At 47.8% G+C, this 57,307-nt stretch overlaps 3 protein-coding genes and 1 non-coding gene across 11 annotated transcripts; 1 reads left to right on the top strand and 3 right to left on the bottom strand.

The window, feature by feature from the left end:
- The first annotated feature begins 2,661 nt into the window (after window positions 1-2,661).
- Window positions 2,662-15,793, top strand: PTGS1 (prostaglandin-endoperoxide synthase 1). Of its 2 annotated transcripts, none has more exons than XM_059828911.1 (10): window positions 2,662-2,683; window positions 10,356-10,472; window positions 10,674-10,814; window positions 11,603-11,746; window positions 12,174-12,355; window positions 12,463-12,546; window positions 12,889-13,135; window positions 13,725-14,011; window positions 14,946-15,093; window positions 15,438-15,793. In XM_059828911.1, the coding sequence occupies exons 1-10, from the start codon at window positions 2,662-2,664 to the stop codon at window positions 15,791-15,793; spliced, it is 1,728 nt and encodes a 575-aa protein (XP_059684894.1). The 2 variants fall into 2 exon arrangements, with proteins under 2 accessions (XP_059684894.1, XP_059684893.1); XM_059828910.1 differs by lacking the exon at window positions 2,662-2,683 and adding an exon at window positions 4,633-4,756.
- A 9,138-nt stretch (window positions 15,794-24,931) lies between these two features.
- Window positions 24,932-30,272, bottom strand: PDCL (phosducin like). 4 transcript variants are annotated; one of them, XM_059828710.1, is made up of 6 exons: window positions 30,242-30,272; window positions 29,023-29,068; window positions 28,674-28,717; window positions 28,039-28,213; window positions 26,791-26,972; window positions 24,932-25,681 (listed from the first exon to the last, which is right to left on the bottom strand). In XM_059828710.1, the coding sequence occupies exons 4-6, from the start codon at window positions 28,205-28,207 to the stop codon at window positions 25,130-25,132; spliced, it is 903 nt and encodes a 300-aa protein (XP_059684693.1). In that variant the 5' UTR covers window positions 28,208-28,213; window positions 28,674-28,717; window positions 29,023-29,068; window positions 30,242-30,272; the 3' UTR covers window positions 24,932-25,129. The 4 variants fall into 4 exon arrangements, with proteins under 4 accessions (XP_059684693.1, XP_059684691.1, XP_059684692.1 ...); XM_059828708.1 differs by lacking the exon at window positions 29,023-29,068 and adding an exon at window positions 29,594-29,707 and having other exon boundaries at window positions 30,242-30,262; XM_059828709.1 differs by lacking the exon at window positions 29,023-29,068 and having other exon boundaries at window positions 30,242-30,260.
- A 4,467-nt stretch (window positions 30,273-34,739) lies between these two features.
- On the bottom strand, window positions 34,740-52,768 carry RC3H2 (ring finger and CCCH-type domains 2). 4 transcript variants are annotated; one of them, XM_009818591.2, is made up of 20 exons: window positions 52,532-52,768; window positions 50,991-51,108; window positions 50,319-50,552; window positions 49,198-49,373; window positions 47,694-47,894; window positions 47,159-47,291; window positions 46,885-47,003; window positions 46,398-46,510; window positions 45,461-45,769; window positions 44,498-44,712; window positions 43,083-43,510; window positions 42,472-42,642; window positions 41,203-41,358; window positions 39,620-39,833; window positions 39,378-39,462; window positions 38,770-38,851; window positions 38,218-38,364; window positions 37,586-37,693; window positions 36,369-36,517; window positions 34,740-35,769 (listed from the first exon to the last, which is right to left on the bottom strand). In XM_009818591.2, the coding sequence occupies exons 1-20, from the start codon at window positions 52,760-52,762 to the stop codon at window positions 35,571-35,573; spliced, it is 3,588 nt and encodes a 1,195-aa protein (XP_009816893.1). In that variant the 5' UTR covers window positions 52,763-52,768; the 3' UTR covers window positions 34,740-35,570. The 4 variants fall into 4 exon arrangements, with proteins under 4 accessions (XP_009816893.1, XP_059684892.1, XP_059684890.1 ...); XM_059828908.1 differs by having other exon boundaries at window positions 35,690-35,769; window positions 36,388-36,517; XM_059828909.1 differs by lacking the exon at window positions 42,472-42,642.
- On the bottom strand, window positions 47,380-47,495 carry LOC132319138 (small nucleolar RNA SNORD90). Its single transcript, XR_009484454.1, has one exon. It is a non-coding gene; the product is annotated as a small nucleolar RNA SNORD90 (small nucleolar RNA).
- Window positions 52,769-57,307: the final 4,539 nt, after the last annotated feature.

Below are 57,307 nucleotides of genomic sequence, written 5' to 3' on the forward strand. Positions count from 1 at the left end.
GCCCGGGGTGGGCTCCCTGCGCTGCCACCTCACCCCCCACCCCATGGCTGCAGGGCCGTGGGGTGGGATGTCCCCACAGCTCCAGCACCCCTGGGCGGACGGAGCGGGGAAGGAGTTTCGGGTGCCGACCCGCCGCAGGCTCTTGGGTCCGGGTGTCCCACCGCGGCGGCACCGTGGCTCAGGGAGGCGGTACCCCCCAAACGCGGCGAAGGGGGTCCCGGGGGTCCCCCAAGGCAGAGCAGCTCGGGCCCAGCGGTGCTCTGTGCCGCCCGGTGCCTCCCGCCGCCTCCCGCCGCGCCGGCCGGGCCGCGCTGCGCTGCCATAGACGGTGTTGTGCTGCCTCCCTACGGGAGGACGCGGCCGGCAGCACCGGCTCCCGCAGCCCCGCCGGCTCCTCCGCCGGCCCCGGGGCTCTGCCGTCCCCTGCCCGCGGATGTGCACGGGGAGGGGGGTCCCGGGACGGGGTCGCGCCACCGCAGTGGCCTCTCACCGGCGTCTCAGGCCGCGCAGCGGGCGGGCAGAGCCGCTGCTCTGCGAGCTGGCTGCCCCCGAGCACGGCTGCGGCGCGGCTCTGGAAGCACCCCCGTGCCGGGGAGCCCCGCGGCCGGGCCACCGCCCCGGCTCTGGCGGGAGCAAGGCCGCTGTGGCCGTCCCCGCCGCCGCCCTGCTCAGCCGCTGCCCCTTGGCAGAGGCCGCGGTCCAGCGGCGCGCACCCCCGGGGCAGCACCAGGAGCCCCGAGGGCGCCAGAGCCGGAGGGGCCGCGGCCGCGTCCCCCCTGCGCCGGGGGGAAAGGAGAAGGAAGCAAAGCGCCAGCGATGCCGCCGGAGGGAGGAGGGAAGCCGCGGGAGGAGAAGGGGGGAAGCCGCAGCCCTGACACCCGCAGCCGCTGCTGCGAAAAGGGGAAGAGCCGCGTGAGACCCAGGCGGGGGTCTCCTCCCCAAGAGGAGTCGGAGGGGAGTGCGGCAGGAGGTGCGGCGAGGCCCCAGCGCCGCGCGGGAGGAGAGGGGAGCACCTTTGGGCATCAGCAGCTGCTCCGGCCACCTCCGAGATGGTTTTGGGTGCTCAGGGCTGAAACCCTGCGGCGAGAGCCCAACCACCACGGGCTGCCTCTGCCACACGGCCGTCCGTCCTCCTGCCATGTCCCGCTGGCAGCTGGTGGGCGAGGAGCGCTCCCAGGAGCCGCCGCAAGGCCAAGTCCCCGCTGCTGCCCTGCGCTCGGGGGAGCAGCAACCACCCATCCCCACACCCCCCTCAGCCCCACATCTGCCCAGCCCCGGGGAGGTTCTCGCTCTCTCCCCAAAGCCACTCCTGCGAGTTTATTTTCCCAGTGCAGACGCCAGGCTGTTCGTGCACTTCGGGAACTCACACGCTCCATCTCCAGCCCCGTGACCAGTGACAGCAGGGCCACACATGAGGCCGTGATCTGGGGTCAAGGGGCTGGGGGAGACCCCTCGCACTGCTCGCCTCCGCCAGCCCCACCGGCTCCTGTGCCAGGACCACCGAGGGCAGAGCCCCCTCCCCACGGCAGGGAGGAGGGGGGAAAGTCTCTGGTGAGCCACCAGATGTGGCTGGACCTTGGCCCATCAATAACCCGCATGGTGCTTGGCGCGGGGCCCCACGGCGCCCGTGCTCCCGGCTGGGGCCAGCTGCCGCAACGTGAGCGGTGCCGGCACCCGGCGGGCTCGGCTCAGTGCTCCCTCGTGCTGGCGGAGGCCCAGCGGCCGCTTCCTCCCGCTGCGTGCACGCCACAGTCAGCAGCTGCCAGTGCTGCTGCCCCGCAAGAGCCTCCCTCGCCCCTCCGAGGGCACTCATCAGGCCGAAGGAAACCTTTTTACTTGTCTGGTTTCCTCCTGCCTTCCCCCGGGACCGTGGTGGCGATGCGCACGTGGGGCTCGGCAGCACTGCACTGGAGCTTCGCCTTGCTGCTACAGAGCGATGTCAGGGTGTTTGCTGGCCAGATCCAGCGTCCACGCTGCCAAGCCTGTGGCAAACCCCTGGACGTGCCCTCTGTGCCCCGGGTGGCCCTGGCTTCGTGCTCGCGCCGAGGGAGGCTGCGAGGCCGCAGTCCCACCGTGATGCCTAGGCAGCACCACCTGCCCATGACCTGGCCGGGGACAGGGACTCATCTGGGGACCCGGGGCTGGCTCCAGTCCTGGGACATGAGGCCAGTCGTCCTGGGTTGCAGCTCAGAGAGACAGCCATCACAAAGGGGAAGGGAGGAGGTTTGTTGGCAGCTGGGGCTGGCAGCGGGGAGGTCGGTAGCTAATGTGTTTGTGCCGAGCTGCTGAGCAGCCCGGTGTGTCACTGAGCGCCTGGAGTGAGGGGTCTGGGTACCGGGCGAGATGCCCGGAGTGGCGGGGGTGCGCAGGACAGCCGGGCCACCCCCTGCCCTGCAGCTGCTGGCAGCAGCCCCCTCCCTCACCCAGCAGCTCGGGGGCAGCCCCTCCATGGCAGCCCCACGGCAGCCCTGGCCAGACAGCCAGCCCTGGTGCTGTTGCAACCGTTTCCTGTATTGTGCAAGCAAATGATTATTAAAACCTGACGAGAGGGAAGTGAATGGAGCTGCGAACACGCAGGAGAGCTCCCGGAGCTGGGACATCCCCAAGGACTGCCGGGCTGGTTCAGGGGCGCACGGGGAGTCGGGCTTTGCCAGATCCCGCATGCTGCGGTCAGCAGCACCCGGCATCTGGTGCAGGGTGGGAGGGGGAAAGGCCAGAGCTGGGGCTGCTGGTGCCGTCTGTGGGGATGGAGGGGAAAGACGCACACCTGCAGGGTAAACCACTCCACTCTCCGTGGGGCTGTGACACCTTTTGGGGCCGGTGGTGGCCACGGAGGGGGGCACCCAGTGCTGCCCCACCCCTGCAGTCTGGGAGCGCACAGGCATGGGGTGGCTGAGATGGGGCAGTGCCTGGGTGAGTGTTTGACACTGTCCTCCCATGCTCCCTCTGAAACCATCCCAACGCCCCGCCGAAATCCATCCCTCTGCGCTGAACCACCAACTTGCCATGGCTTTATATTTGGTGCCTGTCCAGGCGGCTCAGCCACTCTGCCTCAGAGGCCGAAGGACGGGGCAAGCGGCTGTGCGCGCAGTGCCCAGTGCACGGTGCTGCCCACAGGCAGGCTCGCAGCAGGCACTCGCAGTCCTGGCCCCGGCACTCGCTGACCGCACCAACTGCTGGAGTACAGCAAAACCTGTCCCTCGTTTGCAGCACGTATTCGTCATTGGGAAGCAGCCAGCGTCCCCACCCTGCCGGAGCCCACTGAGAGCCCACTGAGCTCATGTTTGCGTCATGGCTGATGCATTTGCCCGCTGAAGCTGGACCCGAGGCCCTTGTTCCTTTTTGGACACCTGCAAAGGCCAGTCGCGCTGCAGGGACTCTCACTCCCTGCTGCTGAGACCCAGCAAAACCCCATAGCGTGAGCCCTGGTCCCACAGCCCCGCTCCAGCCCTGTCCCCACCGCACAGCGGCTTTCTACGCCAAGCGCAGGAACCACGCAGGAAACGCGCACCCCCCGGCCCTGGAAGGGCTTCCTGCCACTCTGCAAGGAGGTGACAGCAAAACCCGAGATAATCTTGAAACACAGCCAGGCCCGTGCCGGGGTCTCTGCTGCTGCCGCAGAGCAGTACGGGAGAGGGCAAGCAGCCAGAGCCCCTGAGCTCAGGGTGCCACCAAGCTCGGGGACATCCCCTGAGGCTGGCCCGGCAAGGTCTGCAGCCCATCATGCTCTCGCCCACCCCAGCAACACTCAGAGCCTCTCCTGGCCCGACACACTCCCCTGCGGGGTGGCTGGTGCCTGCCTGGGCTGGGCTGGCCTGATCCTGTCCCCGCTATCAGCAGGCTGGTGCTGGGGGGCAAAGCGGCCAGCCAGGAAACGCCCAGCGATGGTTTCACTGATAAACTCAGTTTTTCTGGCTGTTGGTGGCTGTGGGCAGCCCGGCTCCTGGCGCCAGCCGGGCAGCGCTGCCGGGGCAGCCTCCCGCAGCGGGCCAGAGGGAACTGAGCCAGGCCCACAGCCCACGGCCACGCTGCCGGGATGGTGCTGCTGCCTGAGCTGTAACAGGGTGCCCCAGGGCATGGGGACCCAGGCAGGGGGCTTGTGGGTCAGGCGGTGGGCATGGGGGTCCTGGGCGACCTGGGGACCAGGGTGTGGGCATAGGGATGCTGGGGGATGCTGGGGGACATGGGGACCAGGGCATAGGGATGCTGGGGGACATGGGGACCAGGGCATGGCCATGGGGATGCTGGGGGATGTGAGGACCAGGGGGACATGGGGACCAGGGCATGGGGATGCTGGGGGACATGGGGACCAGGGTGCGGGCATGGGGATGCTGGGGGATGTGGGGACCAGAAGATGGGTATGGAGATGCTTGGGGAGGTGGGGACGGGGGGGGACGGGGGGGGGACCTGGGGATGGGCAGGAGGCTCCTGCGGGACACGGGGCTCAGGGCACGGCCGGGGGGTGGCCACGGGGACCCCAGGAGGGGTGCGCGGGCCGGGGCAGCCCCCCCGGCGGGCCGAACTCTCGGAGGCGGCCCCGTCCCGTCGGGGGCGGGAGGAGGCGCGGCGGGGGCGGGGGCGGCGGTGCCGGGCCGGGAGCGGCGGCGGGACGCGGCGGAGCTGCCTCTCGCCATGGGCGGTGGGTGCCGGGCCCGGGCCCCGCCGGCCGCGGGGCTGCGCCGGGCCGGGATGCGGCTGCTCCTCGCCCACGTCGTGCTGCTCTGCGCCGCCGGCAGCGCCGCGACCGACGGCTCCGGTACGCGGGGCGGGGGCCGGCACCGGGAGCGAGGGAGGGAGGGGGCCCGGGGGAGCCGGTGCCGGGGGGGAGCGGCGACATCCCGCACCGGGGTGGGGGGGGGGGATCCGGCACTGGGGGGACCCGGGGAGTGAGGGGGGACCCGGCCCCGGGGCATCCGGCGCCGGGAGATGCGGGGGACCTGGTCCCGGAGAGGCCAGTACCGGGGGTCCCGGAGCCCCGGAGGTGCAGGGGACGCGGGGCGGTCCGGGAGAGGTCGGGGCGTTGGCCCCAGGCCCCCGCCCAGCGCTGCGGGACGGGTCCCCGGGGGCGGGATCGCGCCCATCGCCCCGGGCCGGGCCTCGCCCCGCCGCTGCCCGGCCCCGGCCGTGGGGCGCCGCGCAGAACCCCCAGCGGAGGGGCGGGCGGGCGGCAGGAGCCGCGGCACCGCCGGCCGGGAGCCCCGAGGGCACCGCCGCGGGCAGAGAGCCCCCGCAGCACCCGGAGCTGCGGGTTTGGCCCGTCACGTCTGAGCGGAGAGCGAAATCACCCGTCAAAAACAAACTTCCCCTCTGCCTCCCGCTGCGGCCGCGCCGGGACCACACGCAGGGGCTGGAGGAGCCGTCGCGGGCCCAGAGCGGGGCCGAGGCCACACAACAGGACTGGGCTCCCGCCAAGCCCACCGCCGTCCCGCAAGCCCCTGCGGCAGGACGGGACCGCGGCCGCCCCGGGGTGGCCCCACCACCGGGCTGAGGGGCAGCCCCCAGCTGCTCCCCGCGGCCCCCCAGCTGGGACGGGGCTTCTCGAAAGAAAGGGGGGCAATACCCATCAATGCTGGCAGCCAGGGCCCTTCCCCGCTCTCCCCAACACCTACCAGGTGAAACTGCAGTTTGGGGGTGAGGATGGAGGGCTGGGAGCCACAGGGACGGCTCCGGTGGCCTGAGCCATCATTTCGTTCCCGTTCCCATGTGCCGCAGCAGTTCACCACACGCTGGCACAGCCACGGTGGGCTCGGGCTGCCCGTGCACCCGGGATGTCGAGGAGTAACGCTGCTTATGGCAGGCATCCGTGGAGCGTGTTGCAAAATAAAACCACGGTTTCGAATCCCGTCAGCTCCATCCCTAGCCCTTACAGCACAGTTTCCTCCAGGTCTTTAATGGGGCACTGACTCCAGTCCCTCTTCCGTGAAACGATCTTCCTCCCTGCAGAAAAACACCATCCCAGCGTTAAACTCGTGGCACTTTTCAGGTTTTACAGTTCCTCGCTAAAGTAACGTTTTCAGCAAAACCAGCCCAGGCACGTGGGCTGCAGCCCTCAGCGGCACTCCGGCCATCTGCGGTGCTGAGGGTCGCCCCGTCTCCAGCAGCTTGACCGAGTTTACCGGCCGCTGTGGGAAGCGATGTGCCCAAACCTGAGAGCCCCCAAAACGTGCACAGGCTGGGCGCGCGGGGCTGAGCCGGCAGCGTGGGGACGCAGGCACCCCCCAATGCAGGGGAAGCAGGACCGTGGGAGAAGCGACCCCAATGGAGCAGGGCTGGGCTGAGCAGGCAGAGCCGGGTGCTGGAGCAGGCACGGTGCCCTTCCCACCACCCGCACTCCGTCCCCGCAACCGTCCTGCCGGGACAGGGGGGGAATTCTTTGTCCTGGAGTGCCTGGTCCTGCGCAAAAGCAATGACCCCGAGGTGGGGACTTCCCTGTTTCGGCAGCGTACGTGTCCGAAAGGGGAACGCCACGTGGGGTTGCTCTGAGGCCCCATAGCTGTCGCCACGCAGAGGGCAGCTGTGCCTGCTCTGCGGGGGACTCCGGGAGTTGGGGTGCGACCCGGCGGGAGGTGGCAGGTCCACCCACCGGGGACAATAGGGCTGGGTGCCCTCAGCATGGCCGAGCCACCCTGCAGCCCTCCCGGCTTCTCGGCCTCAGGGTGGAGGGGCAGAGCAGGAGCGGGTGCTGGAGGAGGAGGGCCAGTGCTGGGGGGGCGGCAGGCACCCTGCTGTGGGGCCCATAGGGCACGTCTGCATGAAAGGAGGGACCCCATGGGATGGACCTGGCTGTCACCCGCTGGGCTGGACCGCAGGTGGTGGGGGCAGGTGAGGGGCAGCCTCTGCGTGGTTCCTCCTCCGGCTTGGCCATCTCCCGGCATGGGTCTCATCTCCCTGAGAAGCTCCTCCTGGGGGCTGCGGACAGCTAGGAGCAGCATCCGTGTGTCCTGCTGGGCACAGGACAGGGCCTGGGGACCCACTGGGGACCCACATGCCCGAAGCAGCTGGGACAGACGCACGCTGGGATGGCGCAGCCGTGACCAACCCCTGGAGCTGACTGCTGCATGCCAGGATCAAAGCAAATTTCACTACATGGGGAAAAAAAAGATACCTGGGATATACATGAAAGGATGGCTTTCTTCCAAGCCTTAATTAGGGAGGGAGATATCTGATTGAGGAATTAGGGGAACTGCGCCGTGCCCGGAGGTGCTGTCAGCAGAGCGGCTGGGCTCTGCTGCGCCGGGAGGACCACAGCCCTAATCTAGCCCTCGGATCTGCTCTCAGAGACCAAGTAACAGGATGTTGGGCTGAGGCTGGGATCTCCTGTTCACTTGGTGTTTGCTGCTTAGAGCAAACTACTTGACTCCTTGCTGGCTGCACCTTGGCTCCGAGCCGTGATGTTTGCTCTCTGTAGACTCTTCCTCTGGCTGTGAGCGGAGCCAAGCTGGTCCCATGGTGTTTCTCTGTTTTCCCTGGCAGATATTGCCCTTGGCTGCTGGCTTGCCTTCAGGGGTGTAGTTTTGTACAAGTGCTCTTGCAAAATAAACCTGACCGTCCTCTCCACAGCCATTCCGCAGCTCACGCCATTTCACCCGCTGGCAAACAGGAGGTGCGGCAGCACCCCGGCATCAGCGTCTGCCCCAGCTCCAGCCACGGGGCAGGTTGAGCACGGACCCCGCTGAGTGAGGGCAGGCGGGGACCTCTGGCAGAGCCGCTTCTGATTCATGCCTGTTTCCATAGCCCGTCGTCAACCGCCTCCTCCCAGCACAGCCCTTCTGCAACGGGGCTCACGGAGCTTCAGCCCGGGCTGCAAAGGGGAGCCTGCTGCCGCACCGAGAGCCCTGGGGCTGCATCACCCCCTCCAGCCAGCCCGGCCACCCGCCCGCAGCCCATCCTTGGGGCCGGCAGCCCGGCTCAGGTGCAGGGAGGAGGATCGCTGGGCCCCGCGTGGCATGCAGCTGCGGCCCTGGCAGGCTGCTTTTGCTCATGGTGCCTCCAGAAGTGGTTGCAGATGACAATCTGGCTGCACTGCATGTGCTGTGAACAACTCGTGCGCCTGAGGAAACCTCCGTGAATCAGAAAAACAAGTGCGTGAGTCTTTCGTTGTCTTCAAAGCCTGCGGCCGTGGAGCCATGTCCCATCAAGCAAGCCTGGCTCCAGCCTGGCCATGATTCACCCCAGGTTGCTTTCGCTGCGGTTCAGAGTGGATGTTGTCCCCAAAATCTGGCATTTTTCAGCGGTGATGGAGCATGTTCACCAGCTCTGCTGTCACGGAGGAGGCCGTGCTCCAGCGCAGAGGCTGGCAGCACTTTTTCCCATGCCTGGAGCTGTCCCAGCAGGGCCGGCACAGGATTCCTGGCCAGGGTGGGGAGAGGCACGGAACCACCACGGGAGGGAGGCTCCGAAAGGATGCAAGGGGGTTGCTGTCGCGGGCCAGGACACGCTCCATCCCCCTCCCACCCTTTTGGCTGGAACATGCCGCTCCCGCCCTACCTCCAGGACCCCACGGCGCTGACACCGCCGTGAACCGCGGGAGGAGGCAGCTCTGCCAAGCCCGGCGCGCTGCCAAACCCACCTTGGAGGAGTGCTCGGCCATGACATGCCTCGAGCCCTGCGACGGGGAGAGCCCTGGCGAAGTGAACTTCTCCTGACTCCCTACATCAGCTGGAGAGACGGGGCAGGACACGACCTGCCGTGACAGAGCCCATGGCACAGAGCATCCTCCCGGCCCCGTGGCTGCAGCACCCGCAGCAGCCCTGCATCCTCCCGGGTTGCAGCGGGCATGGCACGGGGCTGCTCTTTTAGGTGCTTGCAGAGTTTGCAGCCGAGCCGAGTGCAGAGCTACTGACGCAGGAACAGCCCGGAGGATGCTCCGGCTGCGCTGCTACATGGCCCCCTTTGCAAAAGTTCCCGTCTTGCAAAAAACCGAACGGGTGGTCTGACCTTAATTTGTCTGAGATAAATAAGAACCTGCCAGCTGCCTCCCGTCTGGATACATGACAAGATCTGAGATGAAAGGGAGTCTGATGGAAGGGCTGGGAGCTGAACGCGTCTTTGCAAGCCAGCCCCCGTGATGTGAGGGATTAGGATCACAGGGCTGAGCGCAGCCGGCTCAGAGCTGCCGGTCAAGCCCTGGGCTCCCGGGCAGCCCCTGCCCTGCCCCGACCGGGCGGCTGGCTGGGGGACGGAGCAACTTTGCAAAATTAGCTTTATGTTTCAAATATGTTAATTTTTGGCTGCAATTTCCTATGGAAAAAAATGTGGTTTCTATTCTGCACGCCTGTCCCTCTGCCCCAGCGTTGGAACCTGTTCCTAAATTCTAGCAGAATTTGAACCAGATCCGGCACGCGCCCGGTGAGCTCACGGACCACGCAGAGCAGCCGATGGACCTGGGAGACCTTCCTTCGTCAGCCATGACACTGGACACACCGGGAATGGCTCTTGGTCCCTTCTGGAGCTCCAGGCATGCTGCCTGTCCCCGTCCCCACAGCCAGTGGCACTGGAGCTGAGTGCTGTGTGTCGGTGGCACTGCTGTCCCCGAGCACTGTGCATCCCAGCAGGGCTGATGACCGCTGTCCTGTTGATGCACACCAAAACCCTCAGCCAGGTGTGCTCCAGGAGATCTTGTCTCGTGGTACTTTTATTCTCCTGGCACAAAGGCCCCATCCTGAGTCTGTGGGGACCGCGCCAAGTTGGTGGCAGTGCTGCTCCTGTCTCCCTCTGTCCCGTGGGATCCCATCGCCGTGGGGCAGGCGGGAAGGAGCCCTTATCTCGCGTCTGCAGGCTGGGGCGTGAAGGCAGCAGAGGAAGGGGCCGGGTGGGAGCTGGGGGAGCGAGCCCAGCGGTCGGCCCTTCTCATCCGCTCGGGCAGCGAGGGCAGAGGAGCCGCTTGCCAAAGCAAACTTCAGCCCTGACAATTGCCATTATTATTAACACCGGTGCTGTGTTTGCAGTGCTGTATCCCACGCCGGGGCTCCCGGGGCACAGCAGCCCTCTGTGCACAAGGCTATACAGCGCGGCTGTGCAGGAAACCACCGTGACATGGCCCCGCGGTGGCATGGGGCACCGGGCAGGGCACCGGGCAGGGCACAGCCCCGGCAGCAACAGCCGGAGCTGGGGCTGGGGCTTGCAGCACCCGTTGGTGCGTGGCCGCGGGGTGCAGACGGTTCCTTTGGCAATCCTGGGTGTTTCAGGCAAGGCTAACTTCCGCAAGGAAGGAGAGACGGTGTCAAAGCAATGCTCCTCCGCCTGACCTGGACCCAGCTCGGCTGTGTCCGGGGCAGCATCACCCCGTGAGGAGCAGCGAGCGATTGGACGTGGTGACACTGCGGATGGACGGTGATGTCTCTCTCTCCCCACAGTGAATCCCTGTTGCTATTTCCCCTGCCAGCACCAAGGGGTCTGCGTGAGGGTCGGCCTGGGGGCATACGAGTGCGACTGCACGCGGACGGGATACTTCGGGGCCAACTGCACCTCCCGTAAGTCCCTCTCACCCAGGGGACCTGTGGCACCGGTGGGTCCTGGGCGGCACGCTGTGCCTGCAGCACACACTCTCACTGGCAGCGACAGCGTGGGTGGGCTGGGACACACTCTCACTGGCAGCGACAGCGTGGGTGGGCTGGGGCCGTTAGCGGGCTTCGTTAGTGGGGCGAGTGATTTACCCGGTCTGTCTCCCCCAGCCGAGCTCTGGACGCGCCTCCACAACCTGCTGAAGCCCAGTCCTGCCTTCTACCACTTCATCCTGACCCACTTCAAGTGGTTTTGGGACATTATCAACAGCACCTTCATCAGGGACACGCTCATGAGGCTCGTGCTCACAGGTGAGGGTTTGGAGCAGGTCTCGGGGTACAGCAGGACTCGGGGACCCCCCCGGCGTCAGCAGAGGGGTGGGTGGGGGTGGCGCGGCTGCAGTGATCCTGAGCAGCTCCCGTGGGCACGGTGGGCACTGGGCTTGAGTCACCTCACCAGGACACCCAGGGAGGTTGTCACCCCATCACTCCATCATCCTGTCACGCCATCACCCTGCCCGGGGGAGGCTGCCCGGCCAGGCAGCAGTGGGGCGCAGGGGACCGGCAGCCTGGGCTGCCCATGCATCCCCAGCCGCGCACCGGGCTGCCAGCCAGCTGGAAAACACGAGCGGCTCTCGGCACGCCGCGCTCACCAGGCCAAAGGGCTCTTAAGCAGCGGCACGGAAAGCAGCCTGTGGAAATATGGAGCTGGCCCTTGTTGCTCATGTCCCCGCATTCATCACTTTGCGTAAATATTTAGGTTCTAGCCCCTGGAGCCGTAGCGACACGTTCACAAGGCTCCGGCTGTTGGTTTTACCATTTCTGTGTGGTTGTCATCTCATTCATCATCCAAGAATCCACTTAGCGCATTAGCACGAGCCTTCCTCTTCTGCAGGGAATTGCAGCCTTTAAAAGGCTCAGAGCAAAGCCCGGGATGCCTGCGTGCCTCCGCTGCGCTGCCTGTACCTTTCTGGTTTTCGGGGTGGCAGGGGAGGGCATCTGGCAGCACTGAGTGGGCAGGCAGGGGCTGGGGGCAGAGCCCGTGAGGTGCTGCCCCATGCCCCAGGCCCCACAGCGGTGACCCCCATCTCTCCTTTCAGTTCGCGCCAATCTCATCCCCAGCCCCCCCACCTTCAACTCTGACTACGGCTACATCAGCTGGGAGGCCTATGCCAACGTCAGCTATTACACCCGTGTCCTCCCACCCGTGCCGGACAACTGCCCGACGCCCATGGGGACCAAAGGTACGTGGCTGGCCCGGGGGGACCGGCACCGCGCGGTGCCAGGCATGGGGCTGAGTCACCGGGGCAGCACCCCAGCTCCGTACCAGGTGCAGCATCAGTGTTTCGCACCCACACATGCCCGAACTTTCGCTGCCATGGACACGGCTGCAAGGCACTGCTGGCCGTGCCGCGTGCTACCATTGTCCTGCGCAAGCTGGCTCTGCGGGCAGGAGGAGCTTGATGGCACCCAAAACACTGCTGGGACAGCTCAGGTTGAGCTGCTGGGGCATGTCGTAGCTTGTGAAGAGGGCCGTAAGGTGTCTATGTAGATGAGTCAGCGCCTGGTGCTGCAGCAAACACGGCAGCGCTCACTGGCAGCCCCACGGCCAGCACTGGGACCCGGCCGGATCGGCACGGGGCACCCGCCTTCAACCTCCATCCTTTGCAGGGAAGCAGCAGCTCCCTGACCCTGAGCTTCTGGCGGAGAAGTTCCTGCTGCGGCAGAAGTTTGAAGCCGATCCCCGAGGCACCAACCTGATGTTTGCCTTCTTCGCCCAGCATTTCACCCACCAGTTCTTCAAGACGTCCGGGAAGATGGGACGCGGCTTCACCAAGGCGCTGGGGCACGGGGTGAGGGGCACCGGAGCTGGGGGTGTGGGGGCATGCGGGGAGCGAGGAGGGGGACCAGGGCACGCATGGCCTTTCGGAGCAGACTTGTCGCTGGGCTCTCTTGGCAGGTGGACCTTGGGCACTTGTACGGGGACAACCTGCAGCGGCAGCACCAGCTGCGACTCTTCAGAGATGGGAAGCTGAAATTCCAGGTACCACGCGGCACGACTGAAACATGTCTCAGCCCTGTGCTCCAGGGTTGTTCAAAGCCCACGTCCCTCTGGCAGCTCCCGGGAGACCCCAGCCCTGATGCCCCCTGCGGCTGCTGGCTGGAGGTACCATGTCGGAGGGACAAGCTTTGGGGTGTAGCTGTTCTGACGGCAGCAGGCGTTCCGCAGTCGGGGATGTATGAGGGAGGTGTTTCTGTCCCGCTCACCGCTTGCAGGAGAGCAGCCGTGGTGTCCGTAGGGAGGCAGGTCCCCGCCCGGCAGGCTTTCACTGGGGTGGTTTTCCCCCCTCCTCCCTTTCTGCCATCCCGTTCTTGTCTCCCCAAGGTGGTGAATGGAGAGGTGTACCCCCCCATGGTCACCGACGCACCAGTCCACATGGTCTACCCATCTGCCATCCCCAAGGAGAAGCAGCTGGCGATGGGGCAGGAGGTGTTTGGGCTGCTGCCGGGGCTCTGCATGTATGCCACGCTCTGGCTGCGTGAGCACAACCGCGTCTGCGACATACTGAAACGGGAGCATCCCACCTGGAGTGACGAGCAGCTCTTCCAGACGGCTCGTCTCATCCTCATCGGTGAGGACCGGCGGTGCCGCAGGGCACGGGCACCGGGGAGCCCCGTGTCCCACCTGCCCGGGCAAGCCCCACGGACTTAGGCATTGGTTGGTCTCTGTTTGAGGGTGATGGCCAGTCTGGCTTTAACGGCTGGAGGAGTTTCTCTGGCAGCCTTCTGGGGATCATTGGCTTTGGTCCATATAGCAAATACTGTCTTTGGTCCACCAAAAAAATGAATTTTGAATAATTTTGTCACAGTTTTGAATTACTTCATTTTAATGTTCTATTATAAATTTACTATAATATCAAGAAATGTAATTTTTGACCAAAATCCAGAAGGGACCCATGTCACCACGTTATCTCTAAGAAGCGTATCCAGGTCAGCTTCCTCAGGGACCATTTTGCTTTTGGCAGACTGACCTTTGCTGGTGGAAAAATAATTTACTGAAAAATTCCCAACCGACTCAACAACCCCCCTAGCCAGAAAGGTCCCAGGTGGTGGACGGGTGCTGGGACGTGCTGCCATAGCACACGGGTAACATCTTGGGGTACAGAGCCGGTAGCTCCTGCTGCTGCCGGCTGACGGCTGCTTCTCTCACCTCCTGCCCAGGGGAGACCATTAAGATCGTCATTGAAGACTACGTCCAGCATCTCAGCGGGTACTTCCTCAGCCTCAAGTTCGACCCTGAGCTGCTCTTTGGGACGCAGTTCCAGTACCGGAATCGCATTGCGGTGGAGTTCAACCAGCTCTATCACTGGCACGGGCTGATGCCCGACTCCTTCGTCATCCAGGGGGATGAGTACAGCTATGAGCAGTTCCTCTACAACACCTCCATGCTCATGGACTATGGTGTGGAGGCGCTGGTGGAGTCCTTTTCCAAGCAGGTTGCGGGAAGGGTAAGGTCCTGCTCTCCTCTCCCTGCCAGCGCCCGGGCTGTGGGACCCCGGGAGGGATGCTCATGTGCCGGGAAGGCAGACGCTGCTGTGCTGTCGGGTGGTGGAGCCCAGCTCTGGGGCTCGCAGGGCGGCAGCGGGGTTTCGAGCTCCTCTTCTTCCACTGCGCAAAGCTCTGGTCCAAGGCATCACCCGTCCCTGCCGTGCCTGGAGCACAGCTGTAGCACACCAGTATTGAATCTCCCCGTTCAGCAGCGGGTCGCTGTCACACATAGCTGCTTCTACCCAGGGCAGCATCCGACGTGCATGTCGGGAGTCCTCCCCACAAGCTCAGTAGCAAGGCTGGGCCTTGGCAGCCCCGTTTGCTCATTCCCAGGACTGTAGTAAACATCACGGTGATGCCAGGAGCCTGTGGTAAGCTGGGGTCTCCTGGCCCAGACTGGGCTGTGGAGCAGCCTGGGCATGGCAGCAGCTTGCCTGGCACTGTTCTTTGCTGCCATCCCATGGATGTTTTCTTCCAAGCGATTACATCTGTATTTCTGACCCTCTTTTCTCACGCAGAACAGCAAGGCTGAGGTGCAGACCCACTGCTCTTTGGGTGTTTGGGTTCTCCCTGTGACCCCAAACCCCGTCATCTCTCCCCTCCTCCCAGCCCGGTGGGTCACTGTCCATCCAGGCCTTCTCCTGCACCGTTCCCTGAGCCACCCTGGGAGCGGGACCGGCTATAACCCAAGCTGCTCTCCAGCTTTTTTTTGGCAATGTCCAGTGATTCTCCCTCTTCTCGCTGCTGTCGTGATGTGCTGGTCTCCCCGACACCATGCCCAGGACACAGCCGCTTCAGTGCGGGGCGGTGGGGCTGTGCCGTGCCTCCCCTGGAGCAGATGCCGGTGACGCCTCATGCCTCACGTGTGCTCCTCTTTGTGTTCTTGCCCTCCAGATCGGTGGGGGACAAACCATCAACGCTAATGTCTTGAAAGTGGCCGTTGGGGTCATCAAGGAATCCCGGCAGCTGAGGCTACAGCCGTTTAATGAGTATCGGAAGAGGTTTGGCATGAAGCCCTACAAGTCCTTTCAGGAGCTAACAGGTAGGGCTGCAGTGCAGGAGCTCTCGGGGCTTTGCTGGGGGGTACGAGACCATAACCTGCACCCCCGCCGCTGGGCTTGCCCTGCAGAGCAGCCGCTCCTGCCCATCCAAGCCTTGCCCGGTTGTGACCCTCGCACCAGGGTGGGCAGGGCTGCAGCCTTGGTTGCAGGGGTCCTTCCTCCTGGGAGGCTGGTTGGGCGGTCCGGAGGGCAGTGCTTGGCCTGGGAGCCGGGCTAGCCGCTGCCTGGGTTGCGGGAGCTGCCACGTTCCCGTTACCCACAGCAAGGCCAGTCCTTGCCGGGGGCGATTCCCTTGCTAAAGCACTCTGACGTTCACTTGTTGCAGGAGAGGAAGAGAAGGCGGCAGAGCTGGAAGAGCTGTATGGAGACATTGATGCTCTGGAGTTTTATCCGGGCTTGCTGCTTGAGAAACCCCAACCCAATGGTATTTTTGGGGAAAGCATGGTGGAGATGGGAGCTCCATTTTCCTTGAAGGGGCTGCTTGGAAACCCCATCTGCTCCCCAGAGTACTGGAAACCCAGTACATTCGGCGGAGCAACTGGCTTTGAGATAGTTAAGACAGCATCACTCAAGAAACTCGTGTGCCTCAACGTGAAGAAGTGCCCATACGTGGCGTTTCATGTGCCGGATGCTGCGGAAACTGGCAGCCCTCGGGGTGGTGGACCATCTGCTGAGCTGTAGACCAGGACAGCCTGCCCAGGTAGAGACTGCCCTCGCCCAGGCGCCGGCTGAGCCGAGCTCCCGGCCTGGCCCTGAGCGTCCCGTTCCTTCCTGCAGGGAGTGGCGGGGACACGGGGACCTGCCCACCCCTGTGCTGAGCAGGAGCAGGAGAGAAGACGGTCCCATCCTCCACGCCAGCCCTCGAGGAGAGGCTGGTACCAGCTCTGAGAAAAGCTCGAGCGCCTCAGGAGTGTGGCTTCCGCCGCTGTCCTCAGCAGACCCAATTCTCTCGCTAGCGAATACCTTGCACTAAGCCAGCTTCTGGGGTTCCCGTCCTCCCCGGGACGCTCCGGACTCACCTGCGCTTTGTCACCTTCCACCCTCGCTGCTTTCCAGCTCCAGACCACCAGCAGCCCCTCTTCCGTGGGGCTTCCCCGCTCGGGACAGAGGAGTGCAGAGCCCGGGGAGCCCTCGCCATCCTTCCTCCTCTGCTGCAGCCCCTTAAGCTGCTGAGCTCCCCAGGGGAGGCGGAGGCGGGTGGGGACGGGGAGGACACACCGTCGGTGTTCATGCTGGCCCAGTGGCGGCTGAGCTTGCAGTAGGAACCTGCCCTGATCCGCTTCTCCTGCAGCCACTCCGGACCGTCCACCCCAGCGTGCCCAGCCCATGGGCATGGCCAAGAACAAGGAACCAAAGGAGTGTTTCTGTGGGAGGAGACCAGGGAAGAAGCATCAGATCAGACCTGCCGCATCTCCCACCCGCTGGCTGGGACCCCGGCGTGCACCGCCGGCAGCCTGAGCGGGGCTGCTCGGGGCAAGATGCTACCTCTGTGCAAACACAGCGATGAAGACTCTTCCATCCTATGATCATTACACTTCCCTGCGTTAATAGTTCAGCAAATGGTGTCCCCAAGCACACAGAGCTCGCTTCTGTCCTGCTCCAGAAACGCACGCAGATGTCAGCCCTTGCCGACATAATGATATGGTAGCTGGCAGCCACTGCCACTGGCCTTGATCCCCATCAGATCCCGATTCACCTCCAGGAGAATGGACATTTAAAATAATAAAAGATTTTAAAAACTCCTCTCATTTCCTCCAGCCGGTTTCCAAGCTTTGTCTCACCAGCGCCAGGCCCTGCAACAGGGCAGGACGCTCAGAAGGCAGCAGGAGCTGGGGGAGAGGAGAAGTCCCCGGAGCGCTGCTGGAAGGCTGGTGTGCCCGTCCCCGCTGGGACACGGCTGGGCCCTGCAGCCGACGCTGGCTGTGCTCCCCAGTGCTGTGCTATGTCATCGCCGACTGCATCAGAAGAAATAAACGGAGCAACCCTCCTCCTTAGGAATTGCCTTGGCAAGGGGGTCTCTGAGCCCGAGTCTCCCGTGAAGGCTTGAGCTACGCTGCCCTCCGGCCACCCACCCCCAGCCCTGTGCCACGCTGCTCCGATGCTCTTAACACAGCAGTTACATCCAACAATATGTATTTCTATCACATAAAGTCTATCCACATGTAAATCTTGCTGGCCAGGTATTTTGTAGGCACGAAGTAGCCACAGTCTGTAAGAGAGCAGTTGGCTGCAGTTTCCCCCTGTGCTGAGCCGGAGGAGGGGACCACTCCTGGGCTCCGGCTCCATCCTGGCAGGACTTCCAGCCGGCACGGTGACTTCATGCCGCAAGGCCATGGGGGCTGTGCTGCTCCTGGCCGGACCCTTCTTGCAGGGTTCCCCACCCTGGCCCCCCCCGGAACCACTGGCTGCTCCTCTGCCCGTCACAGAAAGCCGCAGGAGACGAGAGGAGAACCAGGGCAGGGAGTCCTGGTCCCGGGCGCTGCCCCGAAACCTGGGGCCAGGCAGCACGTGAGGGACAGGGCAGGCAGGGGTGAGGAGGATGACAGTCGTGGTATCTCCAGGTAGATACAGCCCCCTCCATACTCTCTGCTGCCATTCCCTGGGTGGGGGTGAGGATGGATGGGGGTGCTGGCCATTTGCGGGGGAGTGACAGCCCTGTGATGTCCCACCTTCTGCCCTGGAAGTTTCGATCATTTCTGGTCACACCAGCTGATTTTTTTATCCCTGATCAACCAAGTATGTCATGATCCAAATTCCTCAAGAGGGTGTTGTGAGGCACTTCCAGGCGATAACAAAACTGGTTATAGGGAGGCGTTGCAGGAATTTTAAACCAGGGAGATTTAAAGAGCTGGTGCCTTGGCAGGGACGCATTAGGAGAACGTCATGGCAAAGGAACATCTGCAAGTGGAGACTCCCAAGGCAAGAGCCTTCTCACTCACTCTCTTTAACCCTTCAGAAACGAGACGGTTTTACCAGGCTATCGTCTGGATTTTAATTCCCTTATGGCAGACAGGGAGGCAGAGAGGCAGGTCTGACCCACGAAGGCACAGCGGGCAGGTTTGCCTGTTGCATGCTCACCTGGGTTGGCCCTGCCTTGCCGGTGCGCTGCCCAGCCGTCCCGCGCCGCTGGGGACCAGCGTGCAGAGACCCCAGTCTCATGGCGGGGGCAGCACCACCGGGCACTGACGGGCTCCTAAGAGGTGCAGAAGTGCTGAGTAACAAGCCGAGAGGAGGGCACGGTCCTTTCCCATCCCACAGTTCCCTTTCCCCAGCTTTCTCCTTCCCTTCCCCTCTGGGTGGGAAGCCAGCGCGCAGTGGTGACGCCGTGCCCAGGTACCAAAACGACCAACACCCGCCGGTGGCTTGTTACGTGGCAGCGGTGGGGGTCTCCCCCCAGGGTCTGCCCCGCCACCGGCTGTACCCTGTGCTGTGACCACCCCCAAGGACCACGACCCTCGTTGTGCTTCGGCCGGCAGCGCAACGCTCAAGAAAAAGGCAGACGGCAGCAAACGGGGAGCAACACACCGCCCAAAGACCGTCAGCGTGTCTCAAACCCACCCTGGGATCCATGTGCCCCGTGTCTCCAGCCAGCCGGAGCACACTTCCAGAGCGTGTGTATGACTGCCCTTGCCCCGCGCTGAGCTGCTCCAGCCTCGAGCATCCTTTACCGTCTGGCCAAAGGCACGAGCGCGGCTCGTTTCAGTTAGACCACAAACATCCTGCTTTTGTTTGTAGCTATCAAAAGTTGCCAGCGCTGTTTTGGTACCAACTCATAAGCGCATGCCAGCCCATCAGGCACACAGAGAGCTGCCTAGATGCTCTCTGCTTCCAAGGAGGAATGTTTCACCAGGAACTAGCTCAGCTGAGCCAACACTGGCAAACCTGACATCTCTTCCAGCCGTGCCACCAGCTCCCACACGGCACAGTCCAGGACAGCAAAGCATCTCCCTCCTATGCCTCACCCTTCTGCTAGCAGGAAAAGCTTTGAAATTGTTTCTTTGTAGGACTAACACGTACCAATCCCAGGCACAGCATCCAACACGCTATTGAAACCTCCTCCTCCGCCAGCCCGGGGACCCACAGCCCCACATGGAGCTTCCCCCAGCCCCGCACTGCTGAGCCCTTGCGTTGTCTTTGCTAGTCTTTCAGCCATGGCAGTTTGCAGAAATCGCTCACATCATCACCGCCTTGTCCATCACAATGCCGCAGCCACATCCAAGGTGGAAGGCAGTAGTTTGCATCTAAACGCAGTGTGTAGTCTGGTGCACCCACCAGCATCACCCAGCCGGGGCAAGGGCTCCAAGCTCCCACCACCACTGCAAGCTCTGGGGACGGCGCAGAGGCGAGCGCCGCCAGACGTACCCTCTGTTTGGGCTCTTGGTAAACACAGCTCACAGGACGTCCTCTGATTTTTTAAACAAGCGCCTCCGAGGAGCCCAGCTGCAGCTTCCCCGCACAGGGATGGACGTGGCCGGGAGGATGGCGCTGCCTCGTGTTCGTGCGGCGCGAGCAGCAACAATGAAAACATCTGTCTGTGGTTGTGCGACCTCGTAGGCGATGATTTACTGAGCAGGAGGTTGTTACCGACCAGAGCGGGCAGTACGAGGAAGATCAATTGTCTGCAATGCTTTTTCATGCAATGTGGTCCCAACGGTTAGAGGGAAAGGGGCAGAGGTTGCAGCCGGGCTGCAGCTGCTCCGGGGTTTCCCTCTCCGGGCAGCCCGCACCCGTCCAGCCCCACGCCCGATCAAGATCCGCACTGGGAAGTCATCTAAACTCCACAGCGGCAAAACCAAATAGGGTCCTGAGGCTGAATGGAAAAGCAATCCCTCATCTGAGCAAGGTGCCCGGACTCCCCGCGCCCGCCCCACGCCCGATCAAGATCCGCACTGGGAAGTCATCTAAACTCCACAGCGGCAAAACCAAATAGGGTCCTGAGGCTGAATGGAAAAGCAATCCCTCATCTGAGCAAGGTGCCTGGACTCCCCGTGCCCGCCCCAGCAGGCCCCTTTGTGGCGTGAGTCACGCCAGCGGTTGCACAGGAACATTTGTTTGGATTTTCAGCAAAGGCGTATGTTGAACATTTTAGAAAGAAGAGGTAGATTGGAGGCCAAAAAAAATCAGTATAAACTTAACTTTTCTAAATCTTGTCCCTTATTGCCTGGCACCCAGGTCAGCACCGTGACTAAATGCCCAAGATAAGCTCATCCCGTGATTTCATTCCTGCCGTCACCAAACAGCCATCTGCATTTCCTTGTGCATTCGCATTCTGTGGCCAAATTCTACTGTTTGTATTGGAACATCATTAAACGTGAACAAACCCGGGTGATTTTACACTCCTCTCTCCCAATGCAGAACTATGCCCTCCTATAAAAACAGTTGTTTCTGGCTGCCCTCTCTGCAGCAGGCTGCTTTTTCCAAAACAAAACATCTCCCAGAGGCAACACAACCTACCTGACAAGTGGTTTTTTTCAACTCGTATTTATAGTACTTCTTGAAGATGAAAATCAGACACAGAGATGACTTAGACTGGGTACATGTACCTTCTTGATCTGAGGGGTGTATCACATAAACCAGACCAGGCTGCAGCCAAGGCAACGCATAAAAACAACCGGCCAGAGAGCCGCTATCTGCAGGAAGAGCCAAATCCACCCGGGCCATGTCTGCACGTTTGTCCTATGCTTGAGAAGTAGCAGATAGACAATGGGGCAACAAAAGGACGGACAGCAAAGACAGAGTACATAACATCTCAGTTGGAAGAAGTCTTGTTCGTTGGATCTTAACCATGCATTAACTTACAGTCGTATTTTAGAGATACAACTAGTGTAAATGTCTCAAAACATTCAAAGGTGATAAATACCAACCTTATTTTCCAGGACCGGCTGCTTTCTTTCTGAGCTCTCTTGTCCTGTTGAAACTAACAGATTTAAGAAAGTTTGCTTTTATTTACAGCTTTTAGATGCTGGCAGAATTGCATCTGAAAAACGTTAAAACACGAACAATGCCTGCACAGCTCTGCCAGTATGAGACAAGGTGACTCCGGTCGCTCTGCACCAGGACTGCAGACTCCCTTGGCCTTTCACGAGCAATGTTTGTATCTGGGACCAATTTCATCAGATGCACTAAAAAAAGCAGCAGAATTGCTGGTGAGAGGAGGTGGGAATGTCCCTTCAGCCATCACGGTTGACCAATTTCTACCACCCACCGCACCAGAGCCCTGCACAATACTGAAACCCACTGGCACAATCTCTCCACTTTCTGCCAAGAACAATGTTATGCACTAGGGAAGCTGCTGTACTGGAAAAGAGAGATGAAACATCTTTGACAAAATTAAGAAGCATCCTTTATTCAAAATCAAACCATTTACAGAATCACTACGGTTGGAAAAGACCTGTGAGATCATCAAGTCCAACCATCACCCCAACCCCACCATGCCCACTAAACCATGTCCCACAGTGCCACGGCCACACGTTCCTTGAACACCTCCAGGGATGGTGACTCCACCACCTCCCTGGGCAGCCTCTGCCAGTGCTTCATCACTCAGTAAAGAAATTTTTCCTAATATCCAGCCTAAACCTCCCCTGGCACAACTTGAGGCCATTTCCTCTTGTCCTTTAGTAGGGATGCATCAATTTAAATGAAGTTCTGACGGTGACAGAGTACAATGGCTTTGGGGGAAGGAGAGGCACCGGGATCAAACCGAAAACCTGACACTCTCGATGCCAAGTTGAATGTTTCAAAACAGTTTGATTTTATGTAGGTGTTTGTACAATTTCATTTTCACTTTAGTCCCTGTATGTGTCTATAAATACACCCCAATTCTTAATCTGCACGTCAGGACCACATCTAGAATTAGAGAAATTAAGCAGAATTTAACACTTCAACCAGAACATTTACAGATACAGTGTTGGTATGAGTTGTAGTTTTTATTTGTATGGAATGGACAGGAGACAGACACTTAGAAATTAGTAACTAACCTATTCTAAATTAGTTTTGTTGTATTGTTTAATGCATATTAAGAATGCTGGTTTTTTTAGGGCACACAATTACCAGTTGGGTCAGTTTGGCAGGATTTAGCCTCACGAATGGACAAAAGCATCGGCGGCAGCGCCCAGCACTGCCAGCGACACTTCTCAGCAGCCGCCACCGCCGCCGCCAGCCTCCCCGTCCTGCTCACATTTGGGCTGCCTGTGCGGAGAACAAGGAGCAGTGTTGTAGCACATCTTCTCTCTACCCCCCTCTCCCTTGCGCTTATTATATCCTTCCAGATCAATGATTAATTGGATTCAGACCTTTTTTCTTTTCCTTTTTGCCATCGGCACTGTAAACCATCTATCATATACCTGAGCACTGGAGATTAATAACCAGGAGTCACCTTGCTGCAGGCCATCTGACATCGAGCAGCAGGAGAGGTTTTGATCCTATTACAGTTTTGCTGCCATAGGGGCCAAAAAAACCACTTTATAAAAATAAAACTTCAAAGCAACTCAAGCAGTCAGCTCTTCCCTAACCCCCTCTCCGAGCCAGGTTTTATTATGATGCTAATATGCACCCTGTCTCCACAACAGACTTCACTGAATCTCATCCTGAATATAAATTACAGCTACTTTATTTTTTTTTCTTAAATGTGCCGATATCCATGCTCAATGATTTAATTTCATGTAACTTTCATGGGGTTTTTTCCTGCAATTTTGAGATGAAAAAAAATAATCTCTTACCACATTTTAAACTCTGGATTTCTGCCAGTTTCCTTAAAACAGCTACATCTTGTGCCAACTCAGTAATTTTTAATTACAAATTGTTTGTTTTTCTGCTTATACTACTTTTTAAAATACAGTTCAAATAGATACAATTACAAATTCTTCTTTTTCTATCCTAAAATGCATTCTTATTAAGAACCTAGTGCTTACACAGAGACATTTGCATTTCTTCCTGGTGTTCCAAAGTGCCTTACAGAAAACTTGCCATTAAATTTAATCATTAAACACGGCATTACATTGGCTCATGCATTTAGGTAATGATAGTCTACTTTCCTCAAAATTAAAAAATAACGAGCAAAGTAAGTAATGCATGAGAAAGCAAACATGTTGTAATATCAAATCAAGTATGTGGACAACGATTCAATAGTAACTAAGTAAAGAGTGAGCACATTCAACATGCTTATTTGTGCTAGGTACATTGTTTGAGCAATTCAGCCACGCCATAACCTGGCCAGTAAAGCCTTTACCTCGCTCTGCATCATCGGAGGTTCTCATGCTTGCATTCGCTATAAATTGCTAATGGCTTCTAATGCTACCCAGGTTATCTCACAGCTACGCAGCACCAGCCTTGCTGGAGGCAGGGTGAACTTTAACATAACAGAAACCCTGAAAATTACTTCCCTGTATTATGACCTGATTTGTGAAGGAAGTAGAGCACAAACAAAATAAATAAACACACCTTAATGAAAACGTAATCACTGACAAATGGTAATGACAAAGGTGCTGCAGGAGCGAAGCGTAATAACGCAGCTGCTGCGTTCAGTAGCAATAATGTTCACGAAGAGACCGACGGGCTGAGCCAGTGCGGGATGGCTTTTATTCCATGTCCAGGAGCAGGAGTCACCCCATTTTTGGGGAAGACGAGGACTTTAAGATCAGTGTCCCTGGGCAACTGAAACAGCTGTGGTGATGCTTTTGAGGAGGCCTTGTTGTTTGTTACTTCTTACAACGGACAGAGGGAAAAATAGCATGCTCCACAAAGGTTTCACCCCCACCCCCCAAGGTTTTTTTCTTAGTGAACTCCACTGATGCGTGGTTCAAAAACATGCTCCCAAAAAGCTGCCGTCAAAGGAAAACCAGGACAGTGGCAATGTTTTTGATCCTGCTGAACACTCTGTGCAGAAACTGGATACTGAGCTTCAGAGAAGGGAATCAGCTGTGAAAAAACGGGCCGGCTACTGACCACCTGTACAGGTGACCTGGTCTCTTGGCTCAAGGCTGCTTTCCCACAAAAGCCATCCAGTCACCTGCCAGGGCCAGGGGTTATTAATATTCAAAATACATCTGATGACCCAGCTGAGGCAGACAGAAATGGACTTTAGCACTGATTTAGTAATTTGAGAGAGAGATGAAATTCTGAGGTTATTCAAGTCCTAATTCTGCATTTTGCCAACAAAATTCTCCTTGATGCTACTCAGCACACATGTTGGAGCTCTTATAATAGACGGTCTCTCTCTTAAGAGGCAGAGATAATTTGCTAATGAAGTGACTACTATGAACTCTAAGGGTGGGTATTTTAAAACCCAAGAATGTATTAAGAGCTGTAACTGAAGGAAGATTTTCTCATTTAAGTCTCAGGCAAGGTAAAAGAAAGAAGAACCCTCTCCAGCTGAAAAGTAATTTTCAGGATGAAGTCAGGGGCTGCTGTTACTTCTCAGTGCGAAAGGAACAAAAATGGGATGCCAAGTGTTAGAACAAGAAGGTACTTCCAAGGAGACTGCAAATTGGGGAACAGATGATGGGACCTTGCACTGTTAACTGGCAGCAGTTCAGCGCCAGGTTAATAAAAGTCTTGAATGCTTAAAAACTTCTTTATTTGCAGTCTCAATGCTTGTCTTAGTGAGTAGGTGGCCACATCTCGAGCCAACTGGTATTCACATACACTGTTTCAGGAAACCTGTAAGGAGACTGACCATACACAGCTCATCTGAGAACAAAATGTTTAAAAAAATATAAGTGATTTCGAGAACAGAGATGACAATACTCAATTTCCTAAACTTACTGAATTGTGTTAGAACTTCATGTTTAGTAAAATACATTTGAATTGCATAAAAGCAAGACTGTTTCAGTGCGTACTTTATTGAATTAATTTAAGAAAATGTTAGGAATTCCTTATGTTAACAAATTTTTAACGAGCAAAAGTCTAAGTGCATGAAGGGGAAGAATACGTACCCATGCTACGGAAGAAAGAGAACAACCCCTAGCACAAGAACATCCCACAGTACAACTACACCTACTGGCCCTTGGTACAAGTGATTCAGTCTATTTCCAGATCACTGTCTTCACTGTAACATGCAGATGGATTATGTATAGAAGTCAGGAGCACTAGGTCTTTTTCTGGAAGCAATCCGCACTCCTGCAGAAAAGCCTCCAGGTCTACAGCAAAAAAATCTTCTCCAAGCTGGTCAGTGATTCGCACAAAATTGCCAATGAGCTCACCTGCCTTATAGATCAGCAAAGCTGGCAGAGCATTATTAGTAAAGCGAGTGCTAGCACCGATGAGCGAACTCTTTACTCTGCAAAATTTAACTGTTGGATACTCAGCAGCCAGGCAGATCATACAGCCGTTCAGGGATTCGGTGCCGGGGATATCATCTTCATAAATATGGATCATGATCAGTGTGCTCTTATGCTCCTTATCAACTGTGTCCAAAAACGCTTCTCCACTGGTAATCTCAAAAACCTGTTTAAATTGCTGCCCACTGTACAACTGCTGTCTCATCTCCTCCATTCGCTGCTTCCTGTACCGCTGCAAAAATTCCTCATCATCTTCATCATTGTGAATCATGTTATATTCTTGTAACGTCATCTAAAAAACACATACAAAGATACATGAAAAAAAGAAAAAGACCTGCATCACTATATGGGTCACTTATATAATGAGACTATCAATCAAGAGGATTAATGTGGGTCACTCATCTTTAATAACAGCAAAGTGCAACCCATGAAGGCTCAAACACCCTCTGTATTATACTCCATTTTGATCTAATTAGAAACCATGTCCAGTGGGAACAGTGATTTCAGCCTTGGGTTTTCTAGTTTCCACACCCTGCACTAATAACACAAGTGGCTGCTCCGTGCTCCCACTTTAATTCAGGTTAATGGTGGCTATGTGCTTTCACTAAGCTATGAGCACTGATTTGGATACCGTGCCTGACCTCAGTCCAGCTTCTTTTTCATTTAGTTTTTCAGTTAACATTTTGTGGCAACCAAATGCACTATCTTGTGTGTAGAACTAAAATTAACAGGATTTTATGTATTTCGTATCTGTTCACTTGCTTTGTTAAACTTATTTGCATCACTCAAGGTACAGGGCAGTGTGGCCAGCTTTCATCATCTGAAAGTGCGAAACACTGTCTGCTGATTAGTAACTTCTCTGACTAGAACTGTAAGAGCTAGTTATACAGCCTGGTTGATTAAAACCATTCGCTATTTCCAACGCCTTCTATCTTTGGAGCTCAAAATCAAAGCTAAATTCTCAATACCCACTTACTAAATATGAAATCAGTAAGGACTCCTAAACTCTTGTTTTAGGCATGGGAGGCAGTATTCACAGGTTTGCTGTACAACTCTTCGTATTAATGCCCTGAAGTTGACTTATTTGATAAACAGATAAGGGAAATCGGCAAAAAGGATCTGGACTTCTTCGGTATAGCAGCTAAATTGCTTATTTCTTAACACAGGCAAATGCAATGCTCCTGGAACACCACTAAAATGCAAAATAATTAAACTTGACAACATCTGGCAAATACAGTTACAATGCACCTCTTATACCGCTGCTGCATTCCTATTTACTAGGGAGAAACGATACATATCTAATGACAGAACAAGGATTCCTATCTGCTTCACATACACAAACAATGAAACTGAAGATGTTAAACATTTAAGTGGCATTTTAATTCCTTCCTGCCATGCTACCTTTCCATTGATTTTTTCCTGAAGCTCTTTCTGCTTCTGCTTATCAGTCTCTTCATCTAAGTGAGATCTACAGGTCATAGATAACTTTTTTATGAGTCGTTCCATTTCTCTGCGCTGCTCCTGCCGCTGTTCGGTTTCCAGTTGTTTAAATCTTCGCCAGTCATTAATGACTCCTTTGGGACCTGAAATTAAATATGTATGCATTTGGTATAAAAAGGTAATAAATTACACCTAGCATTTAAAATTCAAGTAATAAGTCAGCAGTAAAATAGTGGCCCTGTCATAAACTTTTTGTATACTGTGCAAAACGTTGAAATGAAACAAAAAGAAGTAATTTACCATTTACATGTCCTTGAGCTTGTATCTATTTTTTTTCCTAAGACGACTAAAGCTTATCTAACTAGCCTACTCTCATAATTGTCCCAAAGATTATTCCAAAGATGAATATCTGTGCTCTTGAAGTAGAACCACCAGCCCTCAAGAATTCCCCTATTGTTAGTACGGCTTTTCATAAGAACAAAAATAATGATGGGAAAGTATAATTAAGTGTGCCAATGCTCTTGTACAGAAGTACATTCTGTGATGTACAATAGTGTTAATTGTTAGAGACTGCACCTTGCTGCTACCTTGCTGCTGGGGCCCCGTGGAGTTACTTTTTCAGGTCCTCTCTAAGTACGCCAGTTTAGTACTATAATTTTTCCATTCTTCCTTCAGGTGAATGATGGGAACACATGCAGGAAGAAGATTTTTCCTCATTCTCAGAGAAACCATAAAACACAGAGGGCCAGTCTTTCATAAGAACATAAGAAATACCCTCTGGATCACACCAACGATCCACACAGACTCATACTGTGCCTCTGACAGTGGCAGTAGAGAACGCTATTTTGGGAAGGCCTGGCCGCTTTCTGTCTATTCCTCACGTACTGGTTCAGCACCTACCTGCTAGTGGTTAACAACTGGGTGGCTTACAGGAAAGAAATTTATGCGTTACCAACCAAACTGTACAAATCAGCTTTGTATGCAAAGCCTAACTGCTTTCGATATAATGCTGAAGTCTCTCTCGAAGAACTCAAACATTAAAATAAAGAACCAGCTATTAAAAATAAGGTTAGACTATAGCCAGGAAATGATCAATCTCTGACTTAAGTATGCATAGGACTTTCATTTCGAAAAATGAATTTTAGAAAAACACATGAATCTTCCAATAAACAAAGTATTTACAAAACAGTTAGTTTGAGATGACGATACCTGTGTTGACTGCACTGCCATCACTGCTAAGCTCTACTTCCCCAACGCTTTCAGGAATGGTGCTCTCCCCTTCTTCATCTTCCTTCTCACTGTCTTCATCCTCACCCTCACTACTGCTGTAATAATACTGGAGCTTCTCACCAAGCAGTTTATCATCCAAAGTAGTCATTACGTTCTAAAAAATAAATTAATGAAATAGAGACCGGATCTCTCATTCAAATATGCAGCGCGAGATACCACTTTAAATGCATGACAACAGTCCTTTACTTCCTCAGAGCAGTTTTTTAGCCACATACGAACAGTTTACAGCCCACTATCGAACAGCCTACAGCGCAGTAGGTCGCGTGAGTTAATTCTTAGTCACAATTTCAAACTCACTTAAGTTAGAAACCTTTATGAATAGAACTGCTTTGAGGCTCACTAGTGCAGAAACATGTTATGTGTGTTCTCATTCATGGAGAATGAATTTTCCAACCGTGATTCAGGAGTCTTACCAGCCTCACTCAGACAGCTCCATGAGGTTGATTTCCCAGTTATCGAAATCTAAATTTCCAGTATTATTTGCACTATTTTAACAATGATTTATTTGAGCTGAAAAATGATCAATGTCATTAATCAAATCAAAATGTTCTGACCTTTATTCCTTTCCAGTCCTTCAGAGACAAGCTTCTATCAAAACCTGGAAGAAGATATTTCAGATTATATTAATTCAAATTGTCGAAGACAATCTCAAAAATTTTGCAGAAATCCGGCACATTTAATTAACATAACACATGCAAGGGAAAAAAGTTTAAAGAAAATGCAACCACGTTTGCTGTTTAATAAAAAAGCGGTTACTCTCAAACACAGAAAACATACTTTCTAAGTATTGAGACCGAACATACAAATGCTTAGTGCAGTCAGTGCTACAATTTCATGACCATCACATCCAGGCTAAGAAATAACATATCAAAAGAAAGATCTTCACGTCTGTCATCTTTTCACCTGTCCACCGACCACATCGGGCATCTTCACAGAAGTCAACAGCATCCTGTTTGCATAGACAACGCTGAAATTAGATGCTGACACACTGATAAAGTGATTGCAACTATCCTAAAAACCCTCACTTTTCCCAAGTGAAACATTGTTTAATCCAAAATACCTTCTGCTAAGTAGAAATTAACAACAGCAGAATCCACCCTCTAAAGCTACTGAGCATCAGCGTTTGCAGCCTTTGTACACCTCTCACATCAGGAGAACAGAAAGATCAGATGCTTCCAAGAGATGGAAAGCTGAAGAACCACGGGGCACCTTAAAGAGTTTGGGGCTCTCTCTGCACTGGCTCCTTCCGCCAGGATCCTCTAAAGGAGCTGCTGATCAGATCTCATCTTGATGGAGACACAGAATGCCTGAGAATTACTCTTCTCTCCTGGGTGAGGGGCAAAGGGTGTAGAAAAGAGTGCCGCTAAGGTCAGGTATGCGCCTGCGGACCTGTGATGTGTGAGTTTGCGTGACAAACTTTCATTAAAAAGAAAAATCGGCAACTTTACTGAAGTCAGTTGATTTGGTCTCATACTTAACGCTGCAGGACGCTACAAGTCAGCCCCATTAACGCCTATTTGACACAGACGCGCAGAGCGATGGAGGGGCGAAGCAGGGCGCTCGCTTTTTCTGCCAACCCTCGCAGGTTCTGCAAGAGTTAAAAGCAGGTTAAGCAGATCAGGGAGGAGAGGGCCGGACGGCCCCGGATGACTGAGATCGCTTCTCAGAGCGCTACGGAAGAGGCACCCCGAGTTGGGGCGGGGGCCCGCGCAGCTGCGGCCGCACCCGGGCCGTGACAACCCGCACCACGAAGCCCGTTTCCACAAACGCGGGTGCTCAGCCCGGGGGCACCGGACGGTGCCGAGGCGGAGAGCGGAACAGCTCCGCGTCAGCAGGAGCGGGCAGCTGCTCTGAAGGCCCCTTCCCCGCCGCACCCCCCCCCCGCCTCCTTTCCCGCACCCCGGGCCGCGCCGCCCGGCCCCTTCCCCGCCGGGCAGCCCGGGGCCGCCGCCTTAGGCCGCGCCCGCCGCCCTCCAGCCCAGCCAGGGCACGACGGCGGCCGCGCTCCGCCCCGGGCGAGGCCGGCTCGCCGCGGGGGACGGGAGCGGCCGGCCCGGGCGGCGCTCCGAGAGCGGGCGGCCCCCGGCGCGCCCACCGCCCCGGCCCGGCCCCGCCGCCTCACCGCTGCCCGCCGCCGTCCGGGGCTGCCTCTCGGCGCGCGGGGCAGGGCGGGAAGGAGGCGGCGCGAGGGGCCGGGGAGGAGACAGCCGCCGCTCCGCCCGGCACCCCCCCCCCCCCGCCCCGCCCCGGTTGAAGGCAAAGAGGCGGTTAAGGTGGACAAATAATTTTTATTCGTGCATGCAAATACATGTCAATACTGCAAACTTCTTCCATCAAGTCTCTCAAACACTGAAAACCAGGATGCTCTACTCCGTGACCAGCCAAAGCCACAACCTCTGCACTTCAGTGCTACAGCACACACACGGGCAGCGCCCCGCCGGGCCCTACTTCTACCACCAAGGGAAACATTACCGCTGGGAACTCAGAACCGAAATAAACGGAATAGAATTTACTCCCCCATATATCCCCATTTCATTTTACAGATTTTTTTTAAATTATAGTTTTAAATAGAAGCTGAGAATGCGCCATAAAAATGAGCATTAAATCCATCGTAGCGATGGTGCCTGCTTTATACATGATGGGTGTACACCATCTTTTATTTCATTTACATTTCAATCGAACAATAGATTTGCAAAGAAAATGTCTAATACAGACGTAAAAATATTCACACTAGAGCTTCACAATCGGTTGTACAATTGACAAACAGGCCTCTTTTCCCAAACTTTCCAGCTAAGCAAATTTATAAAATGTAATCAATGCAACAAGAAAAAAAAAATTTTCTTTAAAACTTCCAGGGAAAAGAATACGCAGTAAACAGTATAAATGCGGACAGCAGATGCTGCAAGCTAACCACAATACTTCTGAGTGGCTGTACAGTGGGTATGTGCAGTACAAATAAAAGCCACATGTGTTGTATCACAACTACCGTATAATGTACTTGTTTGCCCAGCTAAGAAAATGCATGCATTTCCATGCCTTGGATTAACTGAGATCTACTCTGGATAAATTGATGGGCTATGTGCAAATGACCTTGGCTTTTGGCAGTAATAAATGCAGCCAGGCTCCGTTTTATTTCAGCTCTTACAGCGAAATCTTGAGTGACTGAAAGCTTCCACAAGCATCCTTCTTAAATAACGGGGTGTAGTATTATGTTTGGGTATTGGTCACCTTGACTATTCAGATTTGCTTCATCTCATCACTGACAGCTTTTTTTTTTTTTATTTAACTTATCGTGCTCCCTTGCCAGCAAAGAGATACACGGTGATGACTACTGCCAAAGTCAGCTGTTCATTTATACTGGAAAATTGGGTCATTTAAAAAAAGCACATTTATTGTGTTCTGCTTGCAGAAGTCCCTCAGTCAGAGGGAATTTCCTAACAAAGGGATTAAAACTGCAACATAAAGAATGGACTTTTACATAGATAATCCCATCATTTCTCATTTTGTTACACTCTCAAATTCCACATCTTCCTTTAACAACAGTCGAATAATAATGAAAAGTCTGTTCACAAAGATGATCAAGGAGCTGCTGGCATACAGTGTTTATGTACAGCAACAGGTACAACTTGACAACTTGTGCTTTAAAAAAAGCAAACAAAACCAATGTTTGGAACTATTCTGAGTTTAGATCAAGTCATTTTAAGTGTTCTTTCCTCAGCTGTTTCTGACCACTGTGCATTATTTTGTACCTCATCCAGCCTAGTACACTATTACACAAGAACAGCATTCAGCTCTTGAGTACAGGATAAATTAAAATTTCAATTGTGTTATCAAAGCACTAAAACCTTCCAAATTAGACTTCTACAAAGAGCAATTAAGAGCTTATTTAACATAATCAGCTGTGTACAACTATTTTTTTTCCTAAATCAAAATGTCAAACTTTAGTGTCCCTGTACTAGACTACCAAGAACCAACGCCAGTTTGCTTTGCAAAGAGTCTAACCTTTCCTTTGAAGGGTCTAGTATACATTCTACAATGCAAAATCTGCATAAACACTAAGATTCATTTCTTGTCACCTGTTTACAGGAACAAAATATCAGTAGCAGGGCAATCACTCTGCTATAAGTATATGTTAAGAATGTACAGATAATTACTTTCTCACACAAGCATTCTCCCAGCACAAGCATTAGTCTCTATTAAGACCTATGTGGGAAATGAGGCAAACCAAGGAATGAATCCAGGTAGTGAGGCAACACAATTAACTTAGATACTAATAATTCCTGTATCTCTTGCATGTGAAATCCCTGCTGTACCCCTAGTGGGGACAAAAAAAAACAAAAACAAAAAAACCAACCCAAAACAACCCAAAATGCTTGTCCAAGCAAAGCAAAAGAGCCAATCTCTTTCCCCAATCTGCTATGGGCCTTTTTTCTGACAGCACAGTAAGTTAGCCCAAAATCTAAATGGGAATCACTGCTATTAACACACACAGATTAGTTACTACATCTCAGTGTCAGAAAATAAGCCCTTCCAGAGCCCAAAGGCACCTGATTTGCAACTAGACAAATGAATACATAGTTGTTTATATAGGGTCGAGGGCTGAAACTTCACCAAAGAAAGCAGCCAGAACTAGGTTCCCACCTGTAGCTTCTCCTTCTCAGCGCACTGGAGGGTATAGTTTCATGGCAAAAACCACACAGTCAGTGTCAAAACCATAAGACAAAGCTGGCACGCTGTTAAAAGCCCCAAATAATTCTTTTGCCTGTCATTCTATATATTAAAAATTCAACTAAAAAAACCCTAGCCTCAGTTAAGAACCAACTTTCCATATGAAGTGTATGGTCACCCTAGAGAACTGCTCTATCATGGGACCTCCTGCTGCAGACAAGAGTATAGAGATACCTCTGTTCTTAAATACGCCAATATGCTTGGCGGGAACATGTTAGGCTTATGTAATTTCACTGGACAAACAGGCAAATGTGTGTAAGCAGCTTATCCCAAACCCCCTCCAGCAGAGCACAACCAAGTTTTTAAAATTGCAATTTTAAAATTAAAAAGTTAAGGTAAATACACAATCAATTTATGTAGTATATATATTCACCCTCAGATCATGCTGAAGATGTTCTGTGGAGTTCTGGTGCACAGAGGGCTCTTTCCCTGAGGGCAAATAAGGACTTCTCAAACCTTTATATTTTCTCTATTTTTGTAACAAAATAGCAATTTAAAATTTAAAAATCTTTTAAAAAAATTACATCACCTTCAACATGGAAGATCTCACTGTTTAAATATCCATGAAAGAGACATACTTGTTTGCATATCTGTTTTGGAATTACATTGTACAGCAAATAATAGTATCTCAGAAGCATTTCAAAAGTAATATAAATTCATATTTACAGAATGGTCTTGGTATAAAATATACAACAATCATATTTATGTCTAACATTCTAAGTTAAAGTTAACATCAATAGGAAATAAGTTAAGGTGACAAAAGGTGGTCTGGTTCTTGTATCCGTTCACTTCAAGTTGCAAGTGAAACAAAGCATCAGTCTAACCCTAGCTATGAGGTGGCACTGGCTATAGGAAGGTACAGCAACAGCCAAAGGAAACTAAGAAAAGACTACTTGACTGTTTTTCTACATACATTCCTTTACATTTGAGTATTAAATAGATGTGTAAGATCTTCCATACTGACACGAGAATATCAAAACTAACCCTTGGATTTTCAGGTATATTTACAACATAATTATTTCATGGACAGGTTCATTAGGAGAGATATCAAACACCGATATTTACTTAGTCTAATCAGTAACCCTCAGGGAAATGCCAACCCCCACCCCCCAGAAGCGTGCACAAAACAGTTATCAAAATCTTACCCGACCACATAGCTGTGATTTTGTAAAATAACAACTCAGACGACCAGTAACATGATCCTCTTTAAGCATTTTGCTAGCAGGAAAAGCCCTTACATGCAGTACACCTGGTGAAAGATCAGCTTGGCTTAAAATATTCCAGTACAATTTTCAGAGTAAACAACTTCACAGAAGTTAATAAAAACATAAAAAAAATGTAAAACTTGTCACAAAGAAAAGTAAGAGGACACACAAGAAGACAGCAATCATCAGGAGGGAGAGTCCTGCTTTCTTTTCAAAAAACAAAGTGGATTTTTAAGCTTCTCAAAAAAAATATGCCCAGGGCTCTAGTTCATGTGTATTTATGAAAACCAATTTTCAGTTGACATGTCTAATATGATTCTCAGTCACATCTTAGCAGGGCATAAATTCATACACTTTTCAGTACTCTGAAGGTCAGATAATGCTGTATTATTGTATATTCAAGGTCTTTGAAAATAAGTTGCCACTGAGCAAGCAAAAATTAAACCTGAATACAAAATTAAGATTAACAACATTTAACAAAGGTAATACAACTGCCTTAAATTCCCAATATTTAGTTTAAATTAAAAACAAAACAGTACAAAAAACAGCAATACCATCTTGTTAGTCAGTGCAAACACTACATACAGGGTTTTCAAAGGAAAGCCAAGAGCACCTGATACTTTTTGCCAAGTCATCTGGATTCTATAATCTCCAAGTTGAGAACTATTAATAAAAAAAAGAAAAAAGGAAAAACCAAAATTGCTGTTACATTAGTGCATAACCTCTCAAAATGGTTGAAAATTGTTTCACATATAACTTGGGGAAATCAATACCTAGTACATTAGCTGGAGGACTTAGGCACTTGGTTTACTTCTGATAACTTTACTTGGACAAGTAGCCTGTGTATGTGCATCTACAGTACTAAAGCAGAAATTGGGGGGGGGGGGGGGGAATGGAAACAAAAAGCTGCAGCAAAGCACTGCACCACAGACCTGCAAATAATGTAGCAGTGCAAAGCTAATGGTGTGTTAACCCTGTAAAAGTCTCAAGTCCAAATCTCCACCTCTCAGTCTTCAAACAGGAAACAATACTCCATGCAAAGTTCCACAACTAAAGAAAAAGCAGCTGCAACAAGACACAAGTTCTTCTCTCATGAAACAAAACAGAGACAAATAAGTTATTCTTCCTTTCACTAGATGTATCATCGTAGGATCCTGCTAGTTTAAATAACTGAGTTGTTAGTTTTCTACAGAAGCCATTTTAAACAAGAATGGCTCAGATACCGCACCGGATTGCTACAAACTCATAAAAAGCTGCTTTAAGCTTAAGTAAAACAATGTCCAAATTCCATTCATTTGTGGAAAGTGAACGCCTTACTCTAGTAAAGTAAGTTTTTTTTTTTTCTTCAGAATGCTAATGCGAGAGGGGCTTGAAGTATCAAAGAGTCCACAGGAAATGCATGACCCCAATATTATTTTTTTTAAAAAAAATATACATTATATAATATATATTATATATATAAAAAGCTAGTGTAAATGCTTCCATGGTGTGGTCACAAGCTGGAAAGATGAATGCCTTTCAGCTGTTAACCATCCTGCCATTTGCAACAGGCTTTAAAAAGTCATTTTTATCCTCAGACATAATGTGAGCAGTTTTCAAAATGAGGCTGCCAACACTGACTGATGTGCTGATGGGCAGGCAGCTTGCATTGCTAACAGATGTTGTGATCGGCTGACTGAAGCAAGAAGTTACGGGCAGGATTGTTTTCTGCTCCTCCCTGAGGAGAAAAATAAGTTACACAAATATTAAACAAGTACACGCACAAGTATCTGGAACTGAATTGTGTGCATTAAATAAATACTGACATAAACTAATTTTTAGCAACAGGCTAAACATCTTACTATGGAACGGTACGCTCAAGATGTTAAATGCAGTCTGCCTCATTTTCAAAGGCTGCATTACACGTTGAAGACTACAGAACATATAAACCTAAAATAGTGTATTTTAAAACCTCCTCTCTGTGGAGATTTGTGCAAACAGTATGACATTTAACCTTTTGAAGTTTTTCTTAATTTCTCTTAACTATAAAAATACTTCTGCATTTTTTGCTTACTGAATGTGAAAGGTATTTTTAACAGCTGTGACACATTTCAGTATATACGATTACAACAATGCATACGGACAACAGTACCATCCTGTGACTTTCGTATCTGTGACCTAATTCTATTTTCTTAACAGGTTCTTCTCACTTCACCATGTATACACAATGCAGATGTCTAATCCAAGTCTGAGTAGGTACGTAGTTCATCCTTAAACTATTCTGATGCTGCTGTTTTTCTAATACTGGCAGACACTGCTGTTTTGTCTAACACTCACAGAATCACAAGGTCTTCACCTAAACTTTGTCTCTTCTGTTCCATAGATTCTTTCTGGTGCTGCTTTAGCGGATGCCCATTCTCTACAGTTGTTCCATTGAGCAGCTGATCATCTTGAGAACTAATACCTAGCTGTATATCCAGAATCTCCTACAGGAGAAAAGGAGAAATATCCATCAATACTGTTGCTGGCAGCTTTAAATTTCCCTATTATGTTGCACTACATAAAGCCGATGGAAATGGGAGTCTCATCATAAGACTCCTTATTTTTATTTCATACTAGTGGCATGTCTACCACATTTTACTATAGGAAAAAGGAAAAAACAATTATTCAAAGGTGGCAGTGAATGACAACAGTAGTATAAACATCAGTTGCTAAAAAATAGTTTATTGGTGAGATATGAAGGAGGCAATAAAGACAGTGAGAGCTGTTTCAATAATTAGGGGTAGAGGAAAGGCTGAAGATAAAGGTCCTTCCATTCATGTAATGGCCATTCACAATTCATACTACAGTACTGCATCACATACCACAGGCAGAGCAAACAAAAGCTGTAGCCAGTACTGTAAGCCAGTATTGGAATGTATTATGGAATATGTTCCAGATAAGAACCTTAATTTCTTTTAAGTGTATGATGCTTTAAAAAAAGGACAATTGATCCTAATGCCTGGAATGAACACCAGATCGTTTTATGACTGCACAGCAAAGGAAGAAATAGCATAGAAGAAACTGGGGCAGATGCACAGAATTACAAAGACATAGCAGTGAAAACAAAAGAACATTGGATTACAATGATCTAAATTACTTTACTATTAGAATCAGGTGAGCACAAAGTTTAAATTAAATGATCACATTTAAATGTAAACTTCAATGTAAAGCATTCTTAACTACAGTTTCAACACTGCAGGGGAAGGGGAAAGGAACGGACTCCTCATCATTACTAACGCTATCAAAAGAAAGTGCAAAAAGCTGAAAGCTCTGACAAAGAACACAGTGAGCTGTTTTAAACTTCGGTAATATTAACGGCCAGGTATCTGAACAAGAAGTATGAGACCCCTGGTGTTAAAATAAGGCAAATGTTTGATATCACTACAAAAACTAAACCCAAAAGGCTTTGCTATCAACATAATCTACTGATTCACATAGAAATTGTAGAAGTTTTTTAATAACTAATGAAAGGACCCAGTGAGCTCTTTAGACACACCGATTTTTGTACTTACTTCTATTTGTTCACCTTGCCCATCAGGTTCATCTGTATCAAGGGCTGACAGCTCCAATTCAATGTCTCGATCTGGCTTTGTGTCTGCACAGTCTTCAGTATAATCAGTCTAAAAAAAAGGATTAATATGTTCTGTAAATATCAAGTTGGCTTTTCACCTGCTTCATACAACACTCAAGTATTAAAGTGAAAACAGGAGATGCATTTCTAGGACACAACATTTCTACAAAAGAGCTAGTTAGACACAAATAGAACTTCGGGCAGAGACAACATAGGATACAAAGCCGTATCTAATCACATTGAAGTACTAAAACAGAGAGATAAAATGAATACTGAAGTAAAAATTTCTGTGGAGTCCACCAGCAGAATGTTTAGATTTATAAGAGTAATGATTGCATGAAAACGGATTGTCACATTCTTCCCATTTTGTAAATGGATGATTGGAGCAGCAGCACAGCAGGTGCACCTACTCAATCTCAGGGAAATAACTGGGTGCAACAACAGTGATTTAACTTGTGCAGAATGTGTTATAAATATTTGGGAATGTTAAAACTAAGAGTTTTAACTCTTAGTTAAAATGCATGCACATATGTATATACAAAAAACCTCAAAGATTTGTTTCCTCCCAACTACCCCTTTCTTTACCTCACCATTCCTCAAATCAATTTCCTTGCTTAAAAGATTTAAGGTGAGACGACTGCCTTCATCTAGAGAATTCCACTTCTGTTGCATGGCTAGTGCATTCGCCTCTCTCTGGAGTAATAATGAGTTACTTTTGGCCTATGGAAAGAAACACATCAGTTACCAAGAACTACACTTAAACCATGTATTGTCAAATGGCAAAATAAACCAAGCTTACAAAAAGAACAGTTCTCTTGCTAGATGGATAACTATATATTCCTTTAATGCACAACATTTATTTTGTTCTGCGTTTGCTGACATGTATCAGGCTCACCACTTTCTCCCAAAAACGGTCTTACTGATGTCAATGGAACAGCTCATATTAGCAGTCCTTATGCACCATACTAAGTGTTGCGGTGCTAGCGTCTAGTTAAGTCTTACTGATCATTTTGTCAATTGTACAATTTTCTGTAGGCTACACGAAGAAAATTTATTTAAAAGCACTTTACTAAATAACTTTTTTTTTTTAATTAAAAAACCACATGGTATAATATCTGATCTTACCTGTTGTAATTCAATACTTAATAGATCTCCAGTGCTGGAATGCTTTCTGTGACCAGACAAATCTGTAACTATGAACCTGTCCCTGTAAGAGAAAGAAGGCAAAACTAGGAATTAAAACCAAGTTCTCTAAATCAAAGGCCCCATAAACTTCATCAGTCTATCCATGTTAGATTTTTGGACAATAACTATGCAGCTAAGATAACACGCTCTTCATCTTCTTTGGGGCTCACAATACCCCAAGGCATTATATGAAGCAAACATCTTTATTTTACATATGGGTAAGATGTGGCAAGAAAACTGGAGAGAAACTACTCAAGATTACAGATTTTGACATGACAGCTTGGCAGGACCTGACTCCAATTCTTTGATTAGGTCTCTCAAGGGATAGGTTGCTAGTAATTGGGTATTATTAGATGCATGAAGACTACACAAGTTTTAACCTAGTTTTTCCAAGACTTTATGCTGGATAGGAAAGAATCTTTTACTTTAAAATTAAGAATGTCTATTCATAGTTCCAGATTCCCCCCCCCCCCCGCCCCCATTCAGGATTTTGAAGAACATCAAACTATTAAAAATGCTTTTAAAAGAACACAGAAAAGAGTCCATACCGTTCTGCATAACGTGCTGATGAAGTAGAATCTGAGCCATAGGCACTCCATCTTGAGTCAACAGCATTAACATAAGGGACATAATCTGTAACAAATTAAAATACCATTCATTATCTTCTCTGTTCTTAAAGTGAGATATACAGTTATTTTAGCTCTTTGCAACTCCATTGCTGTAGTAAGCATGAACAGGATGAAATGCTCATGATGTATGCTATATTGTCATACGAAGCCTGTACTTTTACCTGATACACTGATGGGCTTTGTAGCACTTCCTTGGGAAGCAGTGGCCTGAATAGGATCTGTCGTGTGATAACCTGTGCGGGATGACCTGGAGATTGCACCCCACTTGGAGATGATCGGTCCATCGCTAAATGGGATTATAGGATCTTCTTCCTTTGCCCTTCTCTGAGTTTCAAATAAATGTACTCTCCTTTTAACATCCCCGCTGTCCAAATCCTACATATTTAGGAGATAGAAGATACATGGACTCATTTGAGGGTATTCAGATTCTTCAGTTGGCCAGCAACTTTCCGATTATCGCTGCTGAATACAAGGCTGAAAATCTGTCCAACTGAGAGCGAAGATGGGCCTCAATGATTTAACTGACCACAAGAAAGCTATTGCCAGTGCCAGAATAAATAATTTTGCTTTTCCAACCTTGTGTTTCCAGGCAGAAAAGGTTCCAGTATGCTTTAAGGTCCTTCAGGACCCTTTCCCATACTTGAAGGGGGCAGTATTAAAGAAGGCTTGGGATGAGATTTGGTTACACTTGTTTCATAGAACATAAAGGTAACCTGCTTCACTGTACAGCAGAATGTCTTCAAAAAGCATGAGCTCTTACTGCTCCAGAGGTAAGCTGTATTCCACAATTCATACTACGTATTTTTTGTTCCCTAAAGTCTTTCAGTTAGCTTTTTTCTCTCTCATGGAAATTGGGTGATAAAAAGTAAGTTGTATTTTATTTTCACAGATTTGTTGGCATTAAACTGTTTATTAGAGGAGAATGTGCCTTCCAACCAAGTAAGAGGTGTAGTCTAGGAAAATAGTTCATACAGATTCCCTGTGGGTACAAAGCAGCCAAGATTAAGTTCATGTTGATTATCCTGGGTCCACAGTATTTCAACTTTTCTCTGTGAGTGTATATTGGTCTTGGGATTAACTTCAAAGTAAACATTTTCTGAAAAAATGGCAACATAACAAATTGTAGAATCCTGAAAAGGCCAGTGATTCATTCTCACAGGATGGACTACTGCATGTAAGACAAATAGGAAATGCGTTTTTGCAATGGGAACACCTGCTCTGAACTAACTGGCCACAATGACCCTGTATTAACCAGTCAAGCCTGTCACTGCAACATATTCTGAGACTATTTTAGATGCCTCAGAAATTGTAAGGATGTGCGTGTACACATATACATTTATATAAAGAACTCTGAAGAGAGATAAAAAATTAAGTCAAAAATTTTTATCCCACTAATAACCAGAGAACACATTTAAAATTGAATTCTTATCAGTTTACAGACCACCTACTCAAAATATTTTGGCTAAAAATTTGATTTACAGAGATCTGTTATTAAAATAGTTGTTTCAGACATGTGAGAATTTTATTAATGGCACTACATTCTGTCACTGAAGTAAACAGATTGTTTATTTACAAAACTGGGAAAAGATATTCCAAACAACTTCAAATGGGCAGAACTACTTTAAAATACTAAGAATAGAAGCTATCAACTTTAAAAAAAAAAAAGGCTTGTTTAACCAAACAGAAGACACTTCAGCATGGAAGTATCATTACACTAATGAGATAACATGCAGAAAACCCCTACCATTAACACGGCATTTGAATTGGCAATCACATCCTTGGGCTCTGAGTCGATAGCATTTATGCAAGAGCCAATAGTGCCACAAGACCACGGCGAATAGTGAGAGAGATGGTCTTCCTCAAATTTAGTTCCACTCAAGTCACTGACACTCTCTGAGAACTACAGAAAAGGGAATAAATAAGCAGTGAATAATAAAAACAGGGAATTCAGTATTAAAATAAGAAAATATATTTACTGCTATTTAATTAAGTTATCTCAAAAGTCAATCAAGGAGTTCTAGCCATATTCAAGATTTGACTCAGGGAAAACATAACCCGTTCAATCAAATGTTAAACCAGTACAGCTGACAGCTGTCAAAGAAGAGCAAGCTTTGTCACTACAAATAACTGCCTGGTCTACCAAGATGAGAGACTGAAATGAGTGTCACCATGTTAGTGGCAGGTTTCTTCAGGCAAATACCTACAGTAATTAAATTGAGAGGAAGCCATGCATTTTCCTTTAACGTATAAGCCAGTGGCAGATAGAAGTATGACTTGGAACCCTCCAACCTGGATGAAAAGGACTAAATCCTGATCTGTCTTGAATGCACCCATAAGGGACTTTAAGTACAAGACCTCTTCTGAATAATCACAGTCTAACACCTCAAATATTATCAATGGAACTGTCAAACCACAGCAAAGAGTGCTTGGCACAGTGGTTCTCAAACTAGTTTCTTGGATGCATTTAATTTACGCATATAGAAAATAACTATCAGAAGATTTATTTTTTTTCTTCAAAAGCACACTGTTTCTATTCGTTGAGTTTCCATTCTTGTTTACAGAACTTATCACATAAGTACACAATGTTCTACCAATGCCTTTTGCCGCTTTTAAGGGATATCTGTTCTCTGGGACTCGACAAGCATTTGCAGCTTGATTCAGTCTACTCATCATGTCATAATGCCATTTGGAGTATAAAAGGGAAGGTCCTTCTTAACGGAAAACAACCGTTGTTCCGTATACAAAAACCTGGAGCTTCACAAAGCTAGTTCAATAAAATTACATTTCCTTTAGCGAGGGTAAATTGAATCACTTCACTTGACCTTTTTTCAGCAATCATGTCTAGCATCACCTTAATATCAAATTGAATGCATTCATTATTACTTTCCTTTTGCTAGAAGATTAAATTGATTTTATGAACAATAGGTGGCAGGTAGAAAATCTTTACTAGAAATATTAAATGGCATCTTACAGAAAAAGGAAGGGAAAATAAAGAAGTTCTTTGGCTTCCCACCTCTGTGCTGAAATCTACACTGAAGAGAGGAGAAGGTGGTGTTGGAGATGGTGTTGCCATAGGAAGGGTTGACGATACCAGAGAAGTTTTCTGCGTGTGGTACTGCGCCCATTGCTCTGGCTTCCGTCTTAATTGCTCATCGTAACCAGTCTTCAAATGTCCGCAAGGCTCCTGGTAATAATAAATATAGGGCCATATATCCCATCATACTCTGACCAGAAGGTAAATACTTGGAGGGGACACACTTGGACCCCCAAATTCCCTTGGGTCTGTAACCTTCCACTGATATCCCTAGAAGAATTTCACATGGATTTGGGGGAGAACCTGGCCCATGTATGGCAACTCAAATCTTAAATATGTAATTAATTCAAGCAACATGCATGGGAATTAAAGAGGCAGAGGGGCTCTGGTCCTAATGCAGACCAGAGTGCTCTATTTTACAAGCCCATTTTATTAAGGTTAAAAACAAAACAAGAACTTTGCCCATGTCATGTATCTGGATCACTGTAACCCCAAATAAACAGAAGAGGTCTATGCTAATTATTTACCAACTTCTCAGTAATGACCTTCAGAATCAAGACTACATTCCTCCCTTTCTGGCTCTCACTTACCCTTGGTAAAGGCACAGTCCTCTGTTCGTTTGGAGGTTGACAAGCCACAGAGTAGTACCCATCCAAAGAGTTGTATCTCTCACGTAATGATGTCTGATAGACAGATGAGTGCATCACATCCATGGGAGGTAAAGAATTGCTCCTAATAATATCATCTCGTGGGTACATCTGTGGGCGCCAGATGCGCCTGCTGTCATAAACTGGAGCATACATTCCAGAAGGGACAGGAGGAACTGGTCCATACGGCTGCGGAGGAGGAGGTTGGTAAGGAGAATTCAGTCGATCTCGAGGGGGAAATGTACTGTAATGATCGGCATATGGCACGGAAGCAGGTGGGAGGGAGGATTCTGGAACGTTATTGGACCTCACAAAGCGAGGAACACAGGGAGCCACACCAGCTGGTACTGTTGGAGGTGGTGGATAATATCCTTAAAAATTGGAAAAAGGCATATTTAATGTAACCATAAATGACCCAGAATTTTACACCTTCTAAGACTGTAAATAGTGTTGATAAGTACCTTTAGAGCATGAAGAGTCACACTTTACAAACCTGTTACTGACCCTTTCATACTTCTGTGGAATATAATTTCATGTATGAGAACTGTATTTGCAGATGTAGTGCTTACCCTTTACCACCTTGACCCAATTTGGAAAATGGAGTTTTTCTGCCATTGCTCCTATGTACTATGGTATAACCACGTAACTGAAAAGACAGCATCTTAAGCACTTCTTTATACAGGAAGTTAAAATAGTTATCTTGAAAACAAAAAGCTATATTGCTAAAAAAAGTAATTCCAAAGGTCCATAAATAACTATTTCACACTTGTCTTATTGTTTTTTCTTTGGAGAGGATTGTCTGAACAACTCTACCTTTTGTTTTGAGAGCTTGTGAATGACCTGATGCTATAACACCTAATAACACTTAATTGTTTGCTTGAATATAAGCATGCACACTGCAACCTAAAAAAATGACTGAAACCTTTCAAAAACATTTGAACAAGCACAGAGATGTACAAGTCTCACAGTAGAAGCATGCTATGCCTCTGGGTCTGAATCCTATCTGTGGACACCCTCATGGATAGGGCATGAGGTGAGCAAGCCTAAATAAATGCAATTAAATGCTAACAAAGGAAAAAGTAGATGAAAGACATTGAGGTTCAAGTTCTTCTGGATGCTGAGGTACAAGTTGCATAACGTACAGCACGCAAAGACAAGAACCACCAACACTGGGAACAAACTACAGGTCCCTCCCATACTCAGCAACAGACCAGATTAGTATTCCATTAAGTGAAAGTTCAGCTGGTATTTTTAAAAAAAAAAATCCACAAAACTGAGATAAAAGTTATTTCTCAGCATTCAGGCTTACCTAGAGAAAAGTTCAGAACTATTTTTGATTCAGTACTCATATCACTCACCTGTCTGTGGGTACTGTGGAACTTCATATGACAGCTGAGTCCTAGGGTCTTGGAAATATTGAACATTATCAGAATGTGGAGGGTAGACAGGTACTCTGGGAACAAATGGGCTGGATTTTGGAGGCACAGAATTAACTTCTGTTCCAATATTAGGAGGACCAGCTGAGGTAGCTGCTGCCTGGCTTACAGGAGTCTTGGGTGGAGAACCAATTTTACTGAAAAGGATTACCAAGAAATCATTAAGCAGATCTTTACTTATTTCAGTTAGTCATCTCTTTGTGTACGCTCCCATGTAATGTGGAAATTTGGGCCATGTCATTTCCTCTGGAATTTTATTTTTCATACCCCGAACTGATACTATTATTGCATCTCTGACTATCACCTAGGAGAACTCTAAAGTGGATATAAATGTTTTGGTATGTACCCAGAAGCTTACATACCGCTTGTAAGTGTATTCTGGTAAGGACAAAGGCTTTGAAAAGTTGTTTAGAGGATCAGTGCTTCCTGTATTCTAAACATTTTTTAAGGGAAAATCCCCAAACTAGAAGATTTCCAGGACTATTAAGTGATTATGTACTACGTGCACCCTTCTTGGTTTCAGGAAATGCCAAATTTTGAGTGCAAGTTTTTTATTTTATTTTTATTTAATAACCCAATAGTAAGTAAGATACCAGGCTGAGAACAACAGAATAAAAGATAAAAGGAGAGATTTACCATTTTACCTATATTGCATGGGAGTATTCAACAGCTAAAACAACCGATGCTGGCTCTGACAACTTGAATCCATAGATTTTATATAACAATATCTTGTACAAGACCTTACACAACTCTGCAGCCAATGAGCACCAGCAACAACTGCAAGCCAGGACCAGAATTCAGTATCTATTGTTTGCCATCCACAAACTATGATAATCTAAAGGCAAAACGTTGTGCTTAGTTATCTTCATGAAAAAAGTTACCTACTTTTCAGGTAGTGATTCTGTAGGGGATCCAGAAACATTCTGGCCATTGGCTCCAGTCTTCCCTCCCTTCTTGGTGTTCTCCAAAGCTCTCAAGGAGGTGTCTGCACAGCGAGGGATCAATTGGGGAACACCACTTTCTAGATTAGCTATTCCATTAGTACTTGGCACCATCTTCCCTGTTGCTTCAGGGCTTCCTATGACAGAAATTACGTTTCCTGTTGTGGTTGAGATGGTGCTATTTACGCCAACTTTATTTAGAAGGGGGAATGTTCTCACTGTTGCACTGATTTTTTTGTTCCTCAAGCGGTATCTATAAACAAACACAGGCACAAACACACAAGAGACAATTTAAAAAGTGCTTATTGTGCTGTTCAATATATTTGTAAAACTAGCAAAAGGAAGGGATTGAGTAGAACATAGTATCAAAAAATTACAGGACTTTAAACTGGTGCTTATTTTCAGCAATCTGTAAATAAAACATCAATGTCTCCTTGTAACCAAAGATCATCTGTTCTCTTAGAAGACCCACTTCTGTACTTCTTTGAAAATGGATTTGGGTGAAAACAGCTTCAAGAATGCATATGTTACAGACCATTTAAATAATTGTCTTTATTCCTTAATCAATCAAAATGTAATTAACATTCTCTCTCCTGTGGGTGATATAACCAATCCCTGACAGACACTAAGCCTAGACTCAGTTTCAGGACAGGAAACTTTACTTCATCATATGGGGTAAAATAAAAAAATAAACCTGGAATTAGTTTACAGATATTGCTTTACTGTACCTTCAATTTCCTGTAAAAAGTTGTCACTTCAAGAGATTCACAAATCCTTCCAAATGAATAAATGTACAGAAGAAAGTGTTTTCAAAATTCTGTGGAGGTTGCTTGGATTTAAATTGAAAAGGAAAAAAAAAGAAAAAAGTCTCCCACACTCACTTTTCAAGCTCTTCCTGAGAATGAGCAAATGTACAGTTTGTTCCTCTTGGACATCCCCCTTGCTGTCGAAGGTCTCGGCACATACTTGTTTTATATTTGCTATTTGGTTGTGGCTTTAAAAAAAACAAAACACAAGACATTCCACTTACAATCTAATACGTGTTTACATAAAAATGGGCTTAAAATACACACACAAAAACATCCATGATATGCTTTTACATTTTATATCTTTAATTAGAAAACTAAGAAAACTTCTTGTTGATGGGCTAAGTACTATGCCATTGTATGGATGTCACTACAGCAAGCTCTGCTGCATTCCATATTCAGAAATGTTAAGTTCTCAAAACCTGAATGCAGTAAATAACAGTATCATCAGTCATTCCACAGAAAAGGCCACAAACATTTCAAATCAATAGTAATTTTTTAAAGTTGCATCTCTCAGTGAATGTACATTAAGACATCTAATGCAACAATCGAATATAGTTACCTGTGGAGTTTCATGGCCTTTTCTACTGTAATTCTGAATGAAATCCACCAGCCCATGCACCACAGTCTTTACAGCAACCATTGCATTTTCCAGCTGCTCCCATGTTGGAGATGCTGCATCTAAAATTATTAAAAGCAGGCTTGTCATTCTGTCAATAATTCTGTCAATGTTAATTAATGGGAATTTTGAAACCAGGAATGGAGGTTATCAACTTAATTTACTTTGCTAGATATGAAAAATATCAAGAAATGTTTTAAAAGCTTGATTTGCGTACCTGGATTTGGATCTATGTTTGCCAGCAACTCTAAATGAGGCCTCAGCCTGTTTAAGTTTGCAGGATCCCCCGTGCGCTGCAAGACAATTGTCAATTCTTGTACACTCTTTGCAAAAGATTCTGGAGACTGGAGCTGAAAACAAAGTGAGCATTAGTGTGCTGCATCTTATAACTGTGAACTACTAATCTTAAAAATATTTTCATTAAACGGGTTCCTAAACGCAATACATAGTGTCTTCAGATGGCATATAGAGAGTATCAGTGGAGAGAAATTTAATTTCTCAGCTCAGAATCTGCCCTATGAAGCTTCATCATTAGACACAAAAAAGGCAGTTAGACTTAAACTACTGGAAAACAAAATGTCTTCATATGAAGAATACACTACAGTGGGGAGAAAACCTACATTCTAGTTTTAACTAATATTTGGTAAGACTAAATACAAAAAGTTAACTTAGGTTGTTCTTGGATTTTTACTATAACATTTAATAGTCAAACCTAACCCTACAAAGATACTAAAATCATCCCTTTGACAAACCTTGTCAATAATGGATTGCATGTGTGATTTATGTGCCAAGTCACCATAAAGAAGGGAAGACCATTGTTCTGGTGATATTCGAAGTCCTGCTTCCATGGCAATGTGAACAATTTGGGCATCATGTTCTCTCCGCAAAGCCTCATAACTCCGAAACTCTTCTTTAAGTTGCATCAGAGAAGAATCTTCATCCCTTTTAGTAACCTAATAAATAGTAATAGTTAAATACTCCTCCTTTAACAAAAAAATCTCCAAGGCCATCAGAAAAAAGACAGTTACACAGCACAAATCACAGAAGTATTGCTTTAGTATATTAAGCATCTATTTAATTTTATTCCATGTATTTATCCACTTAGCTAGCAGTGCACAGGCAGAACAGCCAGCTCTTCAAGTTTTTACAGGATCATAGGCACAAAACTATGCCAACTCACTACTTCCAACTAGGAAGTAATCAGGCTTGCTTAAGTCACAGAAGATACAGTTAGATATTTAGTAGTTCTACTAGTAGTTTTTGCTACCCGATATTAAAGGATGACTTAAAGAAACAGGAAAGGGTCTAGAAGTGACTTAAATCATACAAAGGAAAAAAAAAATTAAGATACTGACATTTAAAGAACAGAATATTTAACTGAGAGTCCAGTATAAATGTTAACTAAACCTTTTAGGTTACATAAGACATTTGTCGTAACAGAGAGCAACAGGTCTATTTTAATGTTTATTTTAGCGATGTTGTGATAATCATGTTTTTAACTGTGATTCAAAAAGAAAACAACACCCATAGAATTAACCTTTCAATCTTCTCCAGATATAAAGAGTGGGAATATTCAGTTTAAACAACTCAGCCCTATATATCAAAAATAAAGAGGCTCTTCAGTGCAAGGCAGCTAGATACTGACAAAAGAAAAAGGAGAGAGAGTGACAAATGTGTTGGAACACAACGTCGGAGCTCAGGCTAATAGCGCTCTCCGTGTATGGTGTCCCCCTCTCATGCCTGGTGTTGGAGCTAGGGAAGTTCCCAGGACTACAGTATTCCAAAAGTTTTCTTTAGAATGCTGGGACTGAATTCTAATCTTTGAGAGCACCCAGGCCAGTCTGGCATGTCTGGCCATGGCCCAATCTTATGAATCTAAATGAAGTCAAAAGTGATTATATTAAAACATTTGACTTCTTCCTGAAGCAGGCTAGGAGTGGCTACACCATCAGGTGACATGCCTCCTTCAGGGGAGATAATTTCCAGATGATGGGCAGCAGTTAATAATGAGGGCAGTAACTTCAGAATCTATTCTGGCTAATTCCACATGTGACCATTTGTTCCTTTTGCAGGGAATTTTAAATATCAAACAACTACTTCATGACAGTTCTAGATAAAATCTTATAGTCTACATTATTTAAATGTGTAGAAACTGAATTTATGTAACATTTTACAGGTGAAGGATACTAATCTTAGCTTGGGTTCTCTGGAGCTGCACTAGTTCACAGTAACAAAGTTCAAATATTGGTATTTTACCTTAAAGCATGATGCTCTATACAGTAGCTGCACAACATGACCAATGCTCGTTTTGGAGGCCTGAGGAAATCTTGGTTCTAGCCTTTGTACAACAAAAAGTACCAGAACTTTTCTTGAGAGTGCAGAGCCATCTTCCAGTGCCAGTAATACAAGTTTCAGTGCCTCCTCTTGCATAGCTTTAACACACACAAAAAAGATAGGAAGTGAAATATATTGCCAGAAAACAGCATGGCTATCATATATTAACACTGTAAGTAGGAGCATCTGAATCATCTTGAACATAACTCCTTATTACTTTTTACTTCACTAATCATAAGAAAAATCTTTGTAAACATTAATAAATTTGCTATTTTAGAAGAACTATATGAAGCACTCTCAGCACAGCAAGCTTAAAGAGCTAAAACTAATTTTCAGTAAGAAACATATCAGTAGTGCAGTTTTTATACTTTTCTCCACTGTGCAGTCTTGTAGCCTTTGTCATTTTGGACATCTCATCAATGCTACTCTACAAAAGTGTATAAAATAAATACGGGAACGGTACAGCAATGCTATCATCAGTTATTGGAATCAAGAGAGGACTACTTCCAGTTTAAACATAATTTCCTTCTCATTTCTGTGCTTGCTTCAGCAACATTCTTAACTAAGAATTTGCTGTTTCTGTCAAAGACATAAACGGGATCATTATAAATTTTAAAATTAAAGTATGCTGCAACTAAAGTTAGGCTGATTGTATTTACAGCTGAAGTACGAACAAGAGAGCATTTGCAGTTTCCTATCCAATTCTAACCACAGGCAGCAGTACAACTAGCCTGTGTTACTCACACTACATGACAAAATGTGCAGAAAGCATGCTTATTTACTCTTCTTTGCTAGGATTTTTTAAATACTTCCTCATTATTTTGAAGAACAGTTAGTAAAGGGAAAAAACCCTAAAACTTTAAAACAGCAGATTTTACTAACTTTAAGTATTTTTTTTTTCCTTCCTTTCCCCCTGGCAAGAAGTTGAAAACCAGAAGTAATTACATCTTCAATTGAACAGGAGAAATTTCCAAAGAATGTTTTTTGTGTTAAGAAAAGGTATCGCTAAATACACTCCGATGCAGATTCTACAGGTACTTTACCTGGTCCTAGAAACTGGCATCCTCGTGCCCTGACAGCAGCCCAAAGATTGGCAGAAAGCTGCTGAGGATTTTGGTGCTGCAAGATCAGTTCTGTAACGGTTCTCTCGCCCAGTGATCGAGCTGCCCTCATAGCTCTAACCCGACCCTCTTCCTCCACCAGCTGACAATTCACCAGTGTCACAAGCTTCCTTTGCATTGGACGGCTCAGTGCACTCTGATTCAAGCTTGCAACACCTTCAAAGAAAGCGAGAAAAGGCGAACTATTGCTTCTCATCAGATAAATTTAGCTGAATAAGACAAAAATGTTTAGTAGTATGTGTCTTTCTCTAGGACTTGGGTACTAGTCACAGATGTCTTCTCTTCAGCAACTCTGTATAATTCATTATGAAAAAGAATTTTAATTAAAAGTCTTAAATTGACATCAAACCCATCCTTTGAAGAAAGTTTAGCTTTAGTACAAAGTTAGTCCCAAGGAAACATTACTAAATAAAAAAGAATATTTTGTAAACTTAAAATAAAAGAATCAAGTGTCACAGGTGTGAATAAGCTTTCAAAAACGTAAGGGAAAATTTATTACAAAAATGAGAGGATTGACACCTAAAATCAGTGCTGAAAACACAATGTTGTTAAAAGTAAGCTACATCAAAATTCCGCTGTTCAGTAGAGACTCACCTTTTCCTCCACTTAATGGCTTTAAGTAGAGTGCCAAATCCTCAACACATTTCTTTGCTACTTCATAATGTTTGTTCTCTCCTACATTACTCAACTTTACTGTCTGATGATCAGGTACCTAAGAAAATGCAAGGGGGAGGAAGGGGGAGAAGAATTATATACACCCAGCTGACCTATCCGATATGCCTATGATGGCACCAACATCACTACTACTAATTATGTAACACTGCAGATGTACACTGCTTTTTAGAGAAGTAAAAGACAAGACCCACCCAAGGTATGTAGAATGCAATAAGGAATAACAAAAAGGACTCAAGATGAGGATCAGGGTGATGAAAGATTATTTTTGTTAGTACTCAACACATTAAGAACAAAGGTAGGATAGAAAACAATAGCCAAGGTCTAATGAGAAGGTACTTAAAAGATGCATGAAGAACACAAGATTTGAGAGCATGATCAGTGTACAAGATCAGCACGATTTACTACAGAGAAACAAGGGAAGTTAAGACAAAATTCACTGGCAAGAAAACATGAAAAAAATCAAATGCAAAGTTAAAAAATAATTTAAGCATAATTTGGGCATGCCGAAATCTTCAAAGAAAAGAACTAGCAAACTTAACTTGGTGGGAAAAAACCTCAAAGTAGAGTAACAAGGTCAGACAATGAAAATAGAAGGAGTATTAGTCACAATACATTCGATTCTTTGAAAGATATTTCAGGAAGTTAGGAGGCCAGGAAAATGAATGTTGTAAGATCAAGGCAGTGATTTGACACAAACTTAGAAATAAAAAAAAAAGGAACATGTGAACTTGAGAAACAAAACCACTTTGACATAGTGTTATTACCAATAGCTGTGTCAAGGCATGAGTTAAGACATTTTTTAAGCAAAGTAAAACGCATCTTCTTACTGCATCACCCAGGTGTTATAGTGAGAGTAATATGAAAAAGCATATGAATCAGCATAAGGTGAACAGACTTATTTAGTCTCCATAAAGCGCAGTACTGATTACATAATCGCTGTTTTGCCACTGAGACAGCACGGGGAACATTCCTGGCCTGATTAGCCAGTGTCTGAAAACGCAACTGAAAAGCCATCGTCATGCATATTTTAAAAAAATTACACAGACACACTTCTGAAACTTGGTTAAACAGCTAGCTACTTTCGAACATGTGACATGTAGAAACCAGGTTCCTTGCAAGAGTACAATGAAGGAGTGCAATCTGCAGGTTCACTTTTCTAATGACAATTGCGACAGGTAATTGTCTATTCCCTAATAGTTATTTTTCTCCAGTCACAGTTCAAGAGCCTTTTTAAACCAGAATTCAGCTTACAACTAGAACATGTTTTCATTCTACAAGAGGATGGTCCTGAAAATGGTGTAGCTGCTTTTAGAGTACGTATGGACTTCTAAATATTACAAAGTTAAAGTCTTACCATTTTTTAGACTAAAATGAGGGAAAAAGATCAGCACACGTATTGCAACTGGCACGTAAATGGTAATAACACGAAGTGGCAAAACAAAGAGCTGCTTAAATCATACCTGGGCTCCAACTAACTGGAGGAGTGCAAAGTTTACAGGAAGCACATCGATGTCTGTATTGATGGCAGTCTGGTCGAAAGGACATGCCTTGCGATGAAGCTTGTTCAGGCAGGTCTTACAGACAGTGTGAGAGCAACCTAAGCTGATGGGTTTGTGCACATTCTCATCAAACTCGTTGTAGCAGATTGGGCAGGACAGAAATTCTGTCCACTGAGCTGCCTGCACAGGCATTGTGGAAGCTGGACACTTGTTTAGCAGGCTAGCAGACCATTATTTCACTGTACTATGTTTTGGCAGCTGTAAGTGAATAACAGAGTATTTAAAACATGCTTTCTGCTAATTTAGAATGATTTTTAATTAAAAAAACCCCACCATTTCAATATTTTACAGAATAAAACCAAATCTTTACATTGAAGTACTCAAAAACCCCAGCTTTGTGTTAGTTTAATAATTGTACCAAAAAAGGCTCATGAACTGAATTAATGCAGACTACCATAAGTTGAAGTCGAACCTATTCACAGTAAATGCCATTACAGTTCTTCTCACAGGATTACATACACCTTTAGTGTAGGAAGAGGAAGATGTTTGTTGGCACAGAAAGCGTGAAGGCATGAATCACAGTAACCGTCTCTCACACTATCTCACCTAACCTCAAGTTTTCAAAACCCTGAAAGCACTCCCTGGTTGTAGAATGGACCTGGCATGGGGAGAAGACACACATTTTTTTTTTCTTTTTTTTTTTTCTTTTTTTTTGGGGGGGGGAGGTGTGAGTTAAAATGTTATTTCCATTTGAAGTGAAGTAGAACAATGCCTTCCTTCTGCAGATCTTATTCAAACTTAATCACACATCAAACTAAACACAGCTTTGCTTTTTTATTTTAGAAGACATATTTTCTATTTCTGTAAAAGACAAATCAATTAACAAAAGTTAAGAATCATAAAACACTAAAAGAATGAGAGATCAGTTTTTAGTTTTAGGATTCTCTTATGTTACTTCCCCCTTTTCTCCCAAGAACCCATTGGAGCACTCAAGGACAGAGACTGCTGTATTCAATTTTGCTTTTCACATCTCTACCTTACACAACAATGCAACTCCACTTCCATGGACTCACAGGAAGAAAATCTCTGACGTGTTTAAAATCCAGGTATTTAGGACCAAACTTATGATAAAGCAAGTAGTCACTTCAGCTGGCTTGCCATTAAGTCTTTTCTCTTTAAACATCTCACTCTGTGCAGTAGTACCATGCAAATCATTTATATAAATGCATTCCAGAGAAAATACGGGTTTATAGAAGTTGTTCTGAAAGACATTCCACCTTATATAACTTCCGTTCTTGAAAAAGATAACAGGCCTAAGAAGTTCATCGAAACCGTTTACATTCAAGCTTTCGTCATGAAGATTTAAATTCACAGCTTCATCTAAGAGCTAAACAGCCCCACCCTTTGCTGCGATGTGCCACGATGTTGACTTTCTATGCAACCTAGAGACCAGTTAGTTCACTCCAAGGCTATGAACAAGCTTCTTCTAGCAGCTTGTTAGAAATGCAAATACACAAATGTTTTAATTACATGTTTAACTTTTTTCCATCATCGGAGAAAAAAAGAAGGTAATTGTTTTGAGGAAGCTGAGATCTCCCCTCTGCATTTGAATTCAGTAACTCTTTGTTGGCTGTGCTACAGTTTAATTAATGCTAAAGTATCGGACCATTGAAATAATTACTAGAACACCAAATAGACTCTATCTGTGGATGTATTTTATGTTAATTATAACCATCTGTTTAGAAATCCTACTTAGTACTATGAACATTCAGTGCCCTTTAAGTAACAGGATACTTGTACAAGATGTCCTTATCTCAGTGAGCTTTTCAATATTATGCAGCGATTTTTTTCCCCCAAATGAATTCCCACAGTAAATGAAAAATACAACAAACTGAAAGTTGAACCTGTCCCTTCAAAACCAAATGGCTGAGGTAACACTTTCAACAGAAGCCAGAATATCCACATGCATTGGACAAAACAGATTTTCACCCAACTTCTAGGAAAGCACAATCAAAGCTCTTGCAGGGATGAAAAAAATTACAGTCCTCTTTAATCTGCTATTGCTACATGTGTCTTTTAACCAAGGAATTCAAAAGCAAAACAAATAAAAGCAAAACCAAACAATGAGCCAACATGCCTAGAAAGATCTTTAATTCCTCTAAAAAGAACCCCACCATTTCCTTTAGCACATCTACTTCAGCTTCCCTACCGAAACAGCAGGATGAGACGCACAGAATTGTAGCGTAAAACCTTGCAGTAAACACTCTCCTTAAAGCTTTTTCCCTGCAATACCAGCAATGTCAAGATACTAACACCAACGCTACTGCTGACCTAGGAACGCTACCGGTGGTTTTTCACCTGTCTGACTGCACAACACAGGCAACAGCACAAACTAGGTGACTCTGGGAAGTGTGCTACTATCACGACGCACCGGGGAAAAGTTTAAGGAAAGGCTAGTACACACAGAGCTCAATCGCTAATATGTGTCAGTGACCAACAAATCTCCTCATAAACAGTCCCTATTTCCACATTGCTCATTAATTATCTCAAATGCAGGAATCTCTGCTCTGAGACAGCACCCACATTCAGTTTCCACAGATACTTCAGAGACTCGCAAGAAACAGCCACCTCTCTATTTACAAGCTTTTAAAATACAGTTGTTTGTTTTCCTGATCAGCACAGAAATGAAACACAACAGATTCTTAAAGCGTGCACCACCGATTCTTAAAGATCCATCTCAGAGTATTTGATCATCAGAAATGACAAATTCTACTAAGCATGTGTTGACCTTCAGATTTCTTGACAGGAAAAAATCTAATTAAATCAGCAAACAGCTGGGGAGAGCTCTCAACTCCTAAAACTTCAAGCAGCCATACACAGAGGAAGTCTCCATACTCTGTTAAGCATGCCAGCTATCCTGCCATTCTTGCACTCCAGTGTGTTAAGAAAACAATCTCACATCTCCTAATTATCACGTCAACCTCTACAAAAAGCATAAGCCAAATGTTTAATAGATTCTTGCTCCTTGTCAGAAACAATGTATTTCAGGGATGTCCTCTTGAAGAACAAATTGCTCCAGTGCTCTAAACTGAGCAAACACAAGGAAAAGGGCATAATAAAGGCAGCAAACTAGAAATCATTTTGGTTTTGTTTTAACAGACAGTATACTCAGAACAATTACCCTTGGTCTATCTGTTCATTGTGGTAGACATGCTATCTACATCTACACATAGACGGGGCTTCTCTTCCCCATCAAAGCAGAAGCACCCTGCAAAAAAGAAAAATCCCAAAGAAATGGCTGATACAGAAACTGGCCAAACATACACGGTAAACAGTTTGAAAAGACTTAGTAGTTTTTACTTAAAAGATGTTTACATAGTATAGTTACAATAAATTTTATAGTATTACTACTAGAAGCAATACTTCAGATGACAAACTGAAAAACGTGTAAGCCTAAGTTCAGAAATTACGTAATAAGTAAGAACTATTACAGTGAGTAATTTTCTATTTCTAACACAATAACATTTTTCCACTGCAGAAATGGTTGCAATGGAGTGTAGTAACATCAATAAATGACTGATTTTTCTCATGATAATTTTAGACCAGAATATTTGATGAAATTGGAAGGTGTGGCAGAAGGGGAGAAAGGTGAAGCCCCAAAACCTTGCTCAAACAGCTGTACTATTTACAAATGATGGAAGTTGTAAGATTTAGATGTTCTTACTTTACATTAACTTCTAGCTACCTAAACTCACAACATTCTCTACAACTAATCCAAGTCACTGTACTTACTCAACAATGTTTGGACATGATAAATATAATTTAACCCTGATTTCCTAATGAAACCAAGCTTAGGTGATCATGCTTCCTATTAGTCTATTCTTCACCAACATGAACCTCAGGACCCCTGGACCATTTTAGAGCAAACCTGATATAGATGTGTCACGTCTGAAATGCATATACATGCCATAAAAGTTGGTATCTGGAAAACGGTCCAAATCCGCACGCTTCTCAGGAAAGGCTACAGCACCAGGCTCAGCAGTTACCTGTCTGTCTACTTTTCTGATCTATCAGCATATATGCATCAGCCAGCCAGAACCCAGCCAAAAAATATCACATTTTGTTCAGATATAATAAAGGGCTATGTGCAAGGTAGGGACATGACACAAATCTGCAGGAATTCCAACAAACCTTTAAAGACAGAGGGCTTCATCTATGAAGAGCAATGTTGAACATTTGGCGCTTGGCCTCCAGAGTTCAGAATCAGCACTCATCAAGCAAGGCAAGGAGAGGTTTCGGAACCCCACAGCAGGATACTGAGCCAGCACGTTGAGCTGAGCATTGCCTGGACTAGCTAATTAGAAATTCGGTGACAGTGCTTTATCTTAAAGCCTACCTTTACCCAGGGCTTAGGGGCCTAACACCAGAAGAGATGTTGACTTCTCCACACCAGAAGTTAATGACCTCAGGAGTTCAACAACTTTACACAAAAATAGAGAAAGGGCTTTCTTTAGTTATGGTGCTGGTGTTGCCTTACATCTTATTTCAGTGGCTACATTTCTCACCTACACTAAGAGATACAAATTCAATTACTTTTAAATACTTTTAACCCATGTTTTCATCTTACAAAGAAACACCCAAACACACATGTTTAGAGATAGGGCAATTTCAGTCCCTCCCCTTTGAAGCTATTCCTCACACATAAAAGGACTGAATATTCATCAAAGACAACTGCAG

This window comes from Gavia stellata, chromosome 24, assembly GCF_030936135.1.
Source record: "Gavia stellata isolate bGavSte3 chromosome 24, bGavSte3.hap2, whole genome shotgun sequence".
NCBI lineage: Eukaryota > Metazoa > Chordata > Aves > Gaviiformes > Gaviidae > Gavia > Gavia stellata.

Coding starts and splice junctions, on each gene's coding strand:
- PTGS1 (XM_059828910.1), top strand. CDS start 4,633: ATGGGCGGTGGGTGCCGGGCCCGGGCCCCGCCGGCCGCGGGGCTGCGC. Junction 10,815..11,602: donor CATGAGGCTCGTGCTCACAG/GTGAGGGTTTGG, acceptor CTCTCCTTTCAG/TTCGCGCCAATCTCATCCCC. Junction 11,747..12,173: donor GACGCCCATGGGGACCAAAG/GTACGTGGCTGG, acceptor CATCCTTTGCAG/GGAAGCAGCAGCTCCCTGAC.
- RC3H2 (XM_009818591.2), bottom strand. CDS start 52,762: ATGCCTGTGCAGGCAGCTCAGTGGACAGAATTTCTGTCCTGCCCAATC. Junction 47,895..49,197: donor ATAGAGCATCATGCTTTAAG/GTAAAATACCAA, acceptor ACTATTTATTAG/GTTACTAAAAGGGATGAAGA. Junction 36,518..37,585: donor GGCAAGGTGAACAAATAGAA/GTAAGTACAAAA, acceptor TTTCTCCTGTAG/GAGATTCTGGATATACAGCT.
- PDCL (XM_059828710.1), bottom strand. CDS start 28,207: ATGACTACTTTGGATGATAAACTGCTTGGTGAGAAGCTCCAGTATTAT. Junction 26,973..28,038: donor TGGCAGTGCAGTCAACACAG/GTATCGTCATCT, acceptor ATTTAATTTCAG/GTCCCAAAGGAGTCATTAAT. Junction 25,682..26,790: donor AGGAAAAAATCAATGGAAAG/GTAGCATGGCAG, acceptor TGTGTTTTTTAG/ATGACGTTACAAGAATATAA.